This window comes from Phyllobates terribilis, unplaced genomic scaffold (assembly GCF_046119375.1).
Source record: "Phyllobates terribilis strain yellow unplaced genomic scaffold, ASM4611937v1 Scaffold_5__5_contigs__length_657084704, whole genome shotgun sequence".
NCBI classification, from domain to species: domain Eukaryota; kingdom Metazoa; phylum Chordata; class Amphibia; order Anura; family Dendrobatidae; genus Phyllobates; species Phyllobates terribilis.
The window spans coordinates 223,015,169-223,087,257 of NW_027362765.1; the positions used below are offsets into that span (position 1 = coordinate 223,015,169).

The 72,089-nt window shown below is 44.3% G+C and overlaps 1 protein-coding gene across 3 annotated transcripts; it reads left to right on the forward strand.

Annotated features, from left to right (window-relative positions):
- Positions 1-19,121: 19,121 nt before the first annotated feature.
- Positions 19,122-59,781, forward strand: RPN2 (ribophorin II). Of its 3 annotated transcripts, none has more exons than XM_073683841.1 (18): positions 19,122-19,259; positions 26,270-26,463; positions 27,774-27,869; positions 27,952-28,127; positions 46,708-46,783; positions 47,381-47,515; positions 47,620-47,796; positions 48,256-48,374; positions 52,719-52,824; positions 53,355-53,446; positions 53,526-53,640; positions 54,593-54,787; positions 55,263-55,349; positions 55,951-56,046; positions 56,197-56,272; positions 56,358-56,487; positions 56,752-56,822; positions 58,246-59,781. In XM_073683841.1, the coding sequence occupies exons 1-17, from the start codon at positions 19,250-19,252 to the stop codon at positions 56,801-56,803; spliced, it is 1,932 nt and encodes a 643-aa protein (XP_073539942.1). In that variant the 5' UTR covers positions 19,122-19,249; the 3' UTR covers positions 56,804-56,822; positions 58,246-59,781. The 3 variants fall into 3 exon arrangements, with proteins under 3 accessions (XP_073539942.1, XP_073539943.1, XP_073539944.1); XM_073683843.1 differs by lacking the exon at positions 19,122-19,259 and adding an exon at positions 20,944-21,052; XM_073683842.1 differs by lacking the exon at positions 56,752-56,822.
- Positions 59,782-72,089: the final 12,308 nt, after the last annotated feature.

Below are 72,089 nucleotides of genomic sequence, written 5' to 3' on the forward strand. Positions count from 1 at the left end.
TTCAGAACATTAACAATAAGAACATGGAAGAGTCCAGGAGCCATTTGGTGAGCTGCATATCCTGCTACATGTTCACAGACTTGCCAGTGGAAAAGCCAAACTTCACATGCCAGAAATGCAAGCTTGTGTCCCTGTTGGAGGAAAAGTTGCGAAATCTAGAAGAGAGGTTAACTACCTTGAAAATCATTAAGGAAGGTGAAGAGTTCTTAGACAGAGCAGAATTATCTCTTCATGATTCAGAAAGAGAAGAAATTCGAACTGCACCTGACGAAACAGAGGAATGGAAGCATGTGACCCACCGAAGCAGGAGGATCGAGAGGCAGTCAGCACCCATACTGCTCAGGAACCAGTACCAGGCTCTCTCGCAGGAGCACCATGAAGAAATACAGCAAGATAAGACTTTGCCAGCAATGAATAACCTTGTAAGCCCTCAGAATCCTCCTGGATGGAGAAAGAAGAATGTTGTGAAGAAAAAACGGAGAGTGGTGGTCATGGGGGATTCCCTGTTAAGAGGAACAGAGGCCGCTATCTGCAGACAAGACATAACCTCAAGAGAAATGTGCTGTCTTCCAGGAGCAAAAATTAAAGATGTGTCTGACAGGATATCAAGACTCTTCAGACCTACAGATCACTACCCATTCCTGCTAATACATGTGGGGACAAATGACACCGCAAGAAAGGACCTGGAAACCATCTGCAGTGACTTTGAAGACTTAGGCAAGAAAGTGAAAGAATTGGGAGCGCAGGTGGTCTTCTCATCCATCCTCCCAGTGGATGGCCATGGAACAATGAGGTGGAATAAGATTCTACAGGTGAACAACTGGCTACGTCGATGGTGCCGTCAACAAGGATTTGGATTTCTGGATCACGGAATGAATTACCTATACGATGGACTACTTGCTAGAGATGGGGTGCACCTTACGAAGACTGGAAAACATGTATTTGGAAGTCGCCTTGCTACACTCATCAGAAGAGCTTTAAACTAGAACAATGTGGGAAGGGAAGCAAAAGGCCAGAAAAAGCCATACAGCTGACAAATACTATTGAGATCTCTGCTACTGGAAGTGGAAAGGAAGAACAAAGACAAAACAATTTAAATAATAAAAATATGGGAGGAAGAGAAACCAATCACAAACTAAAATGTTTTTATACAAATGCACAAAGCATGGGCAACAAACAAGGAGAATTGGAACTACTAATGCAGGAAAAGGAATATGATGTCATTGGAATCACTGAAACTTGGTGGGACGATACACATGATTGGAATAAAAGGCTAAAAGGATACAACTTATTTGCAAGAAACAGACTTGATAAACGAGGAGGAGGTGTTGCATTGTATGTTAGAAAAGCGTATATCTGCACAGAGATGGAAGCTTCAGAGACTGGGAGTTCTGTGGAAACTGTTTGGGTAAGAATATAAGGAGAGAACAACGGAAAGGACACCATTGTAGGCATTTACTACAGGCCACCTGGGCAAGCTGAAGATATGGATGAACTCTTTATGTATCAAATGACCAAGTTCTCCAAAAAATATGACGTAGTGGTCATGGGAGATTTCAACTATCCAGACATTTGTTGGGAATCTCTCTCAAGTAAAACTAACAGGTCAAGCAAATTCTTATCCTCTCTTGCTGACAACTTTATCTTCCAAAAGGTAGGGGAGAAAACAAGGGGATCTGCTACTTTGGATCTAATCCTTATAAACAGGGAGGAAATGGTTGAGGAGGTAAAGGTGGCTGGGACCCTAGGAGGCAGCGATCATGCTATTATAGAATTTTGGATAACTAGAGGAGGAAGACATGTGAAGACTCAAACTTCAAGGTTAGATTTTAGAAAGGCAGATTTTAAGAGACTCAGAAAGAGAATAGGAGGGATCCAATGGCTGGATGTCCTTAAGGACAAAAATGTCCAGGAAGGATGGGAAATTTTTAAAAATGAGATTCTCAAAGCACAATCGTTAACAATCCCGAAAAGTAGGAAGAATGGGAAGCATTTAAGGAAACCAGGATGGATGAACACAGAACTTAAACACATGCTAAAAAGAAAGAAAGAAATGTTTATTAAATGGAAAGAGGGAGGCATATCTAAAGAAGATTATAATGCAGTCTGCAGATCCTGTAGCGCACGTATCAGGTTAGCTAAAGCTGACAATGAATTAAGGCTTGCAAGAGATGTCAAAAGCAATAAAAAAGGATTTTGGGGGTATGTCAAAAGTAAAAGAAAAGTCAAAGATGCTATAGGATTTTTACAGGATGAAAATGGAGAAATGGTAAGAGAGGATGTTGAGAAGGCCGAACTTTTTAATTCCTATTTTGCATCTGTTTTCTCTCAGAAAGAAAATGTAACATCAACTGATCTTCACTGTCCTTTTAAAGGAATAGAGGAATCCAAGTTATCTGTAAACAGAAAGATTGTGAGGGAATATTTAGCTAACATAAATGAGTTCAAGTCACCAGGTCCAGATGAATTACACCCCAGAGTACTGAAGGAGATCGTAGAAGAAATTTTAGAACCACTCTCCATAATCTTTGAAAATTCTTGGAGAACAGGAGAAGTCCCAGAAGACTGGAGAAGAGCAAATGTTGTTCCTATCTTCAAAAAGGGGAAGAAGGTGGACCCAGGGAACTATAGGCCGGTGAGTCTGACTTCTATACCAGGAAAGATCTTTGAACAAATTATTAAACAACATGTATGTAAGTACATGGATAAGAATGAAGTGATTAACCAGAGTCAGCATGGGTTTGTAACTAACAAGTCATGTCAGACTAACTTAATTTCCTTCTATGACAGAATCACTGACTGGGTGGATCAGGGAAATGCTGTAGATATAGTATATCTTGACTTCAGCAAAGCATTTGACAAAGTATCTCACATCATCCTTATTGAAAAAATGACCAAGTATGCAATGGACCAGGCAACTGTTAGGTGGATTCATAACTGGCTTAGTGATCGGACTCAAAGGGTGGTTGTAAATGGCTTCACATCCAGCTGGATGAATGTCTCAAGTGGGGTACCACAGGGCTCCGTCCTGGGACCTGTATTGTTCAACATCTTTATCAATGATTTAGATGAAGGAATTGAGGGTAAACTGATTAAATTTGCTGATGACACAAAGCTAGGAGGGATAGCTAATACTAGAGAAGAGAGAGAGAGGATTCAAAAAGACCTAAATAAACTGGAGCAGTGGGCAGCAACCAACAGAATGGTTTTTAACAGGGAAAAATGCAAAGTACTACATCTGGGCAATAAAAATGAAAAAAGCATATACAGAATGGGAGGAATAGAGCTAAGCAACAGTACATGTGAAAAAGACTTAGGTATACTAATAGATCATAGACTGAACATGAGTCAACAGTGTGATGCAGCAGCAAAAAAGGCAAATACAATTCTGGGATGTATTAACAGAAGCATACAGTCTAGATCACGTGAAGTCATTATCGGTCTTTACTCCTCTTTGGTCAGACCTCATCTGGAATACTGTGTACAGTTTTGGGCACCACATTTTAAAAAAGACATAGACAAACTGGAGCAAGTTCAGAGAAGAGCGACCAGAATGGTGACTGGTCTGCAAACCATGTCCTATGAGGAACGGTTGCAGGATTTGGGAATGTTTAGCTTGCAAAAAAGAAGACTGAGAGGAGACTTAATAGCTGTCTACAAATATGTCAAGGGCTGTCACATTGTAGAAGGATCATCTTTATTCTCATTTGCACAAGGAAAGACTAGAAGCAATAGGATGAAACTAAATGAGAGGAGACACAGATTAGATATTAGAAAAAACTTTTTGACAGTTAGGGTGATTAATGAGTGGAACAGGCTGCCACGAGAGGTGGTGAGTTCCCCTTCAATGGACGTCTTCAAACAGAGGCTGGACAGACATCTGTCTGAGATGATCTAGTGAATCCTGCTTTGAGCAGGGGGTTGGACCAGATGACCCAGGAGGTCCCTTACAACTCTACCATTCTATGATTCTATGATTCTATGTCCCTTAGATGACATTTCCGGAATGCAATTCATCCTGAATGCATTTTACCTCTTGTCTCCTAATTATCCTCTCCTGTGTTTCTGTGACTTGTCTCCCTGTGGCTCCTCCCTCCTGCTCACACCTGGCCTATTCCATGTGCATATAAAGCTTTATAAATTTAGAGACACAGGTCTGTCAAGACTGTGGTCTGGCTCCATAAGTGTGGCTCTTTAAGTGTGCAGCAGAAATATGCCAGAAATGGACCAGAAGGTACGAGTAACCACTGTTTAATAAATTTACTTAGCTTTTCTTTTTATCCCCACACTTACTCTTTCACCATGCTTATGTGTCACCCTGGCCTGGATGCCACAAATGTATAATAAAGCTGTGTCTGAGAGCAAGGGGGAGGTCCTCTAGTCAAGGGCCATTAGCATGCAATACCTCCTGTCGCAGGCCAGTAGGGGGAGCAGGCTGCCCCTATAAAAGCTGGAACTGGGGGCAGGGTTAGGGAGAACTGGTCGACCTGTCTCTGGATTGAGAGGTGTCCCAGAGCAGGGACAGACAGTTGTGTTGCAGCCTAAGAGGACGTGTGGCAGTAGGAGAGCGAGCCAGGGACAAAAGGCAAAGTGAGTCTGTCCTGGCAGATAAAGAAACTAATCTACCAGACTTTGGTGTCTGAGGCTGTGAGGATTCCAACATCCTACAGTAGATAACCAGTCCGCAGGGGACTGTTTGTTCCTTGGCCTAAGAAGCCCGGAGGCTCCGCCACAGCAGAAGGGACCAGCAGAGCCGTACCAGGCCGGGAGTAGCAAGGGACCCGAGTTGCAAGCCATACGGGCGAGAGGACACGGTGAGCTCAGGAACGTGGGCTGTTACATTACCAGAAGGGAAATAGCCAGAAGGAGCACAGAGAGCACGGTAGGCCGACACCCTCACCTTGACCAGGGCCAGCTTCCCACTTGCTCTCAGACATCCAGGCCCCCTCCTAGCCGGGCCTGTTTCTGGGTCGTTTTACCTGTTCTAATAAAGACCCTGAACTGTTTAAGAGGCCTCCGTTTCCTGGCTAACGCGGTCGGAATCATCCCCTCCATCATACACTGCCCTGGGGCCCTACTCTTCCCCTGGGGAGTTGTACTATTCAGAGCTGCACATTTACATCTGCCCCAGAGGTCTGCACTGCAGCGGCGGTTAGCACTGACCGCAATCCACGGGTGGCGTAGTCGGACATTACTTAAAACTTATAAAGGACTGCCACTGGTCTGACCACCCTGAGCCACGGACCGGGTTGCCATTACTACCCCCATCGTCTCCCTATTGCCTGGCTCCGAGTGCCCCATGGCCCAGGGGGCGAGTCAGCTTTGGCGTAGTCGGCAGGATTGTAACCAACCCGCCACAAACGGGTATTGCGTGCCTGAAAAAGACTGTGCACGTACCTGAAGAAAAGGTTTCCCGCCATCCGGAGCCGTTTCCCGCCATTTTCAGCCGTCTCCCGCCATCTTCCGTCGGTTCCCGCCATCTTCAGCCATTTTCCCGCCGTCGGGCGTCATCTTCGGGGCGCCGCGCAGGAAGAAGAGGGCGTAGAAGTCCAAACCGCGCGAGACCCGAAGCTCCGCCCCACGCACCGACACTGCACGAGGTCCTGGAAGGAAGAGAGAGCGACGCTGAAGTCACCAGGACGCGACGCAAGGTCCTCTTCCGGAGCAGCACCAGCGGAGCCGCGGCCTACAGAAGAGGATCGTTGAAAGGTAGGCCACGCTTAACTAGGGGGGAGGAAGATGTCGGACACGGAGGCGCCCACTACCACCAGCGCAGCTGCAGCAGCGGTGATGCCATTCTCCCTGCCTTACATCCCTGGAGCGGCCTGGCTGCCCAAGTATTCAGGGGAGCCCCATGCCCTAACTGACTTTAAGGAAAGGCTGTACAGTTTGTTCCAGGTTTACCCCCTGACAGAGGAACAGAGGATTAGCATACTGACAGGGCAGTTAACTGGCGCAGCCCAGCGGGAGGTAAAGTCATGGCCCACTGAGGAGAAAAGGACCGTAAAGGACATTCTAGCCCGGCTGCGGGGTACCTTTGATACCCGTACCTCCGCTGAAATTAAAATGCGGTTCTATGGATGAAAGCAGCGGGCACAGGACAGCATCAGAGACTATGCCCTAAATTTGCAGGAAGCCTTGAGAGCCATCAAGCAAGCTGACCCTGGCAGCGTGCAGGATACGGATAAGCTACTAACAGAGCAGTTCATAGAAGGTCTGCTGTCTAGCGCCCACAGGACCCAGCTGCGCCTCATGTTCTTTCAGAACCCTGACCTGACCTTTGCCCAATTCAAGGACAGGGCCATAAGGGTGCTCCGTGAACCCGCAACAAGTGGCGCTATAAACCCCCGGCGCCCTGCTCTCACCTACCACCAGGAGGCGGCGCCCTCCTCTATGGACTCTGTGGGGGCCGATGTACAGGCCCTGAACCAAGCCCCGTCGAAAGATCTGCATCACCAAGTCCAGGAGCTGACCAGGAGCGTCGCGGCGTTGACCAGGACCGTCCAGGCGTTACAAGTGGACCCGTCAAGACCCATCGAGTTGGCTTCAAGTCCGGAGGATGTCCCGTGGCGTCGACAGAGGAGGACCCTGTCGTTCCAAGGGAGGCCCACAGACCGCTACGCAGAGGATGGACAGCCCATTTGCCGTCGATGCAACCAGCCCGGACACATTTCCAGGTACTGTAATTTAAACGGGTCCAACCTGGGGCAGAGGGCCAACCCCCAGGCATAAGATCATCAGGCCCTTACAATTGGCGCAATAAGTACGTTGGGGGGCGCCCGGTTTTACCCGTGGTGCTGGACGGTATCCCTATGAGCGCCTTGCTGGATACCGGGTCGCAAGTAACTACTATCCCTTATGTACTTTTTAAGCAGTATTGGACTGATGCTGATATAACACGGTATCCAGACAGTGACTTGAGCATCATCGCCAGTAATGGCTTGCCCGTGCCGCAGATGGGGTTCAAGGAGATGACCATTAAAATTGGTAAAGTTGAACTACCGGCACAGGGAGTGATTATTGTGGACATTGACCGTCGTGAAAGTCACCTTGAAATAACTGTGGGTACAAACGTGATTGAAAATTGTCTTTCAGAGGTAATTGTAATACTACAACAGGTGGCGGTGAATGCTAGTTCCAGCCAACAGAGAGTCCTCAACAAGGAGATAAAAGCCCTGATGAGACGGCAGCAGGTAGAACTGTCTGGTGGTGAGATCGGTAGCGTAAGACTGAGTGACCCATTCCCCATTTCCATGCCTCACAAAAGTGAAATGATGATCTGGTGTCGGACTGCAATCGTGTTGAGAGGTAGAGACTACCAAGCCATGGTAGAACCCGTGTACTCGGACAGCAGGCCCACCATTTTGACAGCCCGGGGGGTGGTTGATGTCCGTCATGGGAGGGTGCCCGTTCGCATTCTCAACATTGGGGAGAGAGAGGTACACTTACCCAGGTACGCTACACTTGCCAAACTGTTTGTTGTCGAACACAAAGCTATCAGGGCCGTGGAGCCTTTGCCTCCATCTCCACAGGTGGAGGGTAATGGCTCCCAGAAACAAAAGGAGGACTGGTGCCAGAAACTCCATGTGGGTGCTGACTCCACTCCCCTGCACCAAAAACAAGGAGTCTACCGAGTGGTACAGGAGTACGAGAGAGTCTTTAGTAAGCACCCGCTAGACTTCGGCAGAGTAAAAGGGATAGAACACCACATCCCCACAGGGAGCCACCCACCAATAAAAGAGAGACACAGGCCTGTATCCCCTGCACATTATCAGAACGCCAAGGGTATGCTGCGGGAAATGAAAGAAGCTGGGGTCATTAGAGACAGCTGTAGCCCCTGGGCAGCCCCCCTGGTTCTGGTAAAAAAGAAAGACGGCACCATGAGAATGTGCGTGGACTATAGACAAATCAACCGTATCACCCACAAAGACGCATATTCGCTGCCTAGAATAGAAGAGTCTTTAGCCGCACTAAAATCAGCTAACTTCTTTTCTACTTTGGACCTTACTAGCGGGTACTGGCATGTTCCTGTGGCAGAGGCTGACAAGGAGAAGACCGCCTTCACCACCCCGATGGGACTGAGTGAGTTCAACTGTATGCCCTTTGGGCTCTGCAACGCACCAGGGACCTTCCAGAGGCTGATGGAATGCTGTCTAGGGCACCGAAACTTCGAGACGGTCCTCCTTTACCTGGACGACATGATCGTCTATTTGACGACATACGAGGACCATCTAAAGCACCTGGCCGTGGTGTTCGAAGCCCTGGGCACGTGGTAAGTGCGGAAGTAGCCCCCGACCCTGACAAGGTCACGGCAATCAAGAGCTGGCCAAGCCCTTCGAACATCAAGGAAGTGAGGCAATTCCTCGGGTTGGTAGGCTACTACCGAAGGTTCATCCCCGGGTTCACTAAGATGGCAGCTCCTATGCAGGACCTCCTGATAGGACAGTATAAGTCCAGAAGCCAAAAGCCACCCTTCAAGTGGGATAAAACCGGAAGAGGAGTCCTTCCGCCAGTTGAAGATGGCCCTCACAGGGGATGAGATCCTGGCCTACCCTGATTGTGGCCAGCCTTTTATTCTCCACACAGACGCCAGTAATGTGGGACTGGGAGCCGTACTGTCACAAAACCAACAGGGCAGAGAAAGGGTGATCGCGTACGCCAGCCAAAAGCTGAGGCCCACCGAGAGGAACCCGGAGAATTACATCTCCTTCAAGCTAGAATTCTTGGCGGTGGTGTGGGCCGTAATGGAACGCTTCAAGCATTACCTGGCCTCCGCAAAGTTCACTGTGTACACGGACAACAACCCGTTAACACACCTAGACAGTGCAAGACTTGGTGCCCTGGAATAGCGGTGGATGGCCCGTCTCTCCAATTATGATTTTGTGATCAAGTACCAGGCAGGCAAAGCCAATGCCAACGCTGACGCCCTATCGAGAATGCCTCACTTACCTGAAGGTGACGAAGACCCAGAAGAGCTGGAGGAGGTAGAACTCCCCGCGTTTCAACAGTATGGAGCCGCTCAATACTCCCACCGCGTGAAGGAGGAAGATTTAACAGCCGTTATGATCAATCCCCTACCTCACCACAGCTGGGCCGAGACTCAAGATAGTGACCCTGCAATCCGCCTGGTGAAAGATCTGCTGACCCAGGAAGACGCCCGCTTAGATCCGGATGCTCCAGAGGAAGCCAAGCAGCTATGGAAAGAGAAGAGCAAGCTGTTCCTCTATGAAGGCAAGCTGTGCAGAAGACTTGTCAACCACCGGACACACGAGCTGACCTGGCAAGTCGTGGTCCCAAGGCGGGTTGCAGCTATGGTCCTGGGGGCTTACCATGACAGAGCGGGGCACTTTGGTTGGAAGAAGCTGGAGTTCCTGCTAAGAGGGCGGTTCTTTTCGGTCGGCATGAGAGGGGCTGTAGAGAAGTGGTGCAGGGACTGTGGCCCTTGTAACTTAAGGAGAAAAGACTGCACCAGCCAGAAGACACCCTTGAAGCCCATCGTCACCCAGCAGCCTCTTGAGCTGGTAGCTCTGGACCACGTCAAATTGGCTCCAAGCCGGTCAGGATACATCTACGCCCTGACAATTGTGGGCCACTATTCCTGTTTTCTAGTGGTGGTCCCGGTAAAAGACTTGACAGCCCAAACGGCGGCCAGAGCCTTCCAGCAATACTTCTGCCGTCCACACGGGTATCCGGAACAAGTCCTGACAGACCAGGGCCCAGCATTCGAGGCTGAAATCTTCCAAGAGTTCTGCAACCTCTATGGCTGTAAGAAGATTCGGACAACGCCTTACCACCCACAAACCAACGGGATGTGTGAGAAAATGAACAATATAGTCATTGATCTCCTGAAGACGTTGCCCCTGGAGGAACGCAGCCTGTGGCCAGAAAAACTGCCGGACCTGATAGACTTATACAACCATATCCCGGTGAACGCTACAAACTGCACCCCGGCTTACCTGATGCGAGCCAGACCAGGTAAGCTGCCCCTAGATCTGGAGATGGGTGTCCTAACACCTGAGGACACCTCCCCGGATGCGGACTGGGATACGGAGAGGCGACTGCAGTACAAGAAGGTACAGGAGAGTGTGGAGAAGAGCCTGGCCCAGGTGAGAGAAAGGCAAGAAAGACTCTTCAACCAACACGCCCCTGCTGGTCCCCTAGAACCTGGTGAGCAGGTCCTGAAGCGAAAGAGAAGGCTACATAAGTTGGACGACCAGTGGGAAAGGGAACCCTACACCATACTGCAGTCTGATCACGACAACTCGAAGGTGTGCGTGATCACCAAGGATGGAGGAGAAACCACTAGTACCGTCTCCAGAGACCACCTAAAAAGGTGCCCCGAGCAACTCCGTAGTGCAGAAGAGGATGAAAGTGACCTTGAACCCGCAGAGGACAAGGAAGAAATGATCAGCACCGTTCTCGGAGAGTTCCCTCGGTCCTGGACTCGAATAAACGATGCCATAGTGGTACCCGTCCTGCATTTCCTGCAACCGGCTCAGCAACAACCTACACCAGAGCCGGAAGGTGAAGAAGTGCAAGCAGTTCCAGAGGCAGAAGAGCCGGTACCAGCAGCCCAGGAGAATCAACCCTCTGCTGACAGTGAGCCTGCCATGCCTGCAGTGAGCCAAAGGACCCGTAGACAGCTGCCTGCCCTACCTGTACACCAAGCTGGTAGCTCTACCCCTAACGCTAGTGAAGAAAACCAGGTCGGTCCACCACCAGACAGTGGGTTACGCAGGTCAACCAGGAGCACAAAGGGGCAGATACCCGCTCGCTGGAGAATATAGGGTGCACTAAAACTATAAATAACCCTGTTGCCAAGTGTTGAAATGTTTGCAAAGTTATATGCATGGTTAGTAATTGTGTATTTCAGTTTCTTACAGTTACCGTACGGACTCAAAGGTTATGGACTTTTAATAACCGGGACTTGTATGGACTGCGTTCGGAGCCTGACCAAGGAATGAACTAAGACTGTAAAGGACTTGGGGCTAGGACAGACCCCCACCTGGTTAAGGCTCCCTGTTGTGTTGGTGATATGGACACCCGGTCACAGACCACACTGTGACCTTAAGAACTCAATCTGTGCGTCACTTTCCTGATAATGTTTTATGGTCATGCATATTGTCTTTGTTTATTGTTTAGTCTCGGAGTACTAAATTTTACTAGGGGGGAATGTGTCACCCTGGCCTGGATGCCACAAATGTATAATAAAGCTGTGTCTGACAGCAAGGGGGAGGTCCTCTAGTCAAGGGCCATTAGCATGCAATACCTCCTGTCGCAGGCCAGTAGGGGGAGCAGGCTGCCCCTCTAAAAGCTGGAACTGGGGGCAGGGTTAGGGAGAACTGGTCGACCTGTCTCTGGATTGAGAGGTGTCCCAGAGCAGGGACAGACAGTTGTGTTGCAGCCTAAGAGGACGTGTGGCAGTAGGAGAGCCATGAGCCAGGGACAAAAGGCGAAGTGAGTCTGTCCTGGCAGATAAAGAAACTAATCTACCAGACTTTGGTGTCTGAAGCTGTGAGGATTCCACATCCTACAGCAGATAACCAGTCCGCAGGGGACTGTATGTTCCTTGGCCTAAGAAGCCCGGAGGCTCCGCCACAGCAGAAGGGACCAGCAGAGCCGTACCAGGCCGGGAGTAGCAAGGGACCCGAGTTGCAAGCCATACGGGCGAGAGGACACGGTGAGCTCAGGAACGTGGGCTGTTACATTACCAGAAGGGAAATAGCCAGAAGGAGCACAGAGAGCACGGTAGGCCGACACCCTCACCTTGACCAGGGCCAGCTTCCCACTTGCTCTCAGACATCCAGGCCGCCTCCTAGCCGGGCCTGTTTCTGGGTCGTTTTACCTGTTCTAATAAAGACCCTGAACTGTTTAAGAGGCCTCCGTTTCCTGGCTAACGCGGTCGGAATCATCTCCTCCATCATCCATCATACACTGCCCTGGGGCCCTACTCTTCCCGTGGGGAGTTGTACTATTCAGAGCTGCACATTTACATCTGCCCCAGAGGTCTGCACTGCAGCGGCGGTTAGCACTGACCGCAATCCACAGGTGGCGTAGTCGGACATTACTTAAAACTTATAAAGGACTGCCACTGGTCTGACCACCCTGAGCCACGGACTGGGTTGCCACTACTACCCCCATCGTCTCCCTATTGCCCGGCTCCGAGTGCCCCACGGCCCAGGGGGCGAGTCACTTACATATGCCCTTACAGTTTTTTCTCCACTAATCTTCACTCTTCTTCGCTATCCCCACTCCCCAGCACCCTCTAACCAAATAATCATCTCTCTTTCCCTCTTACCTCCTCACATGACCTCATCTGCGGACCTGCTCCTCAACCTCAGATCTCTCCTACTAAAACATAAAACAAGCCGGCATCTCTCCTTCTCCCACCTGCTCTCCCTCGCCCTGTTTCTCCTCACTGCTGGCGATATATCTCCCAATCCTGGACCACCACAGCTGATGCCTCCCATTAATTCCTAATAGGAAGCAAATGAAGTAGTGAAAGAGGTTAAAACATAACCTTTATTAGATACCTAGTTAAAAAAGATATAAAACATCCCTAGGACCTAAAATCCAATTCGTGCCTGCCAATGGTAGTGACACAAAGCTACCTATCATAAATATGTACTTGTTATAAACAGGAGTATATATGGCATCAACAACAAATGTACCCCACCTGTATACTTAACAAGACAATGGCCAGCAAAATAATAGAGCTGTCAATACCATATACCAATAAGCGTGCAACGTATCTGACAACCAATGATTTTGCCTGAGGGTTCAAACTTAGTACAATATTGGAACAGCCTCACCATGCCCGTTGTTGGTTCACGCTTCATTAGCAGGACAGCTCACCGGAGTGGGGCATCGATACCTCTGCGACCGCCATCCACATCTATTACACCGCTCCCAAAGCTTTTCATCGCCTCAGTCGCTCATCAGTGGAGAAAGGGGTGTCTGTTGCCAAGCCTATCACAGGCGGCACACTTTAAAGGTGATCCTGTCATCATTTTTATATCTGCCCGCGCTCCCTAGTCGCGCTGGCGCGTCACTTCCGGTTCCGGCTACGTCACATCCGGTATGTGGAACGCAAGTGCCGGCCGTGACACGCAAGCGATACATCCGATGCACGCGTCAATAGGCGCGCGCAACCAGATGATGCGTAGAGAAGGAGTGGCCACATCGTGTGTGAAAGATACTGCCCATACGATGGAAGGGGTGGGAACCTGGCACAATTCACCTGCGGTGCCCATCCTCACTCCAAACAGGGGGTGTTTCCTTGCAAATATGCCCATCCAGGAAACCGCTCCATACCATATGCAGCACAGTATAAACAGCGCTACCTAGTCCCCAAGGGGGTCAATGGCTGAAAGTGGTCACAAGACAAAACAGATCAGCGGTCAAGAAGCAATACAATCATGAGCACACATCATGTCCAAAAGAAAGGATGCACCAAGGACCGGAATAACCAGGACAGGGGAGACAATGGCAGGGACCACATCTAAGGAAAGGAGAGAGAGAAACTAGCATTCCCTAGTAAGATGCTAGCAAAATTGTCCCTACTTGTCAGTGGAGGTTGACACCCTAAACACCTGCGCAATTGGCGCCCCCACTCTGCGGCGGCTCTCCCTACACTCCTATCCCTATTAAACCCTACATTCAAAGAAAATAGCTGAAGGATAATTGCTCATTCAGACCATGTGGAACCATTGTTTGTAACTTATAGATCCACTTGGTCTCTCTCTGGAGTATCAATTTGTCCCAATCCCCCCCCCTTCAGTGGGGCAATTATCTTGTCAATTCCCAAAAACCGTACCACATCCACACAACCTGAATGTGCATTATTAACATGCCTAGCTAAGGGGGTGTCCCTTTTCGGGCAATATCTCATTGATGTTCGCCTACCCTCCTCCTCAGTTCTCTGTTTTCCCTACATATTCCAAACCGCACACACACGTTGCCTTATACACTATCCCCTTGGACCTACAGTTTATGAAATGTTTTATGACAAAGGTCTCACCGGTGACATTGCTCGTAAATTCCTTTCTTTGCAACATGACTTTGCATGCTATGCATCCACTACATCTGAAGCTCCCCTTAGTGTTGTTTTGAATCCAGTTGCCTCCTTGATGACCCGTGTAATGGCTATGAACCAGCCTGTCCCTCAGGGATCTTCCCCTTCTGTACGTTACCAGGGGTCCTAAACTAACTAGTGTGCCTACGTCCTCATCCATCTGGAGGATTGGCCAATGTTTTTGCAATATCTTGCGGACAGTGTGTGCCCTGTTCGAAAATCTAGTGATAAGTCTGCATGTGTTGTTGTCCTCAATTGATTTAGTGGGGGGATACAACAGAGTAGTGCGGTCCCTTGGCAAAGTCTCCCCATATGCCTCAGTTAGCACCCTCTTAGGGTATCCCCTCTCATAGAACCGCCGACAAAGGTCATCGGCCTGTTCTTTAAAGGTGGCATCATCTGAACAATCTCTCCGAATTCTCATAAACTGTCCCTTTGGAATTCCCTTTTTCAGGGGCACCGGGTGGTTACTGTCCCACCTGAATTGGAGGAAGTTGTCTTCCTGAATGTTTTCGTTCCTATCAGTCCGTCAGTCCCCTTTTGGATAAGGATATCCAAGAAAGGTAGTTTCTCCATATCACATTCAAAAGTGAAATGGAGGTTAAGTTCATTGTGATTCAATCTTTTTACGAAATCCTCAAAAGTTTTTTCACCTCCCTTCCACATTACCAACACATCATCAATATAGCGAATCCACAATAGTATACTGTCGCTCCCCTCTAAGGGTGTATCCCCAAACACTAAGGTTTCTTCCCACCAGCCCAGGTACAGATTAGCATACGAAGGGGCACAGGGGCTCCCCATCGCTGTACCCCTGAGCTGGTGGAAGTACTTCCCGCCAAAAAGACATTTTTTGTCAGACAAAATTAAAGGGCCCATTAATTCCCCCTCCTATCGCTCCCAACTCTCTCTGGAGCACTCTGGCACGCCCGCACTGCCTGCAATAAACTGCATGGGATTCATGACCTCTTTACCTCTCGTAATCTTTCCTTCCTGGGCCTCACTGAAACATCGCTGACACCCTCCAACACTGTCTCCCCTGCTGCGCTGTGTTACGGTGGCCTCCACTTCACCCACACTCCTCGCCCTGGTAAAAGACATGGTGGTGGAGTGGGTCCTCTCCTTTCTATCAACTGCACCTTTAACCTAATCCCACTTCTACCCTCCTTTATCCTCCCTTCTTTTGAAGTCCACTCTGTCCACATTTTCTCTCCCTCCAACCTCCTAGTGTCCGTCATATAACGACCTCCAGGCCTAGCCACTGCCTTTATTGACCAATTCTCCACCTGGCTTCTTCACTTTATCTCTGCTGACATTCCCATCATCATCATGGGTGACTTCAACTGACACCCGCCAGTCAACAGCCTCCAAACTCCTGTCACATACTTCATCTTTTGGACTTACTTAGTGGTCCTCCTCAGCCACCCACACAGACGGACATACATTGGACCTTATCTTCATCTGAGTCTGCTCTCTATCTAACCTCACAACCTCCCCTCTCGCCCTATCTAACCACCACCTACTCACATTCTCATCACTGTCCTCAACACCTGTCACCCATGCCCAGCAACTAGCGCACCCCCGCAGAAACCTTGCACATCTAGACACACACACTCTCTGCCTCTATTCTACCACTGGCATCCATATCTTCACTTCACAACACAGACAGCGCCAATGCTTTCTACAATGTCACTCTAGCATCAGCAATTGACTCAGTCGTTCCTCTCGTTCATGGCAGAGTGCGACAAATCAATAGACAGCCCTGGCACAATAACCTCAGTAAAGAGTGCTGGAAAGTGTCCAGGGTTGGGGAGCGGAGTTGGAAGAAAACACATTTGCAAGACGACTTCACTGCATTCAAACAAGAAACACTCGCACATTCAAATCAGACCTCACCTCTGCTAAACAGGCCTACTTCACAACCCTCGGTTCTTCCTTATCCTACAACCCCAAACAGTTATTCAACACTTTTAACTCCCTCCTCCGCCCTCCACTGCCCCCTCCGACCTCCCTAATCTCTGCTTAGGATTTTGCCACACACTTCAAAAATAAGACGGACCAAACAAGGCAAATCTTTATTGTGCAACCACCACAACCCCTTTGTATACCAGACCAATGCCCTTACCCCATAACCTCCCTCTCCAACATTACTGAAGGACAGCTTACTCGTCTCCTCTACAAATCAAACCTTACCACTTCTGCACTTGAAAGCATCCCATTTCCTCCCCAACCTCACCCCCCAAAACCCATCTCTTCAAGAAAGTTTACAACCTGCAATGACCACGCTGCCTCCTCACCAACCGGCGCTAATGCAACCCCCCAACCTACGGTCTCCTTTCCCATCATCCTGTAGAATGTAAGCCCACAAGGGCAGGGTTCTCTCCCCTCTGTACCAGTCTATCATTCTTAGTTAACAGTAAATGATACCTGTATTTTGTATGTAACCCCTTCTCATGTACGGCACCATGGAATCAATAGTGCTATATAAATAAGTAATATAATACAAGGCGCAGCGTGCCATATACACAATGTAATGTTCTTTATACGAGGTGCAGTGTGCCATATACCATGTAATGTCCCTTATACAAGGTGAAGTGTGCCATATAAACCATGTAATGTCACTTATACGAAATGCAGCATGCCATATTCCATGTAATGTCCTTTCTACATGGTGCAGCCTGCCATATAACATATAATGTCCCTTATACGAGGTGCAGCATGCCATATACACCATGTAATGTCTCTTATAAGTGGTGCAGCATGCCATATACCATGTCATGTCCCTTATACGTGGTGCAGCATGCCATATACACCATGTAATGTCTCTTCTATGTGGTGCAGCATGCCATATACCATGTAATGTCCTTTATACATGGTGCAGCATGAATATACAATGTAGTGTCCCTTATACATGGTGCAGCATGCCATATACACCATGTAATGTCTCTTCTACGTGGTGCAGCATGCCATATACCATGTAATGTCCTTTATACGTGGTGTAGCATGAATATACCATGTAGTGTCCCTTATACGTGGTGCAGCATGCCATATACACCATGTAATGTCCCTTATACGTGGTGCAGCGTGCCATACACCATGTAATGTCCCTTATGCAAGGTGCAGCATGCCATATACCATGTTGTGACGATATAACTTAAAATCTTAATTAGCCAGACGATTAGATTTGTTAATCCAAGAGAAATACCTTATTGTGTTTTATTAGAGATTGCTGGCTGTGTTTTATTAATGCTCTGCTGGCTGGTCAGTTTATGTATACTAATTTAACTTGTAAACTTGTTTATGTATACTAATTTAACTTGTAAAGTGTCCAGCATTCCAGCAATCTCATTAGTATCTCAGGAGCCTCTAACGATTGTTCAAAAATCGTCTAGGCTCATTGTGTAAGTGTTGAAAGAGAATCCAGTGGAGCCTCCAGCACAGGGACTCTCACGTGTAGATGTGATGCGGTCGACCTGAGAAAGATACCTCCACTAATGCACACTTAGCTTTGGAGCGGGAAAGTGAGAGCAGTTTTGCCATTCAGGGGGCTGAGCCCAGAGAAGCAGAAGGGACATGTGTTTCTGTAGCAGTCACACTTGAAACAGAGATTGGAGAAAGACTTTACAAGGGGAATGAGAGACATCCTTCAGGACAGCAGATTGATTGCATGGCATTACCCAAAGAGACACAGATTTGTAGTCTAAATTATTCTAGTCTAAGGGTACCGACCCTGACTGGAAAGATTCGGATCTGCACCATTGACCATCAGAGAGACATGGATACATTTTGGGGAGACCAGGGTTGGGACGAAGAAGTCACCTTGCCCCATGAATATGTTGTTTGGAGTTGCCAAAAGGGACCCACCGGTCGCCTGCAACCTCCGGAGACATTCGGAGAAGCCAGATTGGGATCTGCCGATCATCTGGCACCATGGAAACTCTTGGAGAGGCCAGGGTGGGACCCTTGGGTCTCCTAGTCTTGTACCTCGATGGACTGCTAGCTTCCTAAGCTTGCTGCTACCTCCTCTCTGTGGGGGCCTGCCAGAAGTGGGGGGCCAATGGTTGAGGTAGTCGGCCCTGGAAGTCTCCAAAGTCGGAGCTGTTCTATCCCAGTGAGCGGAGCGGAAGGGTGAGACTGTGTAATGTTGTACCATCTTGGGCATTTGCTGGGACTGTTCTGTGTGTTTATAGTAAGCTTTGTGGTTCAATAAAGTATTTCCACGCTGTTTTACCCTCACCCTGTGTTGTCTGAGTATGGTTACGCCCACGGAAGACCCCGGGTCTTCACACATGTAACGTCCCTTATACGTGGTGCAGCATACCATATACACCATGTAACGTCCCTTATACGTGGTGCAGCATACCATATACACCATGTAATGTCCCCTATATGTGGTACAGCATGCCATATTCCATGTAATGTCCCCTATACGTGGTGCAGCATTGCCATATACCATGTAATGTCCCCTATATGAGGAACAGCGTGCTATATACCATGTAATGTCCCCTATACGTGGCGCAGCATTGCCATATACCATGTAATGTCCTCTATACGTGGTGCAGCGTGTCATGTGACCTGACCACATTACTATACAGCACATTGCCACCATATATAACAACGTGCATCTCACAGTTCCCTATGAGCAGACAATTCCTGTCAGCTCCCTGGCGCCACGTGACAGTAATGATACACATCACCAGAGCTGGCTGTCACTTCCCTCACATCAATGGTCACACCGGCTGTCAATCACAGCTGCGCACCAGCACGGAAGAGATCCAAATGTGTTCTATAACCCAGGCACGCGCAGGAGGCTCCGCCTACTAGGAATATTGGCAGAAGAAGGAGCCAATGAATCACAGACACATGCGCGTCGCTTCCCCGCCTTTTTTTTGGGCGAGACCATTTACAGCCGGGAGAGGGGTTACCATTCTGCATGTATTTCGTATACAGGAGACATACTCTGTAATTCTGGTAGCAATAAATATAATGCTATAATGCACTTGACAGTATTCGGTAGTTCAGGGCTCGTCCTGAGGACGGTGTTATATTCTGCGCGGTTTACTCATAGAATTTGGTTGCGTCCCTATTTCGCCCGGTCTACGTGTCTGTCTAGGAAGCGCCGGAAATAGTGAGTGGTCGGTGCGAGTGACGCTGTGAGGGGCGGGAGCGAGCAACATGGCAGCGAGTGAGTAGTGCAGTCCGGCCGGTACAATGAATTCTGTTACACCGGGGAGAGAGGTGTGGGTGAGGCTGCGCGGGGCCCGGGGCGGACGTGACACCGAGGCCTGAGTGCGCCCAGTGTGACAGGGCCGCCAGGCTGCAGTTACCTGTCACCTCCCAGCTCTGCCCAGCCTTCTGTCCTGACGACATATATATGTCCTTGTATCGGGCTTTATCGCGATAGCTAGATCATCCTCTGAAGCCCTCAGAATACATAGTCATTGAGTGTGCGGTGTTCTCCACGACCAGTCACTAGCCGTCATCTCATTCATTGTGTTTGTTCTGACAGTAAATCCCAGGCCTGTGATACCGAGGAGCGCGGAGTCTGCTGGTCATGTCCATCTACTTAAAAGGTTATTCCCAAACACACAAGTGAGTGGGGATAGCCTTCACCCGAGAACATCCTGAACGGAGCAGAGATGCACATGCTCGGCCTCCGCTGCATTCAGGGTCTATGGACAGCACTCGGCTATTTCCATCAGTCCCATAGACAATGAATGGAGCAGAGATGCACATGCTCGGCCTCCACTGCATTCAGGGTCTATGGGGTTGCGGAGTACAGCACTGTCATTTCCATCAATACCATAGACAATGAATGAAGTGCAAATGTTCAGCATCCACGTCATTCATTGTCTATGGGATTGACAGAAATAGGTAAATGCAGTCCCATAGACCGTGGATCTAGCAGAATGCACATGACCTGCCTCCACTCCATTAATTTTCTATGCGAATTCAGAATATAGCATTCAGCTGCTTTATTCAGTCCCATAGACAATGAATGGAGCTGAGGCAGAGCGTGCACATCTCTGCTCCATTCATTGTCTATGGGACTGCTCAGTACAACATTCAGCTATTTCTGTGAATTCCATAGACAATAAGTGGAGCGGAAGCTGCAGAGCCTGGTACTCGGCATTCTAAAGATCCAATCTTATGATCACTGAGGGTACCAGTGGTTGAACCCCCTGCAATCGGGATAACTTTTTTTAGGGGAACAGGAATAACTGACTTATTAGGCCATATTTATCAGTACTGTTTAATCTTGAATGGCCTATTTCAGCCCAGTAATGAACAACTGACTATATGTAAGCCGATTGGTGGGTCATCGCTTGTTTAACATGACGACCAACGATGGAAACGGAACCATCACAATCATGGTGTCAGTAGCACATCTCCAGTTTACACAGGGCAGTGTGTTTCCAATGATGATTTTTTGCTAATATAAATGATCCGATCACATTTGCTCTGTATTAGGATTTTGTTTACTACACACTGATAATGGGAATGATCATTCGTAGACATTTGCTGATTAACCACTCATCTAAATGCAGCATAATTCTTAACAGTGCAATCATAAAATGCATCAGTTTTATCACTGCGGCTCTTTCGACTGCCTAATCTAAGTTTACACCATTTATTGGCTTACTTTGCCCGAAATGTGGGCCCAAATTGACACGTTTTTTTTGTTGCAGGGTGTTGGGTATAAGATCATGCCCCCTTTCCAGTAAACCCACGCCCCTTGTCGGACATGTCTCAGTGGCTAAAACACATAAATATGGTGCAAGTCATTGAAAGGTTTTTGGTGCCACAGAATTATGACACATTTAGTTTAATTTATTTTACTCTTTGAGCACTTAGATGAACCCACAGAAGCGCTAGTTAGAGCGTGAAACAGCTGTCGTCCACCTCCTCCCCGCACTCCCTGCTTTCCATTCATTTTATCCGAATATGAAATACAGGACTCGTATTTTTAAATAAACGGTGAGTGCAGCTATTCATCATCTCCTCTCTATTGGACCCTGATGAATTATGCCACAGGATATGCCATGACTGGTCAGTGTTAGTTACATACTTCATGGAAATTTCCTCAAACGCTATGGGGGACTTTTCAAAATTCTTACACTAGTTTTGAACCAAAGGCCCCTAAAGTAAAATGCACCAAATGTATGACGTGTGGTGTGCATCTCTGGACTGTACATGTGCCAAGAAAATGAAGTCTACGCCATCTCTGCTGCCTTCTGGCATTGATTATAGTGGGTGACCATGACCCCTTTCACAAATCCCTACCTATTCTGTTTAGTAAGTGAAGGGGCTTGTGCAGACACGGAAAAGGGCTCAAAATTTTGGTGCAAATACCCCTTTGCGCCCAATTTTTCAATGCAATCTGTTATAGGATGATAAATTCTCATCTCTGCTCCCCGGTTTCATGTTTCTTCTTGTGATGTTCGATTTAGAAATTTAGATTTCAAACATGTTAGAAGGATAAGACTAATGATGAAGACGTACAGATAGTCAGCCAGATCTTTCATGGCTTCTTGTCTCATGCTTCCTTATTTGCTTTGTCACTTCACTAATTTCAGTAATGGATGTCTGTCCACGTACAGCCTTGTGTCACTGCTCTTGTTGTCTGCCGTACCAAGTTACAAATGCTTAGCAAGATTCTTAGGTTAAAGGGGTTGTCTGGTCCATATCGATAAGTCTGCAGTCACTGTGTGTGACTGAAGACTTATGAATCCCCCCAACGCACGCACTGTGCTCTGCAAGGATTCGCCCATTTCTGAGCCAGGACGGAGGTATGTATGAGTTATACCTACAAGTATATGGAGCGAGGCCGTGCCCACTGGAGTGGCTGCAGACTTATCGATTTGGACAACACCTTTAAGTTCCCATGATGAGTTTTTGACACTGTATTTTCACTAAGCAAAAAAACCCACAATGACTTACAGTTCCAGCAAAGTGGATGGGATTTATAGAAATCTCATGCCCACTGTGTTTTGTTTTTTAACACTGCACAAACTGACGTTCACTGCTTGTTTGAAAGCTTCAATGTCAATTTCTCTTGCGGGTACACTTCGTTATACGTGCAGATTTTCACCATAGAATTGCATTAGATGTGTGAAATCCGCAGGTAAAAACCTCGTGTAATCCTCACATGACTTTATCAATGAAGTGTTGTCAAAGCCAAATACCAGGAAGTATAAAAAATGAAGCAGCTTTAGTTAACACCTTAATGACCACTAATACGGCTTTTCACTGACCTTGTGACATGAGATAATAGCACCCACTGCCCGGTGAAGATGCAGCCACTGTTAGCTGTGCACTATAGCGGATATCCTGCCCCATCAGCCACTATTGATGATGGCAGATCAATAGTGACATCGGCATCTAGATGGTTAGAAAGTGTGGGGGCTCCCTCTTTGACCTCATCAGCACCCTGAGATTGTGATTGTGTGGTCCTGATGGCTGCTATGGCAATCCACTGCCAGGTAATGGCCTTAGAGTCTGTCAGCTATAGTGGTCTGTTCAGATGTTAGCAACTTTTTAGCGGTAAAAATATAATTTTTCATTTGGCATTCCACTTGGCGTTAATTCCTGAAAAAGCAGTTTAGAATATGTTGAGGGGAGCTGCTTTTTATCGGTATCACTTTGGGGGGATTTACAATGTATAGGTCCCCCAAAGTCACAGCAAAACTGAATAGGCCCCTAAAATACGTTTTTTCAATTTTCTTGAAAAATTATTATTTTTTAAGCCATAGAGATATGTTAAAACATAGGTATTGCTATATAAAGTGACACGTCAATTTTTTTTAAAAAAAAATGGCTTGGTCACTGAGGGGTTAAATGTGACCTTCCAAAAACGCAAGTAACCTAACTTAGGCCACGTGCACACGTTGAGTATCTGAAGAGTTTTTTACCTCAGTATGTGTAAGCCAAAACCAGGAGTGGGTGATAAATACAGAAGTGGTGACGTGTTTCTATTAGGCCACGTGCACACATTCAGTATTTGGTCAGTATTTTACCTCAGTATTTGTCAGTCAAATCCAGCAGTGGGTGATAAATACAGAATTGGTGACGTGTTTCTATTATACTTTTCCTCTGATTGTTCCTCACCTGGTTTTGGCTTATAAATACTGAACGTGTGAATGTGGCCTTACATATGTAGAAATGCTGCAGGGAATTTGCAACCTCAAAAACTCACCAAATACTCATCATGGGAACGTAGCGTTACTCAACTTCTTTCTTTTAGGCTGTGTTCACATGCAGCGGTTTTTTTGCAGCCAAAATCTGCTCTCTTGGCAGTAAAAACGCCCGTTTTTCCGCTGAAAAAAAGCTGCAGTTATCAAATTCAGTCAGGGGGAAAAAAAACAAGTGTCTGCATGACATTTCTGAAATCTCACAGCTTTTGCTGCTACTGTAAAAAGTAGCTTATACTTTGCATAAAAAAGTCCAAAATAGCCATGTGTGAACTTAGCCTATCAGTGCATGTACCTACTCACTACTAACGAGAATGGTACGACTGCTTGAGTGGATGACGGCTCCATGCAGGAGTGCGGACTGAAATAACATCATGTGAAATAAGGAAGGCTATTTCTAAAGCATTTTGGCTACAAATATACAGCTTCAGCCTCATTCACACAGCTGTATAATAGACCTCAGTTAGCAGTGATCTGTATTAAAGGCTCTTATAGCAATCTATAGGCTATAGAGTAAGTTGATAAGTGAGGAAGCGGGCTTGGATTGAAGTAAAACTCATAGCCAGCACTGTGCAGGCTGCACACATATAATTCACTACTGTTGATAACTTTTTGTGCAAAATAAATTTCATAGATTTAGATCAATGGGACCCTTACTTCTTCATGACACCGCATGTACCAGGTGACCATGCTCTGTGCAGAAGTCCTGGCCATTGCTACCTATTAGATCAGTTTTCCACTTCCCTATTTCCACTACAGGACAGCCGCTCACCCTTTCTTCTGTACTGTTTTGCACTTGAGCTCTCCACACATTACAAAGTTTTGTTCTCTTGTTGCTGTTTATTGTATTATTACTGTAGATCAGGGTTAGGGAACCTTTTTTTTCCAACGGCCATTTGGATATTTATACCATCCGGCGGGGGCCGTACAAATCACGCTAACTCCTCCCGCAAAGAACATCCTGGCACTGGTATTAGGATGTAATCTTTCACTGCACGCGCCTCATCGTTCAGTAGTGAAAACTGCATGCGTGTGCTCACAGATCAAAAAGAAATTAAACGTCCAGCGGCCATCAAAACACAGCTGCCAACCAAGCACTGTGGTCCCCGGGAATCTGCTGGGGGAGCCAGATAAAAGGTCATCGAGGGCTGTAAATGGCCCTCAGGCCTGAGGTTCCCCAGCCCTGCTGTAGATGGAAGTTGTCTGTCTTCTCTGTTCTGTTTGTGTACATTTTTTGCAATCAATAATTTTTGATAGGACATCTTCCTATAAATGTAAGTCCTTGAGTTTCACACGGTTTGTTACACCATAAGGCTGCGTGCCCACTATGCGTTTTTCAAGCGTTTTTGCCGCGGAATTTCCGCAGCGAAAAAAGCTTAAAAACCGCTTGGTAATACGTGCCCCATGGTCTCCAATGATAATCCGCATGTGCTGTGCACATGCTGCGGAGATTTCCACTGCGGATTATCATTGCGGAAAAATACGCAGCATGTCCGTTAATTTTGCGGACACCAGCGTAATTGCCGCCATTGACTTGCATTGAATTGCTTTATATCTGCGTGAGTACATGTGCACATGCGGATATTAAGCGATTCAGTGTGCGGATGGTACCCGAGTCTGGAGAAGAGGAGACTCTCCTCCAGACCCGGGTACCATGGTACCTGTTCAAAAAAGAATTTAAAATAAAAAATAAACATACTCACCTTCTGATGTCCCCTAGTCTCCTGTACGATGCATCCGGTCTCTTGTACTGCTCACGATGGTCTAAAAGGACCTGTGGTGACGTCATTTAGTCATGTGACAGGTCGCGCGACTGCTGACGTCGGCGGTCGCGTGACCTGTCACATGACTAAATGACGTCACCGCAGGTCCTTTTAGACCATCGCGAGCCGTACAAGAGACCGGATGCACCGGAGAAAAGACCAATCGGTCAAAAGGGCAATCGGAAGGTAAGTATGTTTATTTTTTACCATTTTTATTCTTTTTTTTTTTTAACTATTAACTTGGTCACACTATATAAATCCATGCCGGTTGCATGTATTTATATAGTGTGACCAAGTTGTCAAGCACTTTTCCAAGTGATGCTAAAATCGCTTGGAAAAGCGCTTGATAACCCGCATGCAGAAATGCATGCAAAAACGCTTGACAAACGCTTCTACCTGGCAGGAAAAACGCATGTAAAAACCGCATGCGTTTTTCCTGCCAGGGAGAATCGGAAAAAATCTGCAGCATTTCTGCATCGTGGGCACCTAGCCTAACTTGGCCTATTGAATAAGTAGCTATATAATTGCATCACTAGACACAAATCATGCTCAGGAGGCTGTGAAAGGTGGATGAAATCGCTGTAAGTGCCATAGCATTTTAATAGCCTGGCTGATGAGAACAACTTAAAGGGGTATTCCCATCTCCAAGATCTTATCCCAATATGTAGTAGAAATAATAATATTAGAAATGTAGTATTGTTCTTCTGATAAGCTATGTCGTTTACCCCATGTGCAGTGCATTGCAGTAGCTTAAGTATTCATGAGTACAACCACTCATATAGTGACAGTGGTCGTAACCATGGATATCTAAGCTACTGCAATGTCCTGCACATAGAGTAAGTGACATAGCGAATCAGAAGAACTACACTACATTTCTAATTGGAGGTATTTGCTAATAATATTATCATTACACCTACTGTATATTGGATTAGGATTTTGGAGATGGACATATCCCTTTTAACTTTAGATTCAGTTCTCATTACGAAGTCACCTAAGTAAATGGGGACAGGAACAAAATCGAGTTTGATAAAAGAATATTACAGACATTACATGTGCTACTACTATTGGGATAGGATCTTGGAGATGGGAATACCCGTACAAGTATATATTTAATAGAGATCTTTTTTTCAAAAAGGCAGATTCTTTTGCTTTATTTTTTTCAGCATGGTGGTGAAATATGGAGTATTGTGGTTCTAATATTGTGTCTCATGCTAACAATGAATGTGATCCTTTCCTTACAGTTCCACAGTCAGCGTTCCTGTTAGTACTCGCTCTCTTGGCCATCGTACATGCTTTGACCCCCAGCCATTATCTGACCCACGCCGATGTGGAGAGACTAAAAGATGCCTTGGAACACCCGCCATTTGACATGGAGAACGCATATTACTACTTTGTAGGCTTTAAACATCTCGGGGCAAGTGTAGCAGATGAAAAGGTGAGACTGGGCAATTAAGACGCTTCATCTGCCATTTTGTTTATGCTCGAAAAAGGCCACTTTCTGGCCGAAAAACATTTCTATTGTGATGCATTTTGGATGAATAAAGGACTAGAATCATCTCTCTGGTGCCTTGGAATTGATTTTTCTCTAATTTGCTGTTAACTTGGTGGAAAGTTGTCCCGAGGTAGCACAGAGCCTGTGGAGTGGTGCAAAGGGAACTACCATTATAGACACTGTAGCTTAAAGGGAACCTGACAAGAAATTCATGCTGCCTGAACCACGAGTAGCATGGAATCGGATACTAGCTGCGTTACTTCAATGATTCAGAAAAAATATACTTTGAAAAACTGGCCAGAGCTATGCTTCTTGGAATGATCTATCAATCTAGGGTTCAAGCTGGTCAGGGAGAAGGTGCACGGGTACCGGCCTTTTGGACTAGTCATCCAAAACGTGTAATCTCTGGCTGACTTTTCAAAGTATGTTTTCCACAGTGTGCCAGAAATTGATCACATGTTATAGTAATATGAAGACATTTATGCAGGTGATTTCTCCTATCCATTTGGTCGGTTCTAAGCCTAAAGCAAAACTAGCAAAAAAAAAAGTATGTTAAACTACACTTTACATCTTTATAGACCAGGTGTTTCAATTCATTCCACGTGCATAATGTATCGTTTTTCGATAGGAAATTCAAAGTAAGTACACCAGATATCTATTTAATGTATACCGTTTTTATGACATCTGGAGTCGGCTCTGCCTTAACCCATTCCCAATGTGTTCTGTACATGAACGTCACATGTCTGGTGTCTGTGTATGGCACGGGCTCAGGAGCTCAGCTGGCTGCAAACACAATGGATGCCATCCGTGTGTGGTCCATTTTTCAGACTGCTTGACAAGAGAATCTTGAGACGCCTCCAAGTGGTGTCCATTTGTTTTCTCTCTCCCCTGATCTATAGACTTGGAATGGCGAGTTTGATCCAATATTCTGATCAATATCGGACAAGTCTCCGTATTTTTGTGCGAACCGCTCGGTCCAAAGAAAAAATCTGATGTGAACTACCCCATAGACTATATGGACATGATTAAATAAATGGTGTCAATCAGAACACTACAACTCACTATGGCTATATTGAGGAAAAACACAAAGACTCAAAAAATGGAAAATTCCTCTGGAGAGAAGGGGTTAACCTAGTTCATCATCATACTGTACTTCTGAAATGTATAATACTCATCAGTTACATATATGCCCAGTGGTTGCAGTGTTGTGCTGCATGTATGTATGTTCACCATTTACTTTTTCCCCCTCACAGGCCGCCTGTAATTTTATTCGCTCTAACGTTGATAGCAGTAATGTGGATTCACTGTTTTACGCTGCTCAATCCAGTCAAGCCTTATCCCAGTGTGAGGTAGGTCAGCGGAGGTAGGGCAGATTATTCTGCTTAATTCTTCAGTGTTGTCAGGCTTCTGATGTCCGCTACATTTTCCTAGGTACCTATCTCTAATGAAACCAGAGACCTTCTGCTAGGTGCTGTCAGTGAAGATTCCTCCATCACCCAAATCTACCATGCAGTAGGGGCCCTCAATGGCTTTGGCCTGCCTGTGGCCTCACAAGAAGTGGTCAGTGCCCTGGCCACCAGACTCAGTAAAGAAGAGAATGTCCTGGCGTAAGTATCTCCACAAAACAATTTAAAGCTAACTTTCCCATATTGCCTTATTGTAGGTATTTGCATAATTGAAGGGATTGGCCGCAAGTTCTTTTCATGTGAACTAACTGCCATAGAAAAGCACTTTATTCAATATCTCACTTTCTTCTGTAACCTGAGCTGCTCTCCTCGTAAATTTAATCTCTGGCTGAGAATTTCTTGATTTCATATTCTGTCATTTGTCAATTTAAAATTTTAAAAAAATGTGGGGGTTATTGATAGTAGCTTCCAGGGTAGTGCATTCCAGAAAACTGGCGCAGCACAAGAGAAGTCTTGGAGACGGAAGTGGGAGGTTCGGATTATGGAGGATGTTAGTCTTGGTTTCAGAACGGAGAGCTTGTGTAAAGTGATAGCCAGAGATGAGGGAGGAGATGTATGGTGATGCAGAACTGTGGAGAGCTTTGTTGGTAAGAGCAATGAGTTTATATTGTACTCTGAAGTGGATGGGTAACCAGTGCAATGACTGGCATAGAGTGGAGGCATCGTTGTAGCAGCTGGACAGAAATACGAGCCTGGCTGCCGCATTCAGGATGGATTTGAGAGGAGAAAATTTGGTAAGAGGAAGACCGATCAGTAGAGAGCTGCAGCAGTCCAGACGAGAATGAGTAAGAGTGACAGAGTTTTGCAGTTTCAAAGTTGAGAAAAGGTCGGATTCTGGAGATATTTTTTAGATGCCAGTGACATGAGCAAGTGAGTGATTGAATATAGGGAAGGAAAGTTGTGTGTCAAATATGACCCCAAGACAGCGAGCATGCTGTTTAGGAGTTATGGTTGAACCACCCAAGGAAATTGCTATATCAGGTTTAGGAAGGTCATTAGAGGGGGGGAGGAAACGAAAAGTTCAGGTTTGGGGAGATAGAGGGAGGACATGATGTTAGAGACTGAAGGGGGTGATGTCAGGAGGCGATGTGTATAATTGGGTATCATCAGCATATAAATGGTACTGGAAACCAAATGTGTTAATGGTTTTTCCAATAGAGACAGTATATAGGGAGAAGAGTCCTAGGGTCCTAGGAATGAGCCTTGGGGAACCCCGACAGTAAGGGGAAAAGGAGAGGAAGATGGGCCTGCAAATGATATAGTGAAGGAGTGGTCAGAGCGTTAGTAGGAGAACCTAGAGGGAGCAGTTACTTTGAGGCCTATAGAGCGGAGCATAGTGAAGAGGAGCTGGTGGTTCACAGTGTCAAATGCTGCAGAGAGCAGTGACCATTAGGCTAGGGTCACACTAGCATATTTTCTTTCATCTGAGAGAATCAGGTCAATTATGCAAAGTGTGATCACATTGTGATTTGATTCTCTCGGATGAGGAGAAGGTGGAGAAAAAACTTTCTCCATCTTCTCCATTCTGTCAGTTTGTGGAAATCTGACTGCAATCATATGTCATCTGAGTGCAGTCCGATGTTTTCTATGGACTCATTGACTTGCACGGCTGAGTGTGATTCGAATATCAGATCTAACTCTGGCATGGTGCAAATTTTTCCTCAGACCAGCTTAGTTAAGGGAAAAATCGGGCGTGTGCACGGCCCCATAGAATAACATTAGTCCGAGTACGATCCAATGTTTTGTCGGATGGCACTCAGACTAAGAATACGGCCATGTGCATGAGTCCTTTTTATTTGGCTGTTAATGGATCGTTAAAGACTTTAGTGAGGGCAGTTTCAGTAGAGTGTAAAAAAGCAGAAACCGGATTGTAAAGGGTCAAGAAGAGTGATATGAGAGTGGAACAATGTCCTAGGACTTTAGATATAAAGGGGGGAGGCGTTAGAGACTGTGTGTTATATATGTATGTGTGTGTGTACACAGTGGCATGTAAAAATTTGGGCTATCCTGGTCAAAATTACTGTTATTGTGATCAGTTAAGCAAGTTGAAGATGGAATGATCTCTAAAAGGCCTAAAGTTAAAGATGACATATTTCCTTTGAATTTTAGGCAAAAAAAAATATAAATCTTCTTCATCTTTTCCCCTCCCCCATGACAGCACACCTTGAGAGAGGATCCGCCCCACCAAGGACAGGAAACCGTCTGAAATAAAAGGGCGGTACCTCTCCCTCGCTTCAGTTGGTTTCCTGTCCTTGATGGGGAACCTGTCTGGAAGAAAGAAGACTTACCTGGGGCTGTCCCGGTGTGGAAGAGCGGGCACTGGCCTGTGCACCGGGTTCAGTATCCCAGAAGCGCCGTCCGCAGCTTCCCCTGGGGTCTCTGCGCCGAGCGGGGCGCACGCGGTGAGGCAGGCTCTGTCCTCCCGGAGACCGCGGCGCCGTCCTCCCCCTGCAGTGTGGAACGCTTCCGGGTGTGACGCGCCTGACGTCACGGCGCAGGGCACGCTGGGAGCGGCGCGCTGGGTGACGTCAGGAGGCGGCGCCGATCCAAGATGGCGGCGCCCATCGGAGCGTCCCAGGCCGGTTTTTTTCAACGGAGCTCCGGCCTGGCGAAGGGGGAGGACCCACAGACCGGAGGAGGCTGGATGGCCCTATATTTAAGGGGGGGGAGCTTTCCTGAAAGCGTGGTGCGCTTCTGAGACATGGCTGATCCAGATAGCCAGGAGCAGCAGCTTACCCCCCCACCTCAGCAACAGAAGCAGAGGGATGCATCGTATACAGACAGCCGCTCGAGTAATCGTAGTGGCAGCCGCAGGAGTAAGGCTTCGAGCGCCTCGGGACCATCCAGAATGGAATCATCAGTTCCGCGACAGCCTCCGAATCCGGTACCCGTTTGTGACCTCCGAGGGTGAGTGAGCTTCGTGAATGTCACTGATTAGTAACGGGAAGTCTCTTATGTGCTTCCTTTTTTTAGGAGCCTAAGAAGAGTAGTGCCAAGCAAAAGCATAGGATGTGTGCCCTTTGCCAAGCTTCTCTCTCAGTAGAGTGGCAGAAACCACTTTGCCAGGGCTGTGTAACCAAAACCATAGCTGAGAATTCCCAGGATTTTGCTGCAAATTTAAAGTCCATAGTACATGCAGAAGTTCAGGGGTCCCTGAAGGGGTTCCTTAGAGGGAAGAAAAGGCCCCGTAGAGAGGTTTCCTCCGTCTCTGATTCCTCCCAGTCCGAGGAGCAGTGGGATTCATCGTCCTCTTCCTCATCGGGGGGCGGTAGACCCTGCTTCCCCATTGAGAATACAGACAGACTGGTTAGGGCAGTAAGATCAACCATGGGTCTGGAGGAAGAGAGAGCATCTAAATCCCGGGAGGACATCATGTTTGCGGGCTTGGGAGAGCGGAAGAGACGCTCATTTCCGGTGAACAGTAAGATTCAGGGCCTCATTGACCGGGAGTGGAGGAGACCTGAGAGATCAGGGGCTTTACCCTCCTTCTCCAAAAGAAGGTACCCCTTCGAAGAGAAGGATGCGGAACCTTGGGATAAGATCCCCAAGGTGGACGGGACTGTGGCAAGGTCATCAAAGAGATCTTCCCTGCCCTTGGAGGACTCTGGCGTCCTAAAAGATGCCCTGGATAAAAGAGCTGACTCCTTCCTGCGCCACACGTGGGAGGCGGCAGCAGGTGGCCTAAAACCAGCGGTGGCTAGCACCTGTGTGGCGAGGTCCTTGATGGTGTGGCTTCAACAGCTGGAAGACCAGCTTAAAGATAAAAAGGTCTCCAGACAGGCAATACTTGCAGAGCTACCTTTAATTCAAACAGCATCGGCCTTCCTGGCCGACTCTTCAGCTGACTCGGTCAGACTGTCAGCTAGGGCAGCGGGACTATCCAACACAGCCAGGCGGGCCTTGTGGCTCAAGGGTTGCCCAGGCGACCTACCTTCGAAACAGAAACTGTGCTCCCTCCCGTGTGACGGTAGACTCCTGTTTGGCCAAAAGTTAGAGGACCTGTTAGAAAAAGCAGGCGATAAAACCAAAGGGTTCCCGGGATTTTCGGGGGAACCAAGAAGATTTAGTTTTCGGAGGAGAAAATTTAACTGGGGTCGTCCTCCGGGAGACAAAAAGAAATGGGAAGCCAAGTCCAAAAAAGAATCGGGCTACATGTTTGGAGGACCATCCTCGAGTTCGAAGAGATCCTCCCAATGACGCCAGGCTGGAAGTGGGTGGAAGGCTTTCCCACTTTTTTCCAGCTTGGGACGCGATAACAACAAACCCATGGATTCTGAAAATTATCAGTGGGGGCCTGAAGATCCAGTTCAGCCAGACCCCCTGGCGGACCTTTGTGGTTACCCCCCTACGAAAGGTCCAGGAAGAACAATTAGCCCTGGAAACAGAAGTGTTAGAGTTAGTAGGAAAGCAGGTCCTTCTCGAAGTACCAGCAACACAGAGAGGGAGGGGGTTCTATTCCCCACTATTCATGATAAAAAAAACAAACGGGTCCTTAAGGACCATCATCAACCTCAGGAGTCTGAACCAAGTAGTAGAAAACCAGACTTTCAAAATGGAGTCAGTAGGCTCGGCAGTGAAGCTCTTACATCGCAACTGCTTTATGGCTGTAATAGACTTGAAGGACACATATTATCACGTCCCAATCCATCCGGAGTATCAGAAGTATCTGAGAGTAGCCCTGTTTATTCAGGGGAAGCTGAGGCATTTTCAGTTTGCTGCCCTACCCTTTGGCCTCTCCATTGCCCCGAGAATATTTACGAAACTAATAGCAGAAGTGACAGCCTTCCTACGGATCAAGAATGTAGTGATCGTGCCATATTTAGACGACTTCTTGATAATAGGGAAAACAGAAGCCCACTGCTCCAGTTAGCTCCTAGTGGTCACGGAAGTGTTGCATCAGCTGGGGTGGTTAGTAAATTTCCAAAAATCAAGACTAACCCCCTCCAGGACTCAGACCTTTCTGGGTCTAATCCTAGACTCTCGTCGTCAAACCTGCTTCCTCCCAGAGGACAAAATCTGCAGGTTAATTGCATTAGTCTCGAAGGCCATTCAAGCTCCAGAGATGTCTCTGAGAGAGGCAATGTCCCTCCTGGGTTCTATGACGGCCTGTCTCCCAGCAGTAATGTGGGCCCAGGGGCATATGAGGCGGCTTCAGTGGGAGGTCCTGTCAGCACAGAGGTCCTGCAATGGGCGTTTAGAAGGCAGGCTCTCTCTCTCCCCAGAAGTAGTAGATTCTCTTTCGTGGTGGACAGTCAGGGGAAATCTGACCACAGGCGTTTAATGGTCCAGATCGATAGATCGGGTAGTTACGACCGACGCAAGCAGTTCCGGATGGGGGGGTCATCTGGCAGAACTCTCAATACAGGGTCACTGGGCTTACCACGAGAGGGGATCATCCTCAAACTTAAAGGAGCTTTGGGCAGTAGAAAGATCCCTCAGGGGCTTCCTCCCTCACATCCAAAATCACCATGTCCAGGTCAGGTCCGACAACCGGACCGCAGTAGCCTATGTGAATCCCAAGGAGGGACAAGGTCACGCCCTCTGATGGTGGTGGCAGACAGGATCCTTGGTCTAGCAGAGCGAAACCTCCTATCCCTCAGCGCCCTTCACATAAAGGGGATAGAAAACGTGAAGGCAGATTTTCTAAGCCGCCATACCCTAAGACAGGGGGAGTGGGGGTTGAACCCGGAGGTCTTCCATCAGATTGTCCAGTTATGGGGGCAGCCAGACATAGACCTGTTCGCCACAAGGGCAAACAGAAAGGTGCAGAGATTTTGCTCCCTAAATCCGGCAGAAAATCCCCATGCCATAGATGCCCTCCAGATTCCTTGGGGGTTCAGGAAGGCCTATGCCTTTCCGCCATTAGTGATGATTCCAGTAGTGGTGAGGAAGATCCGGGAGGAAGGCGCCAGGGTGATTTTGATAGCCCCTTTTTGGCCCAAGAGGCCTTGGTTCTCTCTGCTTCGGCTAATGTCGGTGTCAGATCCCTGGATTCTACCAGAGAGGCCGGACCTTCTCATGCAGGGACCAGTATTCCATGCCCAGGCCAGGGGATTCCATCTTTCGGCATGGAATTTGAGAGGTCGCTATTGAGTAGCAAGGGGTTTTCACCAGGCTTAGTTTCTACTTTATTGGGGAGCAGAAAACCGATTACAACTAAGATTTATAGCAGGGTTTGGGGTAAATTCCTAGAGGTTATAGATATTCCGCTATCGAGCAAACCTCCGATCAGAGGGATCCTGGAATTTCTGCAAAAGGGGCGGGACCTGGGTCTAGCTACAGGGACCCTTAAGGTTCAAGTTTCAGCTTTGGGAGCACTCTACAATTGTAATCTGGCTGGGAATAGGTGGATCTCGAGGTTTATCAAGTCCTGTGCCAGAGCTGGACCGGTTAGGTCCATGGGTGTTCCTCCTTGGGACCTGAATTTAGTCTTGAACGCTCTTACTAGTGAACCATTCGAACCCCTACACAAGGTTTCTCCAAAAATTCTCACCCTTAAGACCATCCTTCTAGTGGCCTTAACATCAGCCCGTAGGGTGGGGGATCTGCAGGCCCTCTCGGTTAATCCTCCTTACACACAAATCTTTGAGGATAGGGTCACCTTGCGGCCAGATCCAGCATACCTTCCCAAGGTGGTATCTAGATTTCACCGTAGTCAGGAGATTGTGCTACCCTCGTTCTGCAGCAATCCCAAGAACCCAGGGGAAGTCAGGTTCCATAGCCTAGATGTTAGGAGGTCCCTGCTACAGTACATTCACATGACTAGTCTGTGGAGGAAAGACTGTTCTCTGTTCCTGGCCTTTCAAGGGTGTAGGAAAGGTCATGGGGTGTCCAAGGGTACCATCTCTAGGTGGCTCAGGGAGGCCATTTGCTTAGCCTATACGTCCACAGGGGTTCCAGCCCCGGACAATGTGAGGGCTCATTCCACCAGAGCCGTTGCAACCTCCTGGGCAGAGAGAGCAGACGTCTCGATCGAGCAGATATGTAGGGCTGCTACTTGGTCTACACCATCCACCTTCTTTAAGCACTATCGGTTGGATCTATCCTCTTCTGATCTCACCTTTGGGAGAAGGGTACTTCAGGCGGTGGTCCCTCCCTAGGGTGCTCATAAATTCTCCAAAATTCTCTCAAGGTGTGCTGTCATGGGGGAGGGGAAAACACCAAGGTTACTTACCGGTAGCCGGTTTTTCCTGAGCCCATGACAGCACCCGTAGTTTCCCCCCCTTATTTTTTCTATGTTTCTCACACCCTGGTGTGCACTGTGTGGGGTGGTGTGTATTTGTATATTGTGGTGTTGGTTATGTGCCTAACCTGTTTAGGGAGGTCCTCTCAATGCTCTGTAAACAACTGAAGCGAGGGAGAGGTACCGCCCTTTTATTTCAGACGGTTTCCTGTCCTTGGTGGGGCGGATCCTCTCTCAAGGTGTGCTGTCATGGGCTCAGGAAAAACCGGCTACCGGTAAGTAACCTTGGTGTTTTACACTTTAACCCCTTCATTACAGGCGCCATACATATACAACGCATGTCGTGTCTCCCCCTTTGATGCAGGCTCTGATGCTGAGCCTGCATCTTTCCCGGCACATGACGGCTAATCTGATCAGCTGTCATGTGCCCCTAACAGCCGCTGGTGGAATCGCTTTCCACCCGCAGCTGTTAACATGTCAAACTTCAACAGCGGAATTTAACATGGTCGCACCGGAAGCCAAACCACGCCCATCTCGGCGTCCCGTCCATCACGGCGGGGCGCCGATGGGTTGGCATGACAACCCAGGGTTTGCAGGAGACCTCTGTAGTTGTCATCGCCGATCTATTATGAGCGCCGCCCAGCAGTCGGCGTTCATAGCAGATGAGTATTTTTGTTACACATAGCAGGGCTGAATCCCTGCTATGTGTAACACAAGCGATCAGATGATTGCAGCTTAAAGTCTCCTAAGGAGGCTATTGAAGCAAGTAAAAAGTAGGAAAAAAAAGTTTTTAAAACTATTAAAAAAAATGTTCATATCACCCTCCCCTTTGCCCTATTCAAAATACAACAATAGAAAAAAAAATGCACATATTTGGTATCGTCGCTTTCAGAATCGCCCGATCTATCAATATATAAAAAGAATTAATCCGATCAATAAATGGCGTAACAAGAAAAAATCAAAACTCCACAATTACGGGGTTTTTTTGGTCACCGCGACATTACAATAAAATGCAATAACAAGCAATCAAAACATCATATCTACCCCAAAATGGTATCAATAAAAACATCAGCTCGCCACACAAAAAATAAGCCCTCACCCGGACCTAGATCCTGAAAATGGAGACGCTATGGGTCTCAGAAAATTTTGTATTTTTTTTTTTTTAACAAACGTTTGGATTTTTTTTCACCAGTTAAATAAAAAAGAACCTATACATGTTTGGTATCTATAAACTTGTAATAACATGGAGAATCATAATGGCAGGTCAGTTTTCGAATTTGGTGAACATGGTAAAAACAAACAATTAAACAATTGTGGAATTTTGAGGTCTAGCCACAGATTGTCAATGATATTCAGATCAAGGGACTGTGAGGGCCATTGCAAAACCTTCAGCTTGCGCCTTTTGAGGTAGTCTATTGTGGATTTTGACGTGTATTTAGGATCATTATCCATTTGTAGAAGCCATCCTCTTTTCAACTTGAGCTTTTTTACAGATGGTGTTATGTATGCATCAAGAATTTGTTGAAATTTCATTGAATCCATTCTTCCATCTACCTTGAAATGTTCCGCCATTGGTTGCAACTAGTGTTGAGCGAGCATGACTCATTAACCCTTTCGTGCTCGCCTAGTACTTTGGAGTGCTCGGCATTTCTTTTACTGTTTCCGCGGCGGCAAGTGTCACGGCTGCTAGACAGCAGTGACACATGCAGGGATTGCCTGTTTGACTCTCGGTTGCTCGCCAAAAGGGTTAATAAGACATACTCGCTCAACACTAGTTGCAACACAACCATAAAGCACGACTGATCCACCCCCATGCTTAATGGTTGGCGAGATGTTCTATTTTAACTTCATCGGTCCACAGTACTTGTTTCCAAAATGCATCAGGCTTGTTTAGATGTTCTTTTGCATACTTCTGATGCTGAATTTTATGATGAAGACGCAGGAGATGCTTTCTTCTGATGACTCTTCCATGAAGACTTGAAAGGTGATTGAGTCAATCAAGTGGAAGCTTCTGCAAATGCTCTGCTGCTGCAGCCACCGTACAGGTCCCGATCAGGAACTGCAGGATGTGATGATGTATAGTGGGTGTATGTCTATGGGCATGTACCAAAGCTGTCTATGTTTATATGGGCATGCAGCAGAGCTGTGTGTGTTTATATATACACATGTAGCAGAGCTGTGTGTGGCTATATGCACATGTAGCAGAGCTATTTTACTCTAGTACATTATTTTCTTATTTTCTGCTGCCTAAACCTGGGGTGCGTCTTATAGTCCGAATACACACACACACACACACACACACACACACTGTGGCTTGTGAGCTTGTGAAGTTAATTCACCCCATTTGGTATTTTTCGTGTTTTGCTACCTCACAACCTGGAATTTCACTGTTCTTTTTTGAGGGTTTACAACCTTGTCCCTGACTTATTTGGAGATCTCCTTGGTCTTCATGGTGTTGTTTGGTTAGTTGTTCCTCTTGTTTAATGGTGTGGCAGCCTCTGTGGCCTTTCATCAAAGGTGTGTATATACTGACAGACCATGTGACACTTAGATTGCTCACAGGTGGACTTCCTTTCACTAAGCATGTGACTTATGAAGGGAATTTTTTAGGGGCTTCATTGCAAACGGGGTGAATACATATGCACTTGCCAATTTTTAGTTATCTGATCCCATTAATTAAATTTGTCTATATTTTTCTTACTTCACTTCAGCAACTATTTAATGCTGCTGTATCACACCCAAAATCAGATTACAAAAATATTTAAACACAGGTCGTAATGTAGCAAAATAGGTAAAAAGCCAAGGGAGGTGAATACTTCTGCAAGCCACAGTGTGCGCGCGTGTGTGTGTGTGTATATGTATATATATATATATATATATATATATATATATACAGTACAGACCAAAAGTTTGGACACACCTTCTCATTTAAAGATTTTTCTGTATTTTCATGACTATGAAAATTGTACATTCACACTGAAGGCATCAAAACTATGAATTAACACATGTGGAATTATATACTTAACAAAAAAGTGTGAAACAACTGAAAATATGTCTTATATTCTAGGTTCTTCAAAGTAGCCACCTTTTGCTTTGATGACTGCTTTGCACACTCTTGGCATTCTCTTGATGAGCTTCAAGAGGTAGTCACCGGAAATGGTTTTCACTTCACAGGTGTGCCCTGTCAGGTTTAATAAGTGGGATTTCTTGCCTTATAAATGGGGTTGGGACCATCAGTTGTGTTGTGCAGAAGTCTGGTGGATACACAGCTGATAGTCCTACTGAATAGACTGTTAGAATTTGTATTATGGCAAGAAAAAAGCAGCTAAGTAAAGAAAAATGAGTGGCCATCATTACTTTAAGAAATGAAGGACAGTCAGTCCAAAAAATTGGGCAAACTTTGAAATTGTCCCCAAGTGCAGTTGCAAAAACCATCAAGCGCTACAAAGAAACTGGCTCACATGAGGACCGCCCCAGGAAAGGAAGACCAAGAGTCACCTCTGCTTCTGAGGATAAGTTTATCCGAGTCACCAGCCTCACAAATCGCAGGTTAACAGCAGCTCAGATTAGAGACCAGGTCAATGCCACACAGAGTTCTAGCAGCAGACACATCTCTACAACAACTGTTAAGAAGAGACTTTGTGCAGCAGGCCTTCATGGTAAAATAGCTGCTAGGAAACCACTGATAAGGACAGGCAACAAGCAGAAGAAACTTGTTTGGGCTAAAGAACACAAGGAATGGACATTAGACCAGTGGAAATTGTGCTTTGGTCTGATGAGTCCAAATTTGAGATCTTTGGTTCCAACCACTGTGTCTTTGTGCGGCGCAGAAAAGGTGAACGGATGGACTCTACATGCCTGGTTCCCACCGTGAAGCATGGAGGAGGAGGTGTGATGGTGTGGGGGTGCTTTGCTGGTGACACTGTTGGGGATTTATTCAAAATTGAAGGCATACTGAACCAGCATGGCTACCACAGCATCTTGCAGCGGCATGCTACTCCATCCGGTTTGCGTTTAGTTGGACCATCATTTATTTTTCAACAGGACAATGACCCCAAACACACCTCCAGGCTGTGTAAGGGCTATTTGACCAAGAAGGAAAGTGATGGGGTGCTACACCAAATGACCTGGACTCCACAGTCACCAGACCTGAACCCAATCGAGATGGTTTGGGGTGAGCTGGACCGCAGAGTGAAGGCAAAAGGGCCAACAAGTGCTAAGCATCTCTGGGAACTCCTTCAAGATTGTTGGAAGACCATTTCCAGTGACTACCTCTTGAAGCTCATCAAGAGAATGCCAAGAGTGTGCAAAGCAGTCATCAAAGCAAAAGGTGGCTACTTTGAAGAACCTAGAATATAAGACATATTTTCAGTTGTTTCACACTTTTTTGTTAAGTATATAATTCCACATGTGTTAATTCATAGTTTTGATGCCTTCAGTGTGAATGTACAATTTTCATAGTCAAGAAAATACAGAAAAATATTTAAATGAGGTGTGTCCAAACTTTTGGTCTGTACTGTATATAAATATATATAATATATGTATGTATGTGTGTGTGTGTGTGTGTATATATATATCTGTGTGTATGTGTGTGTGTGTATATAAATTATAATTCTCACCACACCATGCTGTATGACCTCTGTATTATGAATATTCACATCTCTCTCCTCATCTATCCTTTTCATGCATTAGTCAGGAGGAGGAGTAGAGGATAATCTTTATTGCCAGGGCTGGTGTTCTGGTGCTTATTTAGCTCACATTGAGCCAGGATTCTGATACATTTTGCTGAGTGGATGTCCACCATAACATAGAACATGGACTTACTTGGAACTTAAAATCCACAACAGAAACAAATTTTTCTGCCAGCCTAAAATGTTGCCATGCTTTGTCCTGTAATTTGATAGGCATTTTCAGTGCAAGTTCAGTAACACCAATCCCATGACAAATTTGCCATTTGACTTATTGAAAGGATGTTCTCCTCAGCAGTGTTTAGGAATGCACCGCTCCCTGCCTCCTGGGTTCCTATTGTTGGGCTGTGATGTGTTCCTGGTAGATTGACAGTTCAGACCAGCGGCAATGTGTGTGCTCTTGGAAAGAGCTTGTAAGCGCTGCACTCCTTGCCTAGCTAGAAGACTACAGGAATGACTGGAAACCTGGTGAATGAGTGTTAAAAATACATTCGTTCTTGAAAACAGAGTATTTTAACTCCTTCATGACCAGGCATTTTTTTTCGTTTGAGGCAGATGAGAATAATTCAGCCTTCATCTGTATGTAAATGTATATCCTATGTTGTGAAGGGGTTAAATTAGATGTACATTTCAAAGTTGTGTGTTTGTACAAGCATTTTATAATTGTAAGCTTTTATGATGTTGAGAAAGCCCCTTTAAAGCGCACCCGCAAGCAGGTTTGTGATCAGTAAACTACAAACACTGTCAGGTGGGCGACATTACACTGATTAAAATGATACCTTTGTCGATGAAATCCATCCTGTGGTGGTTGTGTAATCTTTACTTTTAGTTTGGAGATGATGGCTTCGGGGCAGCCTGTAGGGGGCGCTCCATGTGGTGCTCTGCTTACATATTCATCTGTATGCTCTTATGACAGGTCACTGTGCCTTCACTGACCTGCCTCCTATTTTACATAATGCATCTAGTAGTGCGGGGCTAGGTAAAATAGGAGGCAGGTCAGTGAAGGCACTGTGATCTGTCATAAGAGCATACACATGAATATGTAAGCAGAGCACCAGATAGCGCACCCCGCACAGTCCCGCCTTTAAATTTTGCCTTTAAAGTAAAAATGAAAACATTCATCTATGCTACAACTTGTTTTATATAGATATGTCTATCCTTGCATAAGGGATTTTTGGAAGACCTATCATTGTATTACGCTTGAATCTCAGCTTTCAGTTTTATTCTCAGTTTCAGTGTGTTCTGTGCAGAAGCGACCTGGAAAATAGTCACAAAAATTGCAATTGTCAGATCTGTTATTTTTATGTCTGTATTTAGTAGTTGAAATGAATAATGGTGCACTATATGGATATCAATGAATCATGAATGCTCCAGGGGGGAGTTATGCTAGTCATGATTGCCAAATTAAGTTACTGCCAAAGGTATGTTGTTACCTTGCCATAACATCTCTTTGAGATTACTGGTCATATTGTTCCAAAACCATGAATATTACGGTAATATGAAGTTTGCTCTTTTGTGGCACGTGAAAAGTTTTCCACAAGGTTTTGGATTGTATCTGTGCCAATTCCAATTTGTACTCATTGTGCCAATGCGTTTACAAGACGACTTCTATATTACTCAGCCATGCGCCTTCTCTAACAATGATTTATTTCTTTTTATTAACTTCTTGCATACTTCTATCAAAGAAGATTGCAAATAAGTGGAGAGCAAAGGGGATTCCTCTGTGATTCTTTCACAGGGATATCCTGTGGGACAATGTATACACATGAGCAGGCAGTCTAGGGTGTGGATGTCTTTCAGCATAAGGCTATGTGCCCACGATGCAGAAATGCTGCAGATTTTTTCCGCATCTCCCTGGCAGGAAAAACGCATGCGTTTTTTACATGCGTTTTTCCTGCCAGGTAGAAGCGTTTGTCAAGCGTTGTTCACATGCAATTCTCCCTGCGGGTTATCAAGCGCTTTCCAAGCGATTTTAGCATCACTTGGAAAAGTACAACTTGGTCACACTATATAAATCCATGCAACCGGCATGGACTTATATAGTGTGACCAAGTACCATTTATATAGTGTTACCAAGTAATAGTTAAAAAAAAAAAAAAAAAAAAAAAAACTGGTAAAAAAATAAACATTATACTTACCTTCCGATGGCCCCCGGTGTTTTCTCCACTACATCCGGTCTCTTGTACTGCTCGCGATAGTCTAAAAGGACCTGCGGTGACGTCATTTAGTCATGTGACAGGTTACGTGACTGCCGACGTCAGCGGTCGCGTGACCTGTCACATGACTAAATGACGTCACCGCAGGTCCTTTTAGACTTTCGCAAGCAGTACAAGAGACCGGATGTAGCGGAGAAAACACCGGGGGCCATCGGAAGGTAAGTATAATGTTTATTTTTTATTTTAATTCTTTTTTTCAACAGGTTCTATGGTACCAGAGTCTGGATGAGAGTCTCCTCTTCTCCACACGAGTACCATCCGCACATAGAATCGCTTAATATCCTCATGTGCTCATGCAGATAATATACGATTCAATGCAAGTCAGTGGCGGCAATTACGCTGCGTGTCTGCAAAATTAATGGACATGTTGTGTATTTTTCCGCAATGATAATCCGCAGCGGAAATCTCCGCAGCATGTGCACAGCACATGCAGATTATCATTGGGGACCATGGGGCACGTATTACCAAGCATTTTTTAAGCGTTTTTGCTGCAGAAATTCAGCGGCAAAACGCTTGAAAAACGCATAGTGGGCACGCAGCCTTATTGGGAACAAATAATTTTGGGTATCACCATACCTGTTCTATAAATTCATTACATTATTCAAGATGATGGGCCAATGGCATTAAAAAACTATTAAAAATTTTAAAAGAATGTACAAGTATGTCACCCTGAAATTAAATAAAGATGACTGCTAGAATGATGAGAGGTTTAAACAAAATGAAAAAAAATTAAGTCCTTAAGGTTCAAAATGGCTTCGTTGTTCGGCTGATGAGCATCATGTATTTAGTATTTTTGAACGGTTATCCTTCTATTCTCACAAGCCATTAGTATAGAAATTGAGCCATAATTAGATCCAGTAAACCTGTTATAGTTGGCATCAGGATTGATGTTACTCCATACTGCAGAGTAAAGTAATGGGTGTTGGGGTACTGTCATAGCATCAATGTAAAGAATGTGCACTTGGGTGACTAGGATGGACACACAATGCCCTCTTGCCTGTATAACCTCACTGCAGAGTTCTGCAGGTCTGTCCTGACTAGTTGGTTTTGTCAGTGTATTACATAGTCGTTTCCTCATCCGCAGAGCACCCCATTAACGAAGTGCTAGAATTGAGTCACTTTGTGTTTAAGGGTGATTCAAGACTGTAATGTAAATAGCTAATCTCCATATAAATGGCAATGCTAACGTGTTTAATTCTGAACAAGAATGAAAAAGCAATTTACAAGATAGTTTTAAATGCACCTGGTAGTGTGATAAAAAGTCCCTGGTGACAAGAGAGAACTGTCACAGCCCATCTGCTTTCCTTTTAGTATATGGATCAGGAGAAGACTGTCATTCTGCTTCTTTGCAAGCTAATGCTTCTGATCTCTTCTGCCCCTTCCCTTCCCACGGGGAACCCAGTACATTTGTCATGGAAATGAGGCTGTCATGTGTAGATCTTACCTTTTGGGTAGGATCCTTCCCACATAAGAATTGCGTATTTCCCTTCTAAGTAAATGTTTTGTGATGTTGAAGTCACATACGCATGAAAATGCATTTGCAGCTAACAGAAAAAAGGAATTGTCTTCCACATACACCTATGTATCATCACTGATAAGAGGTTTAAAACTTCAACAAATTCTATACTGTGCATACACTATTGGTTAGCATGTCCTAGGACCCCACATACACATTAGATAAGTCATCTGAACCTGCCATGTAATGTGTATAGGGACCTCCTTACTCTTTCCTGACAGTTGAAGGTCGATCGTTTTGTTTTGTTCAGAGATAAAGGTCCATTTACACTGCAATATTATCATAACCAGTCGTTATTAGTAATGCTTGTTCCACAATAATCTTGCAGTCTAAATAGGCTGAAGATTGAGTAAAATGCTCATTTGTCAGTAAGATGATCTTTTGTGCATCAATCTCTGCAGCACATCATCCTGTGTAAACAGCACTCCTGCTGTTGAGAATAATGGCAGCCTATGCACTCTGAACAATCTATTGCAGATCAATAAGAGTGCATTTGAAGCTGGTTCCGCAGGTGTAAACAGGCTATTAAATGACCGCTGATCTTTGGCTGTTTGGAGCCCCAGGTCAACCCGCCTAAATGGACCTTAAGCTGCTGCCAGAAGACCGCGGGAGCGCTCAGGTTAGCCAAGTGCTCCTGTGTATGGGGGAGTCAGGAGAGATGAATTTCGGCCTGGAGCCTTTAGTCATAGACTTTATGCAGCAGGGACTGTTACAGGTTTATGTCCTGTGCTAAAGCTCATCTTAGATAAATGTTTGCCAGACCATTTCCCTATCGTATGGATATCCATACCTTAAGGCTATGTGCCCACGTTGCATTTATGAAGCAGAAAATTTCTGCTGCATAAATGCAAGTCCTCTCCCGGAAAAACGCATGCGGAATTCCGCACGCGTTTATCGCGCGTTTTTCGCGCGTTTATCACGCGTTTTCCACATGCGGAATTGCCTTGCGTTTTTTATGCATTGAACAAAGGCAATTCTGCTTGCGGAAACGCAAAATTAAATGACATGCTGCGGATTTTTGAACGCAGCATAAACGCTGCGGAAAAATCCGCAGCATGTGCATAGAACTTGCGGAATCCCATTGGGGACCATGGGGTGCGTGTTACCAAGCGTTTTTCAAGCGTTTACGCTGCGGAAATTCCGCATCAAAAACGCTTGAAAAATGCTACGTGGGCACACAGCCTTAGTATTGGGCGTGTTGGATTCTATTAATCCAATCCATTCTATATATTCTATTCATATATTCATCCAAACCCAGCTGTAACCTTGTGATCAGAACTAGTAATGCAAGTGACACCGCTGCAGTTTAGTGCTTTCAGCTGCCTGCCCTCTACTCTATGGCCCTATTGCATCTAGACAGAGGTGCCACCTGGGAGTTGACCCACTTCATACTGTAATATTGTAGGCTAAAAAAGGTTGTTTAACTAATATGATATTGAGGACCTATCCTCGAGATGGACCCCCATCCCTGATCCAATACCGATGATGTAACACTTGGCATCCCCACTGTTAAGTTGTTAGCTTCAGCAGCGGCCTGAGCAATTCTATTCAGCTCTGCAACTGGTTACATCTACTGGAGTTGAGAAAATCTGATTTTATATAGAGCATCTGTCAAAAGGATTGAGCACACTTTCTCACAATATTGCAGCAGACACACAGCAATGTGTAAAATTTCCATTAACATTTAACATAGTTGGCACTGCTACAACACTGATCACACAGATGTGCCAGCTGAGGAAATTCACATAATCATTACCCAGGCACAAAGTCGTTATATTACAGCACACTTAAAGGTTTTTTCCCACAAACAAAAGTTCATTTTAATCAATGACTGTGTCTGACAGTGTATGGAACATGGTCTGATCATACCACATCTCCTGGGCAGGGGAGACAGCAAAAGAGTATACAGACATTACAGCAGGGGATCACAGCTGATTCTTTCTTTGAAGTAAAACATTGTTTAAAAAGAGGCAGTGACATTTTATACCTCCCAAAAAGAATCAGCTGTGATCCCCTGCTGTAATGTCTGTATACTCTTTTTGTCCTCCACTGCCCAGGAGATCTGGTATGATAAGACCATGTTCTGTACACGGTCAGACACAGCCATTGATTAAAATGAACTTTTGTTCTTGGGAAAACCCCTTCAAGACATTAAATGAGAACAAGCTTGTTTCCCAATTATCTGCCTGTCTAAACAGGCCGGCAATCAAATGACTTGCTTAAAAAATAATTGTTCTTGGCAGCAGATTGCCCCATGTAAACAGGACATGTGTTGCTGATACCATCTTCAATGCACACAGAACAATCATATTAACAATTGTTCTGGCAAATGGAAGTGCAGTCGGACAATCTGCCGCAGGTAACTAAACAGCAGTCTTTAACAGCCATGGTTGGCCTGTCTAAATGAACTTTTGTCTTGGGTTGCTCTTTACACCACTAACAGGGACAGGTCTGCGAGCCACTGTTCGGCAGCTTGTGCAGCCATCGCTGTAGTTATGAGATAAACTGCCAGATAGGATTGCAGAGGTTTTTGCTTTTCTTCATTAATCCTGGGCACTTAAGACCCATAAACATTAAACTAATGTCGGCTGAACCCGGCCTACTGTCTAATGTGTGTGGGGGCATCTGCTGACCGATTGGGCGAGATATTGATTGATCATGTCTGATTTCAGACTGCCAGTCGCATTGCTCTCCCTGAGATAAGCTGCTGGCAGACATGTCAGTTGCTGGCTTTCTCATAGAAAACACAGGAGCACCCAGCTGAGCGAGCACTCCTGTGTATGGGAGAGTCAGCTGAAATTTGTTTGGCTGACAGCCATCTAATGGTTTTGGCCAGCCTTACTCTAGAGCAGCAAAATAGTCCTGTGAGCTCCATATGACGTATAGGCCATTTCTTAATCACCTTGTGGAAGGGGTACCATGTTTTTGATGGTGAAATGGGGTTTCTCAGTGGATAGATTGGTTCCAGTGTGGATGTGCATTAATCTTTCATTTTTCCTGCAGTTGTGATGCTTGGAATCTGCACTTCACCACCCAATTGTGTAACGTTATCCAATTATTGCAGTTCAGAAGCCCACTACTCCCAATAGTTCTCATTTCCATGTCTGTTTTTCCTCAGAACGATTGAAGCTCTCCTAACTGCCTCTATGCTGTCCCAACAAGCCAACCTACGTGGGATTGTGGAGGAAATAGAGGTAACGGCATCATAATGTCAGAGGAATGTGGGAAAGTTTTATAGTGTTCTGCGCTGTAGTACATTTTTATTGAAGTTTTGCTTGTGGAAAGTACATAATTTTGGAAAAATAAATGCTTCGATACAATTTCAATAAATTCCATTATCCCCCTGTTTCTAATATCAACCTTTTATTGAGTTTCATTGTTATTGTACTTTACAGACTTAAGCTGCTGTTACACATTTTTATTGTGCTGCGGTCACGCCATGATTTCTTCCATACTTTGTCATTCCATGTGGTTTTCTTTTAATCGAAAACATATGCAAAGCCATCCTTCGTCTCCTGGTTTCTGTTGGCCAGTGACATACAATATCGGGTGCCACGGCGTGGCATATCCAGTTGTCATTGGCTGAAAAGTGTAATGTGGACTGCCAAAATGGGCCAGCCAGCGCGCTGCACATGGTGAATCTACTTATCAGGGCATTATAGACACATTTATACTGCTCGTATACCTTTTTATGCAGGGAATAGGCTAAAACTATCATTTATGGTCACTCTTAATAGTCGCCATTTTTTTCCCTTTGGCAGCTAGCTGACACTGATTTATTTCTTTCATAGGATCTCGTGGCGCGCCTGGATGACCTGGGTGGTCAGTATCTGCAGTTTGAGGAAGGTCTGGAAGCTACTGCTCTGTTTGTGGCTGCCACATACAGCTTGTCCGATCACGTTGGTGTGGAGCCTGCCTTGAAAGAGGTAACAAAAGCTCTAAGTGTTCTTATTATATCTAATATTGTTTAGCTATTTGTGGGTGCTACCTTCCACATGTGTTTCTCAACAATAACTCTTTGGATTCACAGGACCAGATTGTCCAGCTGGTAAATGCCATCTTCAGCAGGAAGAGCTTTGATTCCCTCTCAGAAGCCTTCAGCGTGGCATTTGCTGCCTCTGCCCTGTCCCACAATCGCTATCACCTTCCACTCATTGTGGTTCCCGATGGACCTGCTGCTGTGTCTCACAAACAACCACTCCTTAGGGTACGTATTTTGCCTGAATTGGAAGACCTGGCTGAGTTGTGTCTGTACATTTTACAACACTGTAGAGGCTATAGATCAGATCAATTTCTGTCTTCAGTTAGAATGAAACCACAATAACCCAATATATCAGATTTACCCTGTTAAATAAATAAAAATAAATGAAGCTGTGAGAACCAAATTAAAGGAAACCGATGATTAATGCTGCCCAAACCACAGGCAGCATTAATCAGAGGTGGCTGCACAATTTCAGCCATGTATATTTTTCCATGAAAAGCTCCTGCATTTCAGAGTAGCTATAGATTGAAGATCCGGCTTCATCCTCTACGGCTCTAGTTGCTTGACTGGTCTCTTGTTTTATAGTGTTTGTTTTTAACAGATTTTTCTTGTAATATTGTTTTAACTAATTTAGCCAAAATACACCTTTTTTTTTTTTTTTTTTTCTCCATCTCTTCTACATAGCTGCTGGTTACCAACGTTCTCTCCCAGCGACTGTCAGATGCCAAAGTGAAATTGATTGAAGCCAAGTCTAGTAGCACCAAAGCCACAGTTCTGGAGCAGGCAGCATTTTCTTCATCTGGGTAAGAGAAATTCTTCATGTCAGACGCAAAGTGCGACCTGTTTGAATTTATTCTAATTACATATGTTTTTTCTTCAAGTGTTAGGCTGTGTTCACACGATGCGTATTTCATGCGTTTCCGCGGCGTTTTTGCAGTTGCGTAAACGCCGCGGAAACGCATGAAAAACGCATGGTAGAAGGGAAGCAATGTTCCCCAATGGAAATCCGCATGTGCTGTGCCCATGATGCGGATTTTTCCGCAGCGTTAACGCTGCGGTCAAAAATCCGCAGCATGTCAATTAATTTTGCGGAAACGCGGCGATTTCGCCGCCATTGACTTGCATTAGAACGCGCCAATTCCGCAAGACAGCATTTGTACTTGCGTTATTGGCGCGTTCTAATGTGCGGATGGTACCCGGGTGTGGAGGAGAGGAGAGTCTCATCCACACCCAGGTACCATTAAAAAAGCTGTAAAAAGAAGAATAAAATAAAAAATAAATGTATTCTTACCTTCTGTCGGCCCGCGCAGCGCTCCCGCTTGGTTCCCGGCACTTGCAGTGAGTTGTAGGACCTGCGGTGACGTCAGAGTCATGTGACGGGTCACGTGACGCTGACGTCGGCAGGTCTTTCAATTCAAAGTTGCCGGGAGAACGGAGTGTAAAGCAGGACAGCGCGGGCCATCGGAGGTAAGTATATACACTCTCTCGGGTCACACTGTATAAATCCATGCTGTTTGCATGGATTTATATAGTGTGACCTAGTTATCAAGCACTTTCCAGGTGATGCTAACATCGCCTGGAAAGCGCTTGTCAATCTGCATGCGGAAACGCATGTGAATCTGCATGTGGATCCGCATGTATTCTGCAGGAAAAACGCATGCACAATCTGCATGCGTTTTTTCTGCCAGGGAGATGCAGAAATGATGCAGAAATTTTCTGCTTCATTTCTGCATCGTGTGCACATACCCTTAAAGTGTTCAAACTTGTTAATTTGTCAATTGTTATTACATAATGTGCTGTAATTAGGATGTCATCAACCACTTGGTGACAAACATAGAAAATGTATGGCGGTCGTGCACCATCACTGTATGGAGCAGGCTCAGAAGCTGAACAGCAAGGGGATCGGCTGTGTTACATGGCTCCAGTCACATCAGTTTAACTTCTGAAAGGGGCAGTCTGGGAAGATAAAGATGTATTCCTATCATTATAGCTTCATAAACTAATAACTGCTACATCCATATAAATAGTGAATTGTAAAAAAAAAAAAAAAAAAAATCAGGAAAATTTGCCTGAACGAATAAAAAATAAAAATATTTATTCCATATGGTCCAAGTTGAAAGACAGGAAAAAAAATGCTAGAATTCGTTTTGCTTTTTTGGGTTGCTGCAATTCCAGGGCTGTGGAGTCAGTAAGCCAAACCTCCGACTCCTCAATTTCCATGACACCGACTCTGACTCCCTCATACATGGCTCATGTTTAACTGATAAATTTACTATAGCACAGATTCATCTCAGCTAAAAGTCTAGACCCTTAGATCAGGAATAGGACAGACATTTATAGGACATTTCATAACTTTCCCAAATTCTTATGAAAAAATATTCCCCACAAACTGAATTACTGTACCCAATTTATTATATACACTGCTCAAAAAAATAAAGGGAACTCTTAAACAACAGAATATAACTCCAAGTAAATCAAACTTCTGTGAAATCAAACTGCCCACTTAGGAAGCAACACTGATTGACAATCAATTTCACATGCTGTTGTGCAAATGGAATAGACAATAGATGGAAATTATTGGCAATTATCAAGACACCCTCAATAAAGGAGTGGTTCTGCAGGTGGGGACCACAGACCACATCTCATTACCAATGCTTTCTGGCTGATGTTTTGGTCACTTTTGAATGTTGGTTGTGCTTTCACACTCGTGGTAGCATGAGACGGACTCTACAACCCACAGAAGTTGCTCAGGTAGTGCAGCTCATCCAGGATGGCACATCAGTGCGAGCTGTGGCAAGAAGGTTTGCTGTGTCTGTCAGTGTAGTGTCCAGAGGCTGGAGGCGCTACCAGGAGACAGGCCAGTACACCAGGAGACGTGGAGGGGGCCATAGGAGGGCAACAACCCAGCAGCAGGACCGCTACCTCCGCCTTTGTGCAAGGAGAAACAGGAGGAGCACTGCCAGAGCCCTGCAAAATGACTTCCAGCAGGCGCAGGCCACAAATGTGCATGTGTCTGCACAAACGGTTAGAAACCGACTCCATGAGGGTGGTATGAGGGCCCGACGTCCACAGATGGGGGTTGTGCTCACAGCCCAACACCGTGCAGGACGCTTGGCATTTGCCACAGAACACCAGGATTGGCAAAGTCGCCACTGGCGCCCTGTGCTGTTCACAGATGAAAGCAGGTTCACACTGAGCACATGTGACAGACGTGACAGAGTCTGGAGACGCCATGGAGAGCGATCTGCTTCCTGCAACATCCTTCAGCATGACCGGTTTGGCAGTGGGTCAGTAATGGTGTGGGGTGGCATTTCTTTGGAGGGCCGCACAGCCCTCCATGTGCTCGCCAGAGGTAGCTTGACTGCCATTGGGTACCGAGATGAGATCCTCAGACCCCTTGTGAGACCATATGCTGGTGAGGTTGGCCCTGGGTTCCTCCTAATGCAGGACAATGCCAGACCTCATGTGGCTGGAGTATGTCCGCAGTTCATGCAAGATGAAGGCATTGAAGCTATGGACTGGCCCGCCCGTTCCCCAGACCTGAATCCGATAGAGCACATCTGGGACCTCATGTCTCGCTCCATCCACCAACGTCACGTTGCACCACAGACTGTCCAGGAGTTGGCGGATGCTTTAGTCCAGGTCTGGGAGGAGATCCCACAGGAGACCATCCGCAACCTCATCAGGAGCATGCCCAGGCGTTGTAGGGAGGTCATACAGGCACGTGGAGGCTACACACAATACTGAGCCTCATTTTGACTTGTTTTAAGGACATTACATCAAAGTTGGATCAGCCTGTAGTGTGTTTTTCCACTTTAATTTTGGGGGTGACTCCAAATCCAGGTCTCCATTGGTTAATAAATTTGATTTCCATTGATGATTTTTGTGTGATTTTGTTGTCAGCACATTCAACTTTGTACAGAACAAAGTATTCAATGAGAATATTTCATTCATTCAGATCTAGGATGTGTTCTTTGAGTGTTACCTTTTTTTTTGAGCAGTGTATTTTAGGAGTCTGAGTCAGTCCATTTTATACCGACTCAGATACCGACTCCATGACTCAGACTCCACAGCCCTGTGCAATTCCCCAAAAAACTGCAATAAAAGGCGATCGTAGTACCCTAAAATGGTATCAATAAAACAATCAGCTTGACATTTATAAAAAACAAGCCCTTATACAGGTCCATTGATGGAAATGTAGGAGTTACAGGTCTCAGAAACTGGCAATACAAACCAATTTGTTTATATTTTTTCCAATTTTCCCCAAAGTTTTTAACCACTTAGATTAAATAAAACTATGCAAGTTTGATATCACCATCATTATACTGAAACAGAAAATCATGTTGCTGCATCATTTTTACCTGACACTGTACGCTGTAAAAGCAAAACTCAAAAAGCAATCACAGAATTGCCGTCTTTATTCACCATTTCACACCACATGTTTTTTTTTCTTGTTTTTCAGTGCATTATATGGTAAAGTGAGCACCATAAAAAAAAGTACTACTTGTTCTGCAAAAATAAAAAAAACTCTCATATGGCCATATCAACGGGAAAATAAAGTTTTATAGCTCTGGGAAAAGTGGGAAGAAAATTGAAAGTGCAAAAAAAGAGAAATTACCTGGTACTTAAAGGGGTTGTCTCATGAAATTGCATTCTGCCTCAAATTAAAAATCCTTTCCATTTTCTAGAATGGGAGATTTGTAATTTTGCGGTTTACGGCTCATTGCCCTAGGTTACCAGCCAGGTCTGCAGTCTATTAGTGGTGGCAGTCTCCTACGCAATTAACACAGCGCTTACATGCTCTTTACTAGAGAGCTTGTAAGCACTGATCTTAACCTGGCTGGATCCAGCCATCCTGCACTCCTTCTTTTGTTGCCTCTGCTTGCAACATGGGAGAACAGTTTGGACTAGCTTCTGAACATAGAGCAGCAGAGAACCCGTTTTAGGAGCAGTCAGACCTCATGTAGTTAACATTGGATTGACATTTTGAGTGGCTTCATTATTTTCTGCCTCTTCAACGTTTCCAATTTGTCCTTAATTGTTGGGACGAGACATGAATATAATGTATAGGTTAATTTACCTGGAATCTGTTTATTCTGCTGCTGTCACTCTGATCAGTGCACTCCTTCTTTTTTTTTTCTTTCTAGAGACTCATTTGAACTGAATTTTATGGATTCGAAGCCAGCAAGCGGCTACTATGACTTCTCAGTGAGCGTGGAGGGTGACAGCCGCTTCCTGGCAAGCCAGGTGGAGGTGTGTACGACCTGAAATCTGTCTGACACGGAGACCTATAATTAATAGTGCGAACTCATTTAGCAAATGTGCTGCATAATGTGATGTAGAGCTTTCCAGGGCCTTTTCATTTTTATTGCCCGGGTCTAATTATCCTAATTATCCACTTAGAATGTCTGCATCTGAAAGCGTGAACGCAAAATAATGGCTCTGAATCTTTACTTTGCCAGGTTCTGAACCCCTTGAGATGAGCAAGAGACTCTTGAATGAAATTGTACAAGGCTGCGGGACATTGTGCCCTCATTCTTCCATCTTAAACAAGTGCAAGGCAGCAGTTTGTCTTTCACTCATAAATTGTAGCTATTGTATATGCTATGGGAGCAGGGAAAGGAAATGGTTAATATGAATCAGTATTAACCCTTATGTGGCTCCTCAAGCTTAGCCATGAAAACACTTGGGAGAACACAATGTCTCTGTGTGTGAACGGTTATCACAAAGTCTATTTATTATTATAGAAAAGTGCACTGGACTGTAAACTGTTCCTATTACAGATTAAGGTGAAGGTGTCAACAGAAGTTGGAATCGGCAATGTCGATCTCTCCATTGTGGATAAAGACCAGAGTATCTCTCCTAAAACTACCAGGTAATTGTGGCATCAGTTCTCACAGTATGCCAGGTGTGTAAGAAACTAGAAAAAAACTAAAAGGAGCTTTTTCTTTTAGGGTGGCATTCCCTTCTAAAGCCAAAGGCCCATTTACTGCTGACAGCCACCAGAATTTTGCACTGTCTTTCCAGCTTACTGATGTGAACACAGGAGCCAGCCTGACGCCTCATCAGGTACTTTTCCTATAACACTTAAGTTTGTCCCATGCTGCCACCAAACCACCAAAAATTAGGCCATTGACTGACATGGCACTGCGTTTCTGAGGAAAAAGCCAGTCCAGAACATCCTATATATAATATTTCTTTACACATCAATCTGAAGGCGGATGTAATGAAGTCCTTTGAGATCAATACACTGTTATGCCCCAATGGCAGTCACTACAAAAAATAGAAAAAACACATAGGGTCATCAATGCATTAATAGTTTATTTTAGGCGGTTGTCCGAGTGTATAATATTAATTACCTATTTTTGGGATTAGGCGTTAAAGTTTGTGATCCTACATATGCAATGATTGGATAGATCCTACTAAAAAAATGTACCAAAGAGAGTGGGAAAACTACATTGTATAGCAGCCTGTGCAGAAAAGTTGGTGCTGCACAGCTCCATTCAATGTATAGAAGCTGATCTGCAGATTTCAGCTTGATAGCAGTTGATCCGAGGGGGTGCTGGGTATAGGCCCCCCACATATTTATTATTCATTCTTAAAAACTAGAATCTACTCTTAAGTCTTCAGTGCTGTGAAATTGGACCTTGCACTCGCATGACTGCATTGTGCTGTACCTCCTGTAAGTGAGTAAATACATTGACAAATTGGAGATAGTAAGCCGCTCCTTACCAGTAGGTAAAGATTATGATTATTGATTGGCTAGTGTCAGACATGCTCAGTTTTCAATGTATTCATACATAGCTAGGGGTAGTAGTAAAGGTAAATCACAAACATTATAACATGAAGATCTATTTTATGGTGAACAGTTATTTTATGAAACAGACGTGTTAGGGGAGCCTGTTTAACCTGTCAATCCTATAAGTCAAGACAAAGCCATTATACTCTCGGGGAAATCTTTACAACCAGTTAGAGATTGCATTTTGGTAAATGTTCACTTATTTTTCTGCTTCATTCCCAGACATTTGTTCGCCTTCATAACCAGAAGACTAGCCAAGAAGTGGTGTTTGTTGCGGAGCCTGACAATAAAGGCACATATAGGTTTGAGCTTGATCCATCGGAGAGGAAGTCTGAGTTTGACTCTGCGTCCGGCACTTACACGCTGTACTTGATTGTAGGCGATGCTACTCTGGAGAATCCCATCCTGTGGAATATGGTATGGCGCAGGCACTGTTATAAAATAGTTATTACCCATAGCCCTGTATATAAGACTGGATCATTGTTTAGCAATAAAAAGATTGTGGTTGAAATGGCATTTAACAGGCTTAGAACCATCTAACCCGGGCTGTGGAGTCGTTAAGCCAAACCTCCGACTCCTCAATTTTCATGACACAGACTCCCTCGTACGTGGCTCATGTTTAAGTGGTAAATTTACTGTAGCACAGATTCATCTCAGCTAAAAGCCTAGACCCTTAGATCAGGAATAGGACAGACATTCATAGGACATTTCATAATGTTCTCAAATTCTTATGAAAAAATATACCCCACAAACTGCATTGAATTACTGTACCCAATTTATTATATATTTTAGGAGTCTGAGTCGGTCCATTTTATACCGGCTCCGACTCCACGAGTTCGACTCCACAGCCCTGCATCTAACGTTAATAATTATTATTATTTTCGTGGTTTAGGCTGATGTGCTCATCAAATTCCCTGAAGAAGATGCCCCAACCACTGTCCAAAGCAAGAACCTATTCACCCCCAAACCAGACATTCAGGTAATTGGATTCATGGCATATGTGTGACGTCAAATGCGTTTACGTTGTTAGAGAAAACTTGTCTGTTAACTATCTGGATATATCATGGAAAAAGAAATTTATCAAGATAAGTTATTCAATAATGAGAAACTGAGTATTAGATCGCATACTGAGATCGCAGCAGATAAAATTCTGCACTTCACAGGCACCCGTAATAATTGAGTCGCAGAATGTAGTTTAGTCATTTGCCAAGCTGACAGCTACTTTACGTATCATCCTGACTGACCTGATCCACTTGATTTTGTTTAAAGGTTATGCTCATCCGATCATTTTGTGACATAAGACTAGGATAGGCTTTAGCATTATGATTGCTGGACCTCTTCATTCTCTACTCTTGCACAGCTCTGCACACGATCACTGAATAGCGCTGTTATTACTTACTATGGTTGGCATACCCCTTTAATCATGGGAGAAAAATTGTTCCCATGGAAAGATTTGGAAATGTCCTATTTGTCAGTTTCCATTTTCCGATTACTCTTTGTACTCTTCCAATGCTAGCGCAAATTGATATATATTATGTCTGCATGTATGACTTATCTAATGTACATGTTGGTATGTGCAGCACTTGTTCCGGGAGCCTGAGAAGAGGCCACCTACTGTTGTATCGAATACTTTCACCGCCCTGGTCCTGGCACCATTGCTCCTGCTTTTTATTCTTGTAAGTTACAATACTAATTCTATTAATTTACTCTTAAACAATGAAGAAACTGACATTGATGATGATTTCTAGTAGCATGCCTGTCAACTTCCAACTGGCACGCACACAAAAAATGTCCCTGATGTCATGTAATAGAGATTTTTTTTCCAGTGGGTAAAGATTGGTGTGAATATTTCCAACTTTAGCTTCTCTCCGAGCACACTGATCTTCCATCTGGGACACGCAGGTATGTTTCCACATGCTATTACTTGCCATGTGTTATAAATACAGAAGGCATATCATTTACTACATAATTGTGTTATGTTTTCTAGCTATGTTGGGCCTGATGTATGTCTACTGGACTCAGCTGAACATGTTCCAGACATTGAAATATTTGGCCTTACTGGGAATTGTCACATTCCTGGCTGGAAACCGCATGCTCGCCCATAAAGCAGTCAAAAGGTAAAATAATTGGTGTAATCTTCTTTACCTTCAGATGGAACCTGATTGCCTACATCAAAATAGAATGGCTGCTCTTAAGTGCCTTATATTCTTGCACTTAATTCCAATTCTTGTATCTGTCCAGGAGTATTTCAGATCCAGGCAATGTTTCTTCATAATCTGCCTTCTCTGCTGTAATCTTGTCTTTACTCAGAGCCGTCTCTGTGACTCCCAGGCTTTTACCTTCTCTTCCTCTGCTTCTTTCTCCTTCCTCTTCTCTCTCAGGACTGCAGCGGAACAGAGCAGTAGGTTGGCAAAGTATAGAACACTTCGGTAATCTGGGGGCTTCCCATGAAGTAAGGCTGCCTTACCACATCATTTTAATACCTGCCCAACATGCATGCCAACCATGCTCCATATCACAAAACCTGTGCCTTGTGTCTACATTTATGACTAACCACTTGCTGTTATGTGTCTGTTGGAACTACATAGGAAATGAATTTCCACTCACAAGAGGTTCACTCTGTGTGTGGCTTTAATTTTCTCCAGTGCAATGAATGGACTGTGTGTATCTTGCTCCACTAAAGAGCCACCCCACTCTCCTGTCCTAACGTGCTCCACCGGCATTTCCAGCACAGCCTTTATTTGTGTCTAATACCAATGTGAATCCATTTCATATATTGTTCCCAATAAGGAAGATATTATGTTCATGTACAAACTAATACAGAATAATGTTACATTCTTTAAAGAAAGTTTTAAAGAAAACATTAGGTTTTCTTTAAAAAACAAAAAACAAGCAAAAAAAAACATTTAAAGAGGAATCGTGACATCAATTTTTTTGGTGACTGAACCATTGGACAGCATGAAATCCCAACAGTGCCACTTCTTACTTTTCAGAGAACGTGTGGGAGGAATTTATCACTGACTTTTCCAGAATTTTGATCTAAACCAAGATTTGCTCCTTTTTAGGTTTAAGTATCAAAAATTGTAGTGCTAATCTTCTCAAGCCCTTGGCTGACGTAGACTTTGCTTATACAGACATGCAAAAGATACATCTCATTAAGAGGCCTGTGCCTCCTTATACCTTGTGTGCATTTTACAGCAGATGACTTTGTATTAAGGCAGGCATATGATACGCCAATCTTTGTAAATTTCGGCCTTTTTAAAAACAAGCATGGCACTAGAAGATTCCTGTCTGGTTTGCTTGATTTAATGGTGTACCCAGACGGTCGGGGAAGTTTCAAAAATATATGTAACGACATGTCAGAATGAGGTTTTGTTTTTGTTTTTTTTAAAAAAGGCTTTCAGTGATGATGGATTGTGTTGAGATTTCATGCTGTCTGTGGTTCGAGCAATTTTAAATTGATGAGTTCCCTTTTAAAGGAAAAAAAAATGATGCTCCAGCAGGACATGACCCATAAACAAAGCTATTTTGATCTATTTGTAATTGCCCTCAACGTCCATTTTGGTCAGACTGGTTGGTGACTGTTCAGTTGCTAGACTGCTCTAATATATTGAATGTAGACAGCTGAATGGCTGTGTGACGGGAGATGGTGAGCATACTCAACCAACCTTTTCTTATAAAATGGAAAGGTGTGGACTTCTGCTGCGGATCCTAGGTTGTCTGATTTGAGCAGGTATGTATGGTCTCGCTCCATATGACCTTTTTCTCTTTTTTGACCACCTTTAGGAAATGTGATTGATTATATAATATATTATGTGGCTGTCCTTTGTGAAACTGTATGTAGTGTGTAACAATTATCCTCTTTGTTTCAACAGGTCAGAAAAGTGAAGTGAGACCAGATATGAAAAAAATGAAACAACCTAAGATGTCAGTGTCAATTCATCTGTACACGTTGAAAAATTGCAGTTCATTTTTTTTTTTTTTTTTTTTTTACGTGCCCAGAGTGTTTCCCCTGCACTGATTGTTGTGTGACGGCCCCTCGGCTGCACTTGCCCCTCTTCATTGAAACCACTGTAATATCCATTCCAGAAGTTGCGTACACTGACATCTTTCTGCCAGGTGCAGGCAGTGAACTAGCTGTTGGCAAGTTTTTGCCTGGGCATTTTCACACATTGGAAGACAACCATGATATTGGGTGGTGTGGGGATTGGCAGCATGTTTTTTGGGTTGCAATGTGAAGAATGAAATTAGAAGAAGATGAAATGGGACTTCTGAAAACTTCTTCCCTTGTCAATAATAAAATGGAAGGTGAATGGGACTGTTTTGTGTATTTCCTTAAAAATTTCTAAAAAAAAAAAAAAAAAAACCTCTCAAAGAAAATTCACAAGTCATACAAAATGTAAAATATTTGGCTGTAACAGAAGGCAGCTAAAAGGCTGGAGATCGGTATAAGAAAGAGTATCTGCAGGCAACAGTGAAGCATAGTGGAGGTTCCTTGCAAGTTGGGGCTGCATTTCAGCAAATGGACCTGGGATTTGGTCCAGGTTCATGGCGTACTCAGTGCTGAGAAATACAGGCAGATATTTGCATTTCAGTCAGGGAGACGTCTGTTTAGCCTGCAGACACTCATTATTATACCGCTCTCCACCTCTTGCTCATTTCTTGGTGCTTCAATAGCACATCTTAAAACTGCAGTCTGCTTTGAAATCTTTTCCTGGGAGAGACCTTGCTGATGCAGTATAATTACCTTTGGTCTTCTTGCTGTATTCAGTCTTGCCGTTGTGTATAACCCGGGACATGAAAGAAGAACAAGAAGTCCTGGAAGTGACATGGCTCCCACATTAAGATCCAAGATGTTTGGCACAAACTCATTTCTGAGTTCCTTCAAAACCTGTGTGAAAGTGTATCTACAGGAATTGATGCTGTTTTGAATACAAAGGGCGGTCACACCAATTATTGATGTGATTTTAGATTTCTCTTATGTTCATTCACTTTCCATTTTGTTAATTGCTAAAAATATTCTATTTTGGAAAGTATTCTTACTTTGTAGCATTTTTTCCACACCTGCCTAAAACTTTTAGATATTTCCTCATGAATGTCTGATGTACTGTAGATTGATAATCCTGTTCTCAGTCTGTAAAATTCCTACATGCCCAGTACTCTAGTGCGTTTTCAGAACTGGAAGCAGAGATGACACTGAACTGTGAGAATTGTCTGAAATTGCAGTAACTGCCCCATTTCTATAATGAGGTTACCAAGGTCTGGGAGCTATTATCTCAGACACCCGCTTTTGAATGCTAACTCTGTGGCTGGTAACCAGATTTGATGTTGAACTGGTGGTTACGAGATAGAGAAAGTAAATCTAGGATACTTGGAGATGCATTGTGAATAAAATCTAAGCATTCCCCACATCTTGTAGGTGTGCTATGGTTCTTTATAAAAGAAGCACATTAAAGAATACGTGAATCTGGACAAGAATCAGTCGTGAAGCTGAATGATCCGTGATGTGCTATCCTAAACATGTCAACTAATTCATATCTATAAATATACCGATGGTCTAGGATATGACGTAGATTTAGCCGGCATACCTTCTGCACACACTTTGCCCCTTGACTGCAAGTTTAGAACCGTTCATATATGAACTGCAGCTTCTACAAATACATTTCTTACAGTGGTTGTCAAATTAAAATATCCTTAACCAGTTCTCGATTAGGCCATTACCCCTCTTCCTGATCACTCATTTTTGTTCTTTTTCATACATGCAGTTTTATAGAGCTGTTAAAAAAAAAAAAAATTCTCCTTCGTATATTTAAATATATTTTTTGGATCCTTTTTGTGGGATGTGGGACCTTAATTTTGTTTGCATGGGTTTTTTTTGTCTGTTTTTTTTAAAGACCACCAAAATACTGTTTAAACCTTGTTTCAATTTTTTTTCTTTTTTTTATGATTTCCCCTGTAACTTGCTATATTAGCCCTATTTACAGTGGAAATTCAGCCTCTTGGCTGCATAGCAGATCTTACAGGGTACCCTAGTACCCAGCAGCTCCTGCTCCCTCCCCACACCCAGCTATTACATGATCACTTGTTTAGCGCCGTGTATACAGCGATTAAGAAGGTAGAGACAGTAATAAACCGGCTCTGCCTCCTATATGGGGAGTCTGGCTGTGCCTGAAGACCGGCTCTGGAGCCTCACGATGTTGTGCAGCTGCTCTACTATGTTACGTCTCAGATAATCAATACAGGGTAGAACATGGACCGCCCAGACGTTTATCACCTATGGTAGGATGTTAAAGGTGTTGCATGGTCACATATTTATAAAATATTCACAGGATAGGTAATCCATATCAGATCTGTGGAGGTCTAATACCCCCAAAATGATCTGTTTGTTCGGGTGGCCATCAACTGTAAATTTTGAACGCAGCTCTATTCCTTATATAATGGGTACTGCATCTAAACATATCCTTTTGTTCCAGATGGGCCCATCAACTAATGTGCTGGCATGTTGTCAGTGATGTTTGTGAGGCTGACTGGTTCATTTTAGTAACTAAAATATCTTTCTTCTAAAACTAAGCATTGCCTGTGACAGAAACAGATGTTGACTTAGCTGTTTAAATGAGACAAGCAGCCCAGCCCCCTTTATGCACAGTGCTGATGATGTGCTCTCATGTGTGAACCTGAACAGAACCGATTTCCTATGATCGGGGCACTTGGGATAAATGAAGAATGGTAGAAAATTGTATAAATAAAGGTTATAGTACCAATATATGTCCTTAACTGAAGATGAAAAAATCTTGGAAAATTGTCTAATTTCCAATGTTCAAGTCTTCTTATATGTAGCAAATAATGCTCGGTAATAGAAAATCTTCAGATTGGCAAAAGGCAACTAAAATAAGGTTTTAAATATTGCACAACAAATTGTATGATCCATTTTCTCCTGTTGCCCTTGCGAAAATGCAAAATTTGGGGCTAAAAGACCATTTTTGTGGGAAAAATTTGACTTTTGGTTCTGGTGAGTTCTTGTCCTCTTCCTCTCTGAAGAGACAATTTGCATATTTCCCAGAGGAGCATTGCAGCTTTAAAAGTCTCCTCACCATGACATGCTTAACATGTCGCTCTCCGCAAGGAGAAATGTTACCTCTTAGATACCGGTCTGACGCCTCTCACCCAGCCAAACCAGAACTCACACTTTGCACTGACGACGGGCAGTACCCCGAAACACAGTGTCTGCAAATTGAGTTTCTGGTTCTGGCTTATATCCTAAGCTATGTCATAAGTTTCTTTAAAGGGTCATTATTGACTTTTAGAATTGCTACTTCCTGTAGGTGGCACTAAAGTTCTGGTCCTCTTCCTCTCTGAAAAGACAATTTGCATATTTCTTTTTTTAAATGTATTTTTTATTTCCACGGCTCTACATTAGACTCCTGTGAAGCACCTGGGGGTTCAAAATGCTCACCACACATCTAAATTCATTCTTTGGGGGGTTTCCACTGTTTAGCTATATAAGGGGCTCTCCAAACGCAACATGGCGGCCGCTCTCAATTCCAGCTATTATTTCATTCAAAAAGTCAAAAGGTACTCCTTCCCTTCTGAGCCCTGCCTTGCGCCCAAATAGTTGTTTTCCCCCACATATGGGGTATCGGCATACTCAGGAGAAATTGCACAACAAATTTGGGGTTCATTTTCTCCTGTTACCCTTGTGAAAGTAAAAAAAAATCTGGGCTAAATTAACATTTTTGGGAAAAAATGTTCATTTTTTTCTTCCACATTGCTTTAATTCCAGTGAAGCACCTGAAGGGTTGAAAAACTTCTTGAATGTGGTTTTGAGGGGTGCAGTTTTTAAAATAGTGTCACTTTTGGGTATTTTCTGTCATATAGGCCTCCCAAATGGTTTTGTAAATTTTGCTGGAAAAATGAGAAAATGCTGATCAACTTTTAACCCTTATTACTTCCTAACAAAAAAAAAAAGTTGTTTAAATAATGATGCAGATGTAAAGTAGACATATGGGAAATGTTATGATTTAAATAATTTTGTGTGGTATAACTATGTGATTTAAGGGCATAAAGATTTAAAGTTTAAAAATTGCAAAATTTTCAAAAAAATTATCAGATTTTCGATATTTTCATTAATATACATACATATCAAACAAAATTTACCACTAACATGAAGTACAATATGTCATGAAAAACAATGTCTGAATCACTGGGGTCTGTTTAAGTATTTCAGAGTTATTACCCCATAAAGTGACACTGGTCAGATTTCAAAAACTTGGCCATGTCATTAAGGTCAAAATTAGCCCCACCCCACCCCCCATGCCGTGTTTACCTTAATGAGGTTGTCCACTTCTGGACAACCCCTTGTTAATTACTTCAGTGACCCATATAAAAGAAAAACTATTGATACTCCCCTCCTAAAACTGAGTTCTTGCTGCTATTACATAGTAACATAGTTTTTAAGGTTGAAGGAAGACTAAGTCCATCTAGTTCAACCCATAGCCTAATATGCTGATCCAGAGGAAGGCAAAAAAAAACCCATGTGGCAAACACTAAGCTCCACATTGGGGAAAAAAATTCCTTCCCGACTGCATACGACAATCAGACTAGTTCCCTGGATCAACGCCCTATCAAGGAATCTAGTATTTATAACCTGTAATATTATACTTTTCAAGAAAGGCATCCATGCCCTTCTTAAATTTTAATAGTGAATCACTCATTACAACATTATGCGGCAGAGAGTTCCATAGTCTCACTGCTCTTACAGTAAAGAATCCACGTCTGTGATTATGATTAAACCTTCTTTCCTCCAGACGTAGAAGATGCCCCCTTGTCCCCGTCTCTGGCCTCAGAGTAAAAAGATCAGTAGAAAGGTCTTTGTACTGTCCCCTCATATACTTGTACATAGTAATAAGATCTCCCCTAAGCCTTCTTTTTTCCACAGTAAATAACCCCAAGTAAATAACCTGTCTTCGTATTGCAGACCCCCCAGTCCTCTAATAACCTTGGTCGCTCTTCTCTGCACCCGCTCTAGTTCAGCTATGTCTTTCTTATACACCGGAGACCAGAACTGTACACAGTATTCTAAGGCTATGTGCCCACGATGCAGAAATGAAGCAGAAAATTTCTGCAGCATTTCTGCATCTCCCTGGCAGAAAAAACGCATGCAGATTGTGCATGCGTTTTTCCTGCAGAATACATGCGGATCCACATGCAGATTCACATGCGTTTCTGCATGCAGATTGACAAGCGCTTTCCAGGTGATAGCATCACTTGGAAAGTGCTTGACAACTAGGTCACACTATAAATCATGTATTTGGAAGTCGCCTTGCTACACTCATCAGGAGAGCTTTAAACTAGAACAATGTGGGAAGGGAAGCAAAAGGCCAGAAAAAGCCATACAGCTGACAAATACTATTGAGATCTCTGCTACTGAAAGTGGAAAGGAAGAACAAAGACAAAACAATTTAAATAATAAAAATATGGGAGGAAGAGAAACCAATCACAAACTAAAATGTTTTTATACAAATGCACAAAGCATGGGCAACAAACAAGGAGAATTGGAACTACTAATGCAGGAAAAGAAATATGTCATTGGAATCACTGAAACTTGGTGGGACGATACACATGATTGGAATAAAAGGCTAAAAGGATACAACTTATTTGCAAGAAACGGACTTGATAAACGAGGAGGAGGTGTCGCATTGTATGTTAGAAAAGCGTATATCTGCACAGAGATTGAAGCAGAGACTGGGAGTTCTGTGGAAACTGTTTGGGTAAGAATACAAGGAGAGAACAACGGAAAGGACACCATTGTAGGCATTTACTACAGGCCACCTGGGCAAGCTGAAGATATGGATGAACTCTTTATGTATCAAATGACCAAGTTCTCCAAAAAATATGACGTAGTGGTCATGGGAGATTTCAACTATCCAGACATTTGTTGGGAATCTCTCTCAAGTAAAACTAACAGGTCAAGCAAATTCTTATCCTCTCTTGCTGACAACTTTATCTTCCAAAAGGTAGGGGAGAAAACAAGGGGATCTGCTACTTTGGATCTAATCCTTATAAACAGGGAGGAAATGGTTGAGGAGGTAAAGGTGGCTGGGACCCTAGGAGGCAGCGATCATGCTATTATAGAATTTTGGATAACTAGAGGAGGAAGACATGTGAAGACTCAAACTTCAAGGTTAGATTTTAGAAAGGCAGATTTTAAGAGACTCAGAAAGAGAATAGGAGGGATCCAATGGCTGGATGTCCTTAAGGACAAAAATGTCCAGGAAGGATGGGAAATTTTTAAAAATGAGATTCTCAAAGCACAATCGTTAACAATCCCGAAAAGTAGGAAGAATGGGAAGCATTTAAGGAAACCAGGATGGATGAACACAGAACTTAAACACATGCTAAAAAGAAAGAAAGAAATGTTTATTAAATGGAAAGAGGGAGGCATATCTAAAGAAGATTATAATGCAGTCTGCAGATCCTGCAGCGCACGTATCAGGTTAGCTAAAGCTGACAATGAATTAAGGCTTGCAAGAGATGTCAAAAGCAATAAAAAAGGATTTTGGGGGTATGTCAAAAGTAAAAGAAAAGTCAAAGATGCTATAGGATTTTTACAGGATGAAAATGGAGAAATGGTAAGAGAGGATGTTGAGAAGGCCGAACTTTTTAATTCCTATTTTGCATCTGTTTTCTCTCAGAAAGAAAATGTAACATCAACTGATCTTCACTGTCCTTTTAAAGGAATAGAGGAATCCAAGTTATCTGTAAACAGAAAGATTGTGAGGGAATATTTAGCTAACATAAATGAGTTCAAGTCTCCAGGTCCAGATGAATTACACCCCAGAGTACTGAAGGAGATCGTAGAAGAAATTTTAGAACCACTCTCCATAATCTTTGAAAATTCTTGGAGAACAGGAGAAGTCCCAGAAGACTGGAGAAGAGCAAATGTTGTTCCTATCTTCAAAAAGGGGAAGAAGGTGGACCCAGGGAACTATAGGCCGGTGAGTCTGACTTCTATACCAGGAAAGATCTTTGAACAAATTATTAAACAACATGTATGTAAGTACCTGGATAAGAATGAAGTGATTAACCAGAGTCAGCATGGGTTTGTAACTAACAAGTCATGTCAGACTAACTTAATTTTCTTCTATGACAGAATCACTGACTGGGTGGATCAGGGAAATGCTGTTGATATAGTATATCTTGACTTCAGCAAAGCATTTGACAAAGTATCTCACACCATCCTTATTGAAAAAATGACCAAGTATGCAATGGACCAGGCAACTGTTAGGTGGATTCATAACTGGCTTAGTGATCGGACTCAAAGGGTGGTTGTAAATGGCTTCACATCCAGCTGGATGAATGTCTCAAGTGGGGTACCACAGGGCTCCGTCCTGGGACCTGTATTGTTCAACATCTTTATCAATGATTTAGATGAAGGAATTGAGGGTAAACTGATTAAATTTGCTGATGACACAAAGCTAGGAGGGATAGCTAATACTAGAGAAGAGAGAGAGAGGATTCAAAAAGACCTAAATAAACTGGAGCAGTGGGTAGCAACCAACAGAATGGTTTTTAACAGGGAAAAATGCAAAGTACTACATCTGGGCAATAAAAATGAAAAAAGCATATACAGAATGGGAGGAATAGAGCTAAGCAACAGTACATGTGAAAAAGACTTAGGTATACTAATAGATCATAGACTGAACATGAGTCAACAGTGTGATGCAGCAGCAAAAAAGGCAAATACAATTCTGGGATGTATTAACAGAAGCATACAGTCTAGATCACGTGAAGTCATTATCGGTCTTTACTCCTCTTTGGTCAGACCTCATCTGGAATACTGTGTACAGTTTTGGGCACCACATTTTAAAAAAGACATAGACAAACTGGAGCAAGTTCAGAGAAGAGCGACCAGAATGGTGACTGGTCTGCAAACCATGTCCTATGAGGAACGGTTGCAGGATTTGGCAATGTTTAGCTTGCAAAAAAGACGACTGAGAGGAGACTTAATAGCTGTATACAAATATGTCAAGGGCTGTCACATTGTAGAAGGATCATCTTTATTCTCATTTGCACAAGGAAAGACTAGAAGCAATGGGATGAAACTAAATTGAGGAGACGCAGATTAGATATTAGAAAAAACTTTTTGACAGTTAGGGTGATTAATGAGTGGAACAGGCTGCCACGAGAGGTGGTGAGTTCCCCTTCAATGGACGTCTTCAAACAGAGGCTGGACAGACATCTGTCTGAGATGATTTAGTGAATCCTGCTTTGAGCAGGGGGTTGGACCAGATGACCCAGGAGGTCCCTTCCAACTCTACCATTCTATGATTCTATGAAATCCATGCAAACAGCATGGATTTATATAGTGTGAACCGTAAAAATTAAAACAAATAAAGCTATACTCACCCCCGAGGCCCCGGCGTGGCTGCAGCGCTGCTTCCTGTTTGGTTCCTGGATGCCGGCATCTCGCGAGACAGAGCGGTGAAGGGCCTGCGGTCACATGACTGTGACGTCACCGCAGATCCTCAAGCGATGCCGGCATTCAGAGACAAGCCGCCGGACAGGTGAATATAAACTTTATTTGTTATTTTTCTCAGTGCAAGTCAATGGCGGGAGTTCCGCTGCGCTTCCGCAAAATTAAATGACATGCTGCGGATTTTTGTACGCAGCATAAACGCTGAGGAAAAATCCACAGCATGTGATGTGCATAGAACATGCGGAATCCCCTTGGGGACCATGGGGTGCGGATTACCTAGCGTTTCACAAGCGTTTCCGCTGCGGAAATTCCGCAGCATAAACGCTTGAAAAACGCTACGTGGGCACACAGCCTAAGTGTGGTCGCACTAATGACTTGTATAGAGGTAAAATTATGTTCTCCTCATGAGCATCTATGCCTCTTTTAATGCATCCCATTATTTTATTTGCCTTTGTAGCAGCAGCCTGACACTGGCCACTAAACGTGAGCTTGTCGTCCACCAATACACCCAGGTCTTTTTCAGTTACAGTTTTGCCCAGTGTTTTACAATTAAGCATATAATTATACATTTTATTTCCTCTGCCCAAGTGCATTACCTTACATTTATCCCCATTAAAGCTCATTTGCCATTTATCAGCCCAAGCTTCTAGTTTACATAGATCCTCCTGTAATATAAAATTGTCCTCCTCTGTATTGATTACCCTGCAGAGTTTAGTGTCATCTGCAAATATTGAAATAATACTCTGTATGCCCCCTACAAGGTCATTAATAAATATGTTAAAAAAAAGGGGGCCCAATACTGACCCATGTGGTACCCCACTGTTAACTGAGACCCAGTCTGAGTGTTTTCCATTAATAACCACCCTTTGTTTCCTATCACTGAGCCAATTCTTAACCCACATACATATATTTTCCCCTATCCCCATTGTTCTCATTTTATGTATCAACCTTTTGTGTGGAACCGTATCAAAAGCTTTTGAAAAGTCCATATACACAACATCCACTGCATTTCCTTGGTCCAGTCCAGAACTTGCCTCCTCATAAAAACTGATCAGATTAGTTTGACAGGAACAGTCCCTCGTAAACCCATGTTGATATTGGGTCATGAGGTTATTCTTCTTCAGATACTCTAGTATAGCATCTCTTAGGAAACCCTCCAGGATTTTACCCACAGTAGAGGTTAAGCTTACCGGCCTATAATTTCCAAGTTCAATTTTTGTCCCCTTTTTGAATATTGGCACCACATTTGCTATACGCCAGTCCTGTGGTACAGACTCTGTTATTATGGAATCTTTAAAGATTAAAAATAATGGTCTTTCTATGACGTTACTTAATTCCTGCAGTGCTCGCGGGTGTATCCCATCCGGGCCCGGGGATTTGTCAACTTTAGTGATTTTTAGACTCCGCCGTACTTCCTGCTGGGTTAAGCAAGTGACATTTAATGGAGAATTTTTGTTATCACTAATCATGTTTTCTGTCATACGATTTTCTTGTGTAAATACTGTTGAAAAAAAATCATTTAGCATATTGGCTTTTTCCTCATCCTCATCCACCATTTCACCCAGACTATTTTTAAGGGGGCCAACACTATCATTTTTTAGTTTTTTACTATTTATGTAGTTAAAGAATATTTTGGGGTTATTTTTACTTTCTCTGGCAATGATTCTCTCTGCCTCAATCTTTGCTGCCTTGATTTGTTTTTTACATAATTTATTTAATTTTCTATATTTATTTAATGCCTCATCACTACCTACTTGCTTTAGTTCTCTAAATGCTTTCTTTTTGTCACTTATTGCGCCCCTTACAGCTCTATTTAGCCATAGTGGTTTCCTCCTATTTCTAGCATGTTTATTCCCAAAGGGTATATATTGTGCACAGGTCCTATTCAGGATGTTAATAAATGTCTCCCATTTGCTTTGTGTAGCTTTATGTCTCAGGATATCGTCCCAGTTTATTGCACTAAGATCATCTCTTAACCGTTGGAAATTTGCCTTCCTGAAGTTTAGTGTCCTTGTAACCCCTCTACTACACATTTATTAAAGGATACATGAAAACGTATTATTTTGTGATCACTATTACCCAAGTGACCCCCAACTCGTATATTTGATATGCGGTCTGGCCTATTGGTTAATATTAGGTCTAGCAGTGACCCCCTTCTTGTTGGGTCCTGAACCAGTTGTGAAAGGTAATTGTCTCTCATAGTTGTCAAAAACCTATTTCCTTTGCTTGAACTACATGTTTCTGTCCCCCAATGTATTTCAGGGTAGTTGAAGTCTCCCATAATAATGATTTCTCCTTGAGTCACTGCTTCATCTATTTGCTTTACGAGGATATTCTCTGCTACTTCCATTATTTTTGGAGACTTATAACAAACCCCTATCAGTAATTTATTATTTTTTCCCCCTCCCCTTATCTCCACCCACAGGGACTCTACATTTTCATTAGATTCACATATATCCTCCCGCAAGACAGGTTTTAAGGATGATTTTACATATAAACACCCCCCCCCCCCTCGCTTGTTTGTACGGTCATTTCTGAACAGACTATAGCCCTGTAAATTAACTGCCCAGTCATGGCTCTCGTCCAGCCACGTCTCAAATATCCCTACCATGTCATAATTATTTTCCAACAAAATTAATTCTAATTCCTCCATTTTGTTGGTGAGGCTTCTGGCATTAGTGTACATGCATTTTATGTATCTCTCTGTACCTCTATTCCTTCTTACTTTATTGACTGTTCTAACCCCACCCCCAATTTCTTTATTTGTGCCCAGGTCACTATCTGCACTATCTTCCCCACCTATAAAATGAATACCCTCCCCCCCCCAATCCCTAGTTTAAACACTCCTCCAACCTTCTAGCCATTTTCTCACCGAGGACAGCTGCACCCTCCCCATTGAGGTGCAGCCGGTCCCTAGCGTAGAATCTGTAGCCAACTGAGAAGTCGGCCCAGTTCTCCAGGAACCCAAATCCCTCCTTCCTACACCAGTTCTTGAGCCACTTATTTATCTCCCTAATCTCCCGTTGCCTCTCTGGCGTGGCACGTGGTACAGGCAGTATTTCAGAGAATACCACCTTGGAGGTCCTTGCTTTCAGCTTGCAGCCTAATTCCCTGAAATCATCTTTAAGGACCTTCCACCTACCTCTAACTTTGGCACAAATGACAATGTGCACCATGACCGCTGGGTCCTCACCAGCCCCTCCCAGTAATCAGTCAACCCGATCAGCGATGTGCCGGACTCGAGCGCCAGGTAGGCAGCACACTGTTCGACGATCCCTGTCTTTGTGACAGATTGCCTTATCTGTTCCCCTAATAATTGAGTCCCCCACTACCAGCACCTGCCTGGCCTGCCCTACTCTCCTATTTCCCTCTTTACTGGAGCTGACACTCCTCCGGCTTTCAGGGGACATGCCTTGCTGCAGTAGTGCTACCCCTGTACCGTCACTCCCCTCATCTGCCAACTTTGCAAACTTATTGGGGTGTGCCAGATCAGGACTAGCCTCCCTGGCACTCTTCCCTCTACCACCCCTTCTAACGGTCACCCAACTAGCGACCTCACTGTCCTGCAGCTCCCGACTACCACCCTCCCCCACATCTACCACAGTGAGCTGCTGCTCAGTGAGCAGCAGACTCCTTTCCATGTTGTCAATGGATCTCAGTGTTGCCAGCTGCTCATTTAGATCCAGTATCTGGGCTTCCAAACGCACAACGTGCACACATCTTGCGCAGCAGTAAGCAACCCCGACCGACTGTTCAAGGAATACATACATGTGGCAAGATGTACACTGGATAGCATTGTCAATAATGGAGCTCATTTCCTAATGGGGATTGCAATAGACAGAATGTTAAGTAAAAAGAAAAGTAAAGAATTAATGAAATACAGACAGCAATTCAGTCCAAAGTCCTCCCTTCCAAACTCCCTGAATCCAAAGTCACTGAAAAACAAGTCACACACTTACTTTCGTTCGCACTTACGCTCTGAACACACTCAACTCGTTCACACTCGCAAACTAAGAGATTTAACCCCTTAATTACCGGGGACGTATTAGAACGCATATTTGCGTACTGCCCGTTCAGTGAGGGCTGCTGCGCTGAGCCCTCACTGAACGGAGCACATGTCAGTTGATTCTTACAGCTGACATGTGCCCGCAACAGCCGCGGGTGGAATCGCCATCCACCCGCGGCTGTTAATATGTTAAATGCCGCTGTCAATCTCTGACAGCAGCATTTAACGCGCGCTTCCGGGTAGCGCGTCATAAGCCCCGCCCACCGGCGACCCCGTCATGTAATCGCGGGTCGCCGATGGGTGGGCATGACAACCCAGGGTCTGCAGCAGACGCCTGTGGTTGTCATGATCTTGTCGCTATGAGCGCCACCTAGTGGTCGGCGCTCATAGCACAGGACCATTTCTGCTGCATGCAGGGGACCTGCTCGTCCCCTGTATGTAGCAGAGGCGATCGGACAGTTGCTGCTTCTAGTCTCCTATGGAGACTATTAAAGCATGCAAAAAGTAAAAAAAAAAAGTTTTTAAAAATATTAAAAAAAATATAAAAGTTTAAATCACCCCCCTTTTGCCCCATTCAAAATAAAATAATAAAAAATAAACCCCACATACACATATTTGGTATCACCGCGTTCAGAATCGCCCGATCTATCAATATAAAAAAAGAATTAATCCGATCGGTAAACGGCGTAACGAGAAAAAAATTCTAAACGCCAGAATTACGTTTTTTGGTCGCCGCAAAATTGCAATAAAATGCAATAACGGGCGATCAAAACATCGGATCTACCCCAAATGTTATCAATAAAAATGTCAGCCCGGTGCGCAAAAAATAAGCCATCAACCAGCCCCAGATCACGAAAAATGGAGACGCTACGGGTCTTAGAAAATGGCGCTATTTTTTTATTTATTTTTTTACCAAATTTTGGAATTTTTTTTCACCACTTAAATATAAAAGAACCTATACATGTTTGGTGTCTATGAACTCGTAATGACCTGTAGAATAAGAAGGGTAGGTCAGTTTTAGCATTCAGTGAACGTGGTAAAAAAATTAAATAAAAAACAACTGTGGTATTGCACTTTTTCTGCAATTTTACCACACTTGGAATTTTTTTCCCGTTTTCCCGTACAGGATATGGTAAAACTAGTAATGGCGTTGAAAAGTACAACTCGTCCCGCAAAAAATAAGCCCTCACATGGCCATATTGACCAAAAAATAAAAACGCTATGGCTCTGGGAACAAG

Bases quoted from the DNA above. Each gene is read 5' to 3' on its own strand.
- RPN2 (XM_073683841.1), top strand. The intron at 27,870-27,951 runs GTAGGTCAGCGG...ACATTTTCCTAG, and splicing joins AAGCCTTATCCCAGTGTGAG to GTACCTATCTCTAATGAAAC. The intron at 54,788-55,262 runs GTATGGCGCAGG...TTCGTGGTTTAG, and splicing joins ATCCCATCCTGTGGAATATG to GCTGATGTGCTCATCAAATT.